This window comes from Mustela putorius, unplaced genomic scaffold, assembly GCF_011764305.1.
Source record: "Mustela putorius furo isolate JIRA1106 unplaced genomic scaffold, ASM1176430v1.1 tig00000461_pilon_pilon_pilon, whole genome shotgun sequence".
Classification (NCBI taxonomy): domain Eukaryota; kingdom Metazoa; phylum Chordata; class Mammalia; order Carnivora; family Mustelidae; genus Mustela; species Mustela putorius.
This window is the reverse complement of record NW_025421390.1, coordinates 1,801,896-1,873,984: the sequence shown is the minus strand read 5'-3', so window position 1 is coordinate 1,873,984 and position 72,089 is coordinate 1,801,896. Positions and strand designations below refer to the sequence as shown.

The 72,089-nt window shown below is 39.3% G+C and overlaps 1 protein-coding gene across 1 annotated transcript; it reads right to left on the bottom strand.

Annotated features, from left to right (window-relative positions):
* Nucleotides 1–33,767: 33,767 nt before the first annotated feature.
* On the bottom strand, nucleotides 33,768–51,754 carry DLEU7 (deleted in lymphocytic leukemia 7). Its single transcript, XM_045080618.1, has 2 exons — nucleotides 50,980–51,754; nucleotides 33,768–35,138 (listed from the first exon to the last, which is right to left on the bottom strand). The coding sequence occupies exons 1-2, from the start codon at nucleotides 51,436–51,438 to the stop codon at nucleotides 34,932–34,934; spliced, it is 666 nt and encodes a 221-aa protein (XP_044936553.1). The 5' UTR covers nucleotides 51,439–51,754; the 3' UTR covers nucleotides 33,768–34,931.
* Between the last annotated feature and the right edge of the window lie 20,335 nt (nucleotides 51,755–72,089).

Below are 72,089 nucleotides of genomic sequence, written 5' to 3'. Positions count from 1 at the left end.
CTGGGCCAGGCTTCTCCCTGAGCCATCTGCCGAGACAGGTGAGGCTGTGCACACACCCGGAACACCTACACTCTTTCCCACTCACACACCCAGCACCTGCCCTGTGCTCCCTTGCCCACCGCAGCCTCCCACAGGAGGTGACCTTGTAGGCTTCAGGGAACACAGACAGTGTGATTTAGCCGCCCAGAGGGAGGAATCCCAGGGCCACCTGGGGAGTGGTTGGGAACAGCTAGAGTGGGGGGCACATGTGTGTACCAGTGAGTGTCTAGACCCACTTGGCTACTCCAGGCACACCAGAATCCCCCCTGAACTCCCCAGGGGCCAGCTGCAGAGTCAAGCTTTGTGGAACATAAAAACTAGACAATTGCCGGCAATCGCTGAGAAAAAATTACAAACTTCCGAATAACAATTTGTTTGGAAATAAATATTTATTTAAAATGAGAAAACTAGAGGGGCGCCTGGGTGGCTCAGTGGGTTAAAACCTCTGCCTTCGGCTCAGGTCATGATCCCAGGGTCCTGCAATGGATTGAGCTCAGCATTGGGCTTTCTGCTCAGCAGGGAGCCTGCTTCCTCCTCTCTCTCTCTCTCTCTCTCTCTCTCTCTCTCTGCCTGCCTCTCTGCCTACTTGTGATTTCTCTCTGTCAAATAAATAAATAAATAAATAAATAAAATCTTTAAAAAATAAATAAATAAAATGAGAAAACTATAATAAATGACAACTGTAAACCTCTGACAATACCAGAAACATCAAAAACCAAGAACACATTTTTATTAGTTAACAGCCTAACACCTTGATATGTTTCTCACATTTTCTTGGCGGCTCTTTGAGCCCCTTTTCCTATGACAATGATATTGTAATCACATTCTCTACACAGAGGATGGAAAGATGACTCAGTTGTCGCCTTCAACTTCACAACTTAATGGCGATGTATTACATTTTTTTTTAGAATTGCCTAAAATGGGAAATCCTCCATTAAGTTTCTTTCCTGCGTGAGCCGCAGGATTTAAGGTCATTTCAAGTTTTCTTGTGCAGTGGCTAATCCTAAATATTCTTTAAATATAACATTCATTAACCAGTGTATCATACATCCTGTCTTGGTGGTGAATGTGTTTCCTGTTTTTTTCATCAGTGTCCATATTTTATGTCACAGAGGCAAGAAATGAAAACCTTTTCAATGTGTTTGAAAAATCATATGAATGATTTATTCCTCTTCATTAACTGCATTATCGAATAATCCAAGTATCTGCCCATTACTTCTGTTTGAAATTCCATCCTGGAGGATATTTCTACACAGGAAATGTATTTGCTCAATAACCCACATGGGAAAGTCACTGTGTGTCACGTAAATATACCTCACTAAACCCAAACTAAATGAATCCCCAGTGCAACTTCCCTTTAGCTGCTTCCAAAAATGTCCTCAGCCGCTCCAGTACCACTCAACACAGGAGAAGTGCGGAGGAAGAGACAGGTTGAAAATAGACAGTGGTCTTAACTGATTGCATTTTAAGTATCTGCCCTTTGCAAATCTTACTAAAACATATGACCATGGGAACACATTTCCGCCTCCCAGGGCCTTGGAAGTGCCCTTTATATGTGAGGGGCCTGGCCTGCAAGCTCCCCCATTCATGTGAATGTGCCCCTGGCTAGCACAGAAGGAGTGTATAGATGCGGCAGGCCCTACAGGGCCAAGCGCCCCCTCAACAATACAGACAACCCAGAGGAAGGAAGGGGTGGAGGAAGCCTTCCTGAACCAGAGCTCCCACGGCTCCCCGGTCACTGGCTGTCCATGCGCCTGTTTGGGCAGAAGTTGTATTCAGATGCTAGCTATGGAAGATCGTTTTTTCAACAGGCAGAATTTAACGTCAACACCAGTCTTCTTATAAAATCCCAAACATGGCCATGGCTCTCTGGAGGGAAGATCATCTCACCTCTCCTGGTAGCTTCTGTGTTACAGGAAGTGGCAGGGGTTTTAGTTACAGACCTTGCCCACAGCTTCCCCACTGGGGGTACTCCGTCTCACATGGGGGCGAAGAGGCCACACGGAGCGCTTGCCCTGCCTTGTCCTGTGTTGGCACTCCGAGGAAGATGGTGCCTCCCTTAGAGACGACGTCGCCGAGCATGAGGGCTCTGTGGGATTGCAGAGCTGCTTGAGCAGTAGTTTCTCCTTGCCCTGAGGGGCGGCTGATTCATCTGAGTCTGCGTAATAATCATCCCCCTCAAACCTTGGTTACATGATTGCATCTAATCATGTAGCACAGTCAGAGGCAGGTCAAAGACTAGAAGGGGGGGTAAGAAAAATGAAAACATCTGTGTTGGAAAGATAGCATTATGCATGGTTTTTAAAAACTCTTTTAATGTCATTATAATCTTGCTATCATAAATAAAAATTGAGAACGGATAAGTAAAAGGAGCAGGAGATTTGGATACAGGGAGATAGAAAGAAGGACCACAGCTCGGTCACAAACAGGCAGGTAGTAAACTGTCAGATTGTGAGATGAGGAAAGTCTCTCCCTGGCGCCCTTTTGCCTCCTGTTCCTTGCTCCGTTTCTTCCTTTCGTTTTCCCACCCTGCTTCTCTGCCCACTTCCAAGAAGAGAATTTAATTAAAATTTGTGAATGGTGTTTGTACAATCACTTTTCGTCATTCTTTGTTTCTAAGAGTCCAATAACCAACTACGTCCTTTGTACTTCAGCTCAAATGTCACCTACTTAGAAAGGTTTTCCTTCACCGACCAGTTTAAGCCAGGCTTTTTCTCCCTTATCTCTCTTCACATCACTTAGTTTTTGATCTTAGAAGTATTTGAAATCGTGTTAACTTATTTATTTGCTTACTTGCTTATTCTTTATACACTTCTACACACCTTGCATGTTCACTGCTGTGTCCTGGCTCCTCAATGGTGCCTGGCACAGAAGGGACCAGTAATATTATTTTTTAAGATTTCATTTATTTATTTTTGAGAGAAAGAGAGAGAAAGCACGAGCAGGGGAGGAAAAGGCAGAGGGAGAAGCAGACTCTCCGCTAAGCAGGGAGCCCAATGTGGGACTAGATCGCAGGACCCTGGGATCATGACCAGAGCCAAAGGCAGATGCTCAACTGACTGAGTCACCCAGGCGCCCCAGTAAATATTTGTTGAATGAATATGTCACACCCCCTGGGCCCTTGTCATGAGAGTTGGGGTGTTTTTTAAAGCTGCATCAAAGGACCCGGTTTAACATGAAGTGATTGATGATGATGACGGAATTGCAAGCACTGAGTCTTATATGAGGCTTGGGAGGTGACTGGGAGGTGACTGGAGCAGGAATTATGGTCTTCATTTTACAAATGAGGAGCTAAAAGGTTGACTTGTCCATAGGAGTACAACTGAGTGGAACCCAAGTTGGGTGTAGAACCCTAGGCTTCTGACCCCTATTCTTGTGTTTTATCTACCATGAGACTGTCCAACTGCCATTGGCATGTGGGAAAGGTGTTTAATAATTCTTTTTATCTGAGGACCATGGTGTTGATGTGCTACCACCTGGAATTGTACTTGGAGTTGCAGGAGGAATTGATAATGGTGGTGGATTTGTGCTCAAAAAGAAAGAGCAGGTATCCTTTACATGTTCTCATCCAAACTCACAATCACCTTTGGTGTGGCATTATATAGTAGTTTCATCTCATTGAGACTCAAACTGGTGAATTTGCTACAAGGTGCAATAAAAATTAAAGATAGAATTCAAACTCAGATTTCCCCCGCCCGCACCCACCCACCAATGACTCTCATACTCAAACCCCTTTGAGATTAAAAGCCTACATTTACAAGCTGACTAGCTGGGTTGGAATTAAGTATATGGTTATCAGATACAATAAAAGTATTTGATGAAAGCTAGGCTGATACATGATCACCATCAAATTAAGAATTAAGTATTTTATCACCCATAGATCTGGCTTCAGAAAAATACAGAGTGGTCCTAACCTATGGGGTGCTTGGCTTTCTTTGTGAATTATCATTATTAACCAAAAGTCAGAGATATAGCTCATATCATCTATAGGAAATCTATATGTGCTTTCCTCGAGAAGGGGGCTTATATCAGAAAACCAGCTTCTGGTCAATGAGTTATACATTTTTTGAGCAAGATCCTCTTGGGCTTCAGTGGCCTTCTCCCAAGAATCCTTGACTATGGAAGTAAGGACTACAGTGAGCTGAAAGAAGCAAATTCACCTCAAACTCATGCCTATGCTGCATGGGCCCCCCCACTGGTGTCCAGTAATGTGTCTAATCTCCTGGTCAACAAATGCAGTTGGACAGTAAAGGAAGAGTAGAAATGTGGGATGAGGCTAGATTAGAATGGACCATAACATTTATCCTGGTTTTTTTTTTTTTCAGTATTTCTTAACACAAATTACAGTTAAAACACAGTTAAAATACAGTTAAAATCCTCCATTTTGAACCTTTCAATACTATAAGAATGTTACACATATTTGGGTTTCTAGTAAATTCATTAATAATTAGTAAATGTTACCTAATATGATTTTATCAGCAATCTAAAATGTGAACTCATATTGAAATTATTTTAAAGCAAGTTATAGAATTGGGATCAAATAAATAAACTGGAAATTGTAGGTAGGATTATTGTCATTGATCTGTGCTCACTCATTTCTTTATTCTTGCAGTTAAAAAAAATGGGGCTGCAAATAAGAGTTAGGTTAGATCACTGGACCATATCTAGTTAGGGTATAGTTTGGTTATGCATCAACTGATGTTTTTGGCCTAAAAGGGTTTGGAACTAGGTATCTTTAGTAGTGGAAGCTATACAATTGTGACTGAGTTTACTAGGACTCACCAACATTAGCTCTCCTCTCCTTTCTCAGTATGCAATCAGATTAATATTTATTCCATTTGGGAGTGGGTATGTAACCAAGTTCTGGTCAATGGGAAATGAGTAGAAGTGAGGAGTACCATTATTAGTCCTGCTCATACAAATCTCCTGTGTCTGGCCCTTGTTCTTCCATCCTCTGGTTGAACTGTGAAGTCTGAGAAGACCTAGAGCACGAGAGCCACTGGACAGAAGGGAAATGGGTCCTTAGGAGACCATATGGAGCAGAACCCTAACTCCCCTTCTGACCTGCATTAACTGTGTTGTAAGCAAGAAGTAAAATTCTTTGTGTTCAGCCACTACAAATTTGGGATATGCTGTTAACTCAGTTAGCCACCCTGGCTAATACATTGAACAAAATGTGCTACAGACATGCAGAAGGAAACTTCTGCAACCGAAAATGGGATCCATGATAGACTTTGAAACAGACATGGTGCATGATCAGGTTTGAGAGGAAGTAAGGCCTGAACGTAGAGCACATTAGATGGAGTCGGTTGCTCTGGGACAAGCATGCAAGACCCAAGCTGGACCCAGACTGTAGGCCTAGAACCTGGATTCAAACCAAGGAAGCAGTTGGCATTAAAAAGCATGCTAGGATTCATCCTCCCGGAAACTGGGGCTTTGTAGTCAGAATCCGAGCCTGGCGTCTGGGGCAGGAACCTGGGTCACCGGGGGAGTAGGACATGAGGGAGGAAACTCAGCCAAAGTCAATCTTGAGAGAAATCTAATACTTTTCTGAAACATGCTAATATAATAAGGGTTCCAGACACAGGGGCCTCGTATCATGCTTTCGGGCCTTGAATTGCAGAGCAGTTCTTAAATAGGCATTTTTTTTCTTTGCAAGTTTTTATACTTTAATAAAAGAATCACAAAGATTTTGCAGTAGGAACTGGAGATGGAAAAAGATCAGGTGTTAGTTTCTTGTTTTGTTAGGTTTTGGGTTCAATAGCAATTGTTTACTCTCGGGGCAGGAAAAGATCTTTAGACAGATACCCAAGGAAAATGGACGGAGAGACAGATTTGGTCTCTTTTGAAAAGTGCTGAGGACACTGAACAGCTCTTTCGTGACACATATTTTGTCTCTGTCTTTTTTTTTTTTTTTTTACTTAGTTGTTCATTCACATGACAAATATTGAGCCCTGATTCTGCGTCCCCAAATCTGCCAAAATTTGAGGGATTGCAAAAGAATTTTAAGGATGAATCCCTGTCCCCGGTCATTAGGAAGATTCTTCAGTTCACTCAGCAAATGTAGAAAGCCCTTCATTGGGGACACACTGTCTGGATGACTAAGAAGTTCGCAGTCTATCAGGTGGGTAGATGAAGAATTAGGCAATTGTACAAAACAAACAAACAAAAAAATTCACAAACATCACCGCAAACTCAACTGTGCAAAAAAGAAAACTTTTTATATTTGTAATTACTCACTTTGATTCATACTTTAAGTCCCCTTTCAGCTAGTGGGACATAACTGAAACCTCAGCAAATCATGATTCCATATAAATTCAGGGCAGCATGGGGTGGGGGAATGGGGGTCCAGGGCAATGCTAGGGCTCCCACAGAGCGTTTGGTTCATCGCCGCACATGGGGCTGGCTTCCACTGAAATGGTCACCATTCATCAATCGCATGTACAAGGTATCATAAAGCCTTAGGTCTCCTTATGCGATGTCTGGGCCTTTCTTGAGCTCCAGAGAACTATTTGACTACTCCCAAATTATACCAAGGCATGAAAATCTCTTGGTGGCTCTCTGGGTCCCATCTCTGCTTATAGGCCATGGCAGAACTTATAAGTAGGACAATTCTACTGCTCACCGTCTCATTGGAGTGCTGAAAACTCCATGGGACTGTCCAAGTGCTGGTGCCATGTGGCCTTGGCTTCTCTGGAGTCTTTCTGCATACTGGGTCCCTGGGTCCCCACTTGCTTTTGGGCCTCACTCCACTCACTGAAAAGATGTGCCTCGCTAAGCACTCCTCGCTTCTCCTCCAACTCTTCTTCTTCACCCAAGCTGGGAAAGCTTTATCTTTCTTCTGGAAGTTGGAACCTTTGCTCTTTGCTTTTAATCTTCCCACTTTTTTTTCTGGACTTTGCTTTTGGAAACTCAAAAGCCAGAAGAGGCCCTCCTTTCTCTGCTTTCGGTTAACACTTCCTTTCCCTAAGTCAGTAAACCACAAACAGCAAGGAGCTTTGCCTGATTGGGGGTAGGGCAGCTAAGAGGTCAAGATGTAACAATATAATTCCGCTATACCCACATACACGTACTGCAGCCTCCAAATTGCACAAAGATAACTACCATGTGGATTCACTGAACTCCCTTCATCACTAATGCACTGATAAAATCTGCACCACAAATGACACCTTTGCCTTGTCCCAGCCTGCATTCTTGTATTTGGTTTTACTGTTTTGCATTATTTGCCGTTGCTGTTCTCTGTTCTGCTTTGGTCTGTGTCCCAGCTTAACCTGGCAGAGTGATTTTGTTAACTACAGAGAATTCTGCCTCCCCGCAGTAGTACAAAGTTCTAACATTACAGTGTAGGCTCAAAACCTTAGATTCTTTAACAATCACGTTTCTATAGCACTTAGCTCATTCTATAACTAGTTTATCCTGCACAGCTACGGGCACATGCAGAAACTAGAGGAGGCTAGAGTCTCCTCTAAAACGGATTCTATGAAATGATTGCTATAGAATGCCTTCTCTCTGTACTGTTCTGGGGGAGGGGGGTGGCATCCTCAGCCTCTCTGACTTGGGGACAGCAGCTGAAGATTTTTCTGTTTAAAAATTACTTAGAAAGGCTGTCTCCTCTTTCCTCTACTCATTTGGAGTCATTTACTCTGATTACTGCCAGCATTGCACTGTCTTCCTTCCCAAGGGCAGCAACAGTGGGGCCTGGGGCGGGGAGGGGAGTTGGGGAAGGGGGGTGATGGCTGAGGATCTTTCTCCTGCATTGCTAAAGTGTTGTTATTTAACTATTTGAAGGCTATACCTATGTGCATAAACACCATCAAAATGTGTGTAGCACTCTGGTGGCAGTAGGTGGGGAGAGGTTTGGAGAAAGGAATGGTTCACTCTGCCTGGGGAAGAGCGGATTGGCTGGGAGCACTGGCGGCTTTATGCCAGAGGTGACATTGAACCTAGGTTTGAAGGCTGGACAGAGTGGCACCATTCAGAGAAGGTACTTGCAAATCGTGGAGAACACCGGAAAGGAGGTGACACGTGGAAAGGAGTGTGCACGAAGGCATAGGAGCTGGAGAGGCTGTGGTATGCAGAATGGAGGCAGGTTCTGGTAACAAGCATGGAGCACTTGGGTCAGAAGACAAGTATCTTGGGCTCAGCCCTGGTCAACTATATGTAGAAAAGAAACTGAAAAATCTTCAAAAAATAAATATCAAAGTGTAGAAAAAGAACACCAAACTCAAAAACAAAGAAAGCACTCCTTTCCCTTCTTTTTCAAGAAATGCCTTTTGCTTATAAGAGTTTTAAATGGGAATCACAGGCTCTAAGGAATAAAGAGCACTTTGTTAAGTATTCTAAGTGACTAATTGCTACCTACACCCCCCGGGGGGCATGAACACACACAGAGAGCTGCCATGATCCTCCTTGGCTGCTCTTTAATGAAGAACGTCAGCATCTGAAAATACAACCATGATCAACCAGGATGTTGAAACCATATAACAAGAGGCTTTCCGGACCCTGCCCAGCGCCCGCCCCCTTTAAGCCAAATCACTTCAATAACGAAGACCAAAAGAACATTGCTGAGTGAAACTCTGAGACAGCTCGAGTATTTGATTTGGGCAAATGCTCCATGAGTGCTTTATACATCAGACCCCCAAATTATGGAGAAAAAACTGTGGTCCTGAGAGAGGTGAGAACTGTCAGTGACCCCTTGGAGTTTTCTGTCTCCTCAGGTCCTCCCCATGTCAGCGGGTTCCTTTGGTAGCAGATGGTCCCAAGCTCCTCCCTCATCCTTTAAATTTTCCCACAGGTGTGGTATCCAGAGATAAAGAAGATGGGCTCACCCGGAGAGTCAACACTAGCAAGCCAGCAATGGGGCTGGGCTCTCTTTGGAATGATCCTTCGAGGATTTTCAACTTCATGGAAAGAAGGATTGTGAGAAATACATAGCCTGCAAGAAGTTACCTTTAATCTTGGGAGGTCACTTTCAGCCTCTCCTCAATTTTAAAAACTCATGTATTTAATAAGGAGACCAGCATGCTCCCTTTGGATCCCAGCAGAGAGGCATGTGGGAAATAGTTGAAGAGACAGGTCCCACTCTCAGTAGCCAAAGTCCCTTGTAAACATAGTCGGGCCTCCATCCACCTTCTTGCTATGAAACACCCCCATGTGTTTGCCCCAGATGTCCTCAGCTGCTCCCGGCCATCCCTCTGCAGCAGCGTGGAGCTGTTGTGTGCCCTTTGCCCGTGTCACAGCCCCACATTTTTCATCTTAGGGTGTCCTATCTCTCTGTTTTATGTGCAAGAATCTGTCTACCTTAGTAATTTCTGCATCCCTTGAACACACGCGATCAATGACTCAACACTGACCTCCACTGGCTGGCATAGAAATCCTTAATCCCTTTCTCTCCAAACCTTGCATGCTTACCCTGGAGGAGGAGGGAGCCCTTCAGAGCTGCGTGCCCGTGGGGATACTAGCAGTTCATTGTTGATTGAAAACTAAAGGGATTATAAATCTATCCCCGCCAAGGTATGTATGCGGATTCTGAAAAACTCTGGTCCGATGATATTGAGCTAGGGGACCACAAACCTTGGAGGGCTCCTTGCCCCACTCCCTGCAAAAACCAACACAGGATGTGCCACCATTTTGCACATGGAGGCTCAAGGCTGAATTCTCAGTGATGGGAGAAATCTAGGCCAATCTGTTTCCAGGGTGGGATCAGTGACTACACAATTGCCAACTGATTTTTTTTTTCTTTTAAATACCTTAAACTCCAACTGGCAATTGTAACCCCTTTTTCAATTGGTGTCATAACCTCACCAGCAAATACAAGCTGTGCTAGATACAGTGTTGAAGATGCCTTTGTTGTCTGCCAGGAGGTGGGCAAGGAAAGACCTCTTGGATCAGTGTAACCAAGGATGGGTTGTGATTCTCCTCATGGGAGTTAGCCAGGGTTTGGAATGAACCAGCACTTTCTGGAGAAATGCAAGGTCCAAGTCAACAAGGGGACCTCTGCCCCCTGAAAAAAAGTGCAAGCTCATTGTCTTTCCTGGAAATATCTCAGGAAATATTTACTGTGTGTCCTCCAAATCCAGAACGGCCCTTTAAAAACTTGGGTGCTTGCTGATTACAGTGGAAGCCTCGCCTCATCCTCCCCACTCAGGAACTTATCGAAAGATTAAGGGAGCAATTGCTGGAGGAAATTCTGACTTGTAAATTACCGCCATTGGTTCCCACCAAACAGAAAGGTCTAAGAAAACAATCAAAAAGGTGCTCCCGAATGATGAGAAAACCAGAGCCAATAAACATAACTCTCCAAGTGTAAACCTGTTGTTATTCGGGTTAGGACCTGCATTTGGAACAGGATGTTGCATTGGGGTGCCTGGGTGGCTCAGTGGGTTAAGCCTCTGCCTTCAGCTCAGGTCATGATCTCAGGGTCCTGGGATTGAGCCCTACATCAGGCTCCCCAGTCATGGGGAGCCTGCTTCCCCCTCTCTCTCTGCCTGTCTCCGCCTACTTGTGATTTCTCTCTCTGTCAAATAATTTTTTAAAAAATTTAAAAAAAAAAAAAAAACCTGCCATGTTGCATGAATTTTAACCAGAAATTTTAAAATATCCATTTGTGGTAGATACAAAACATTTAGTGAAATAGCTTCAGTAAATATTCTTATTGCTTCAATGCCTTTTACTATATTCAAATATTTTATGTAAAGGTTGAATAAGAAATGCATACTAGTGGTACTAAATTAAAGGCCAGAAAAAGATATACAATAAAAAGTAACTCTCCTTCTTACATCTCTTCCAGAGTGAAGCTGTTCCTCTCCCCATAGGCAATCTCTATTCCTAATTACTTATGGATCCTTCTGGACATTCAATATGTCTGTATATATGTATATAATACATATACATAATTTTTGCACAGTTGGTACTAGACTTGGTATTTATACTTGTTTATGCCTTGCCTTCCCAATACTCCCATAACAATATAGCTGGAATGGCCTCCCATATAATTACATAACAGCAGTTCCTTATTAGTTTTGATTGCTTATTTCATTTATAGTATTCCATGACTTATGCAACCCGTGCTCTATTGATAAACTTTTAGGCAGTTTCCAATTTTTTCCACTTAGAAGCAATATCTCAATAAATCATTGGTACATAAATAATTTTTCACATTTGCCAATTTATCTGTTGGAAAAAACCCTGGAATTGGAGTTGATAGGTCAAAGGTATGCATACTGGTCATTTTGATACATATTGCCAAATCTCCCTTCACCTAGATTGTATATAAGTTAGCTGACTCTCCTCTTCCTCATGAACCTAGCATATTATAAAATGTATTGATCTTCGCCAATCTGAGATGAAATGTAATATCATTTTCTTCCTTTTTTAATTTTTTGAAGATTTTATTTATTTATTTATTTAAATGATTCAGAGAGAAAGAGCAGAAACCAAGGGGAAAGGTAGAGGGAGAAGTAGACTCCTCACCGAGCAGGGATCCCCATGTAGGACTTAATCCCAGGACCCTGGGATCATGACCCTAACCGAAGGCTGACACTTAACTGACTGAGCCACCCAGGTGCCCCTATCTTCTTTTCTTTTCTTTTTTTTTTTTAAGTAAATTCAAGGCCCAACTTGGGGCTCCAATTTATGACCGCAAGATCAGATCCAGAGTCACATGTTCTACCAACTGGGTCCCCAAGGACCCAGCCCTTGAAATACTATTTTCTCACAGTGTTTTATCTTGAAATTCTCTAATTTTTGGTGAATTAATAATGCTTTACCCTTTTTTTTATTAGGTTATTAGACTTTTTCTTACAGAGTTTTGAGAACTCTATGTTAAGGTATTCTATGTTAAGGAAATTAACTCACTCAAGTGCTGTCAAATATGATAGCCAACAGTTACATGGGCTCTTGAGCACCTGACATGTGGCCCAGCCACACTGTGATGTACAGTAAGTTATAAAATACACACCGGGTATATCAGTACAAAAAGAAAAAGGTCAGAAATATTTCATTTATAATATTTTATTATGGATTACCTATTGAAATGAAAATACTTTGGATAGATAAAGTTAAATATAATAAACTACTTATTAAACTATCCCTTTCTTTTTACTTTTTTAGCATAGCTACTCAAAAATTTAGAATTGCAAAAGTATTTTGCATTATATCTTGACTGGACCATGCTAGCTATGAGTTGCAAAGTTTTGCCGAGTTATATTTTTATGTTGTCAGATTTATCAGTCTTTTTTTATATGTCTTCTGAGTTTTGTGATATAGTTTGAAAGATGTTCTCCACTATAGTCCTTTTGTAACTTCCCATGGAGTGTCCTGGTATTTTTATATTTTTATTATTTATGTAGAAATCTTTGATTCATCAGAAAATTATTTTGATGCAAGGTGTGAGGTTAGAATCCAATATTACATTTGTTCAGAATGCAACACAACGGAAGAACTTGAGTCAGAATAAGTGAAATACCCCACTTATTGTATTATATATATGTTAATATCTGATAGGGCTACTACTACATTTTTTTTTCTGAATTTTCCTGGTTAGTCTTGCTTATTTACTTTTCTATATGAACTTTAGAACCATATATAGATTTCAAATTCCATTGTTATAGTAATTGTATTAAAGGTTTACATTAATTTGGAGAGAAATGAAAGCTGCATGATATTGAGTTTCCCTTGCCAAGAATATCATATATTTTTACATTTATGCTTGTGCTTTTTTGTGTTCATGAGTGGCATTGTAAAAATTTCTTCATATAGATCTTCCACATCTGATACATTTATTTCTAAATATTTTATAGTCATACTATTATTAAAAATGAAAGTTTTTCTTCAAATAATACTTCTTTTAATATATGAAAGATGATTTTATATATTAATTTTGTAATCAAGGGCCTAACTACATTCCACTATTTTTTGTTAATATTTTTTCAGTAAGTTTACTTTCAATTGTAATTCAATATTAAATCTTATAATCTACAAATGAGTATGATTTATCTTTTTCCTTTCTAAATTGTATACATTTAGTTTTCTCTTATGTAATTGAATTGGCCAGAATCTCCAGGTCAGTGTTTACTAGCAGTAGTGATAGTAGAAATCCTTGTCCTGTCCCTGACTTTAATATGAATAGTTCTGAAGTTCCCTCTTAACATGATGCTAGGTTTTGGATTGAGATAAATGTATTTAATTATGTTAAGGAAGTACCAACTGCCGTTTTATTGATAGGGTTTTTGTTTTGTTTCGTTTTGTTTTTAAAGAAGACTAGATGTATTTTATCAAATGCCTCTCAGCATCTAGGAAAATGACTTTTAATCTATTAGCATGGTGGAAATAGATTAATAGCTTTCCTAGTATTAAACCATCCTTGCATCCCTAGAATAAGTCACACTTGGTCATGGTGTGTTAGTTTTCTAATGCGCTACGGGGTGTTGTTTAATAATGTTTTGTGGGGCACCTGGGTCGCTCAGTGGGTTAAGCCTCTGCCTTTGGCTCCGGTCATGACACCAGGGTCCTGGGATCGAGCCCCGCATCGGGCTCTCTGCTCAGCAGGGAGCCTGCTTCCCCCTTTCTCTCTCTGCCTGCCTCTCTGCCTACTTGTGATCTCTCTCTGTCAAATAAATAAAATCTTTAAAAAAAAATAATGTTTTGTATTGATTATTTTTGTATAATATTCCTTTGAATGGTGTCTATTATTTTGGTTTTCTTCTTTAGGGACATCATTTATGTATATGTTTATTTTGTATGTACTCGATAGCTATGACATTATCCCTTTAACTTCTTGTGTGTTGATCCTTCATACTCCTTTTTTTTTTTATCCTCTTCCACATCTCCAGCTGTCTTTCATCAGTGCCCACCCTTTGTGCAGCTTTCAAGCTGCACTTGACTGGCATTCTATGATTTTTTTTCATATCTTCCTTTAATTCTGCCAATACATGTATAGTCTACTTCTGTTGCTTTATCATTGTTTCCTGTGAAACTGCATATAGGTGATTACTCACTTGGTTTTAAAAATTGAGGAATACAGGGGCACCTGGGTGGCTCAGTGGGTTAAGCTTCTGCCTTCGACTCAGGTCATGATCCCAGCATCCTCGGAATAGAGCCCCATATCCGGCTCCCTGATCCGTGGGAAGCCTGCTTCTCCCTCTCCCACTTCCCCTGCTTGTATTCCCTCTCTCACTGTGTCTCTGTCAAATAAATAAATAAAATCTTGAAAAAAAATTCAAGAATATATTTGGCCACCAGTTTCATCTCTCTCATTAGGCATTTTTCTGGCAAATATTTCTTGATCATCATTTAGTTTTCATTTCATTTTTTTCCTGCTTTTTTTCTTCCCTTATTATCTTTTTATAGATCCTGAGATGATTTCCTTTTGATGAATCACATTAGAATAAGACAAGTTTTTCAGAATCAGCTATTTTCAAAAGGCTTCTGTGAGAGAGAGAGGTGTGGACCATGTTCCAGCTAGGAGGAGTTTTTCTTATGAGAATGTGGGTTATTTTAGCCTTTAGCTTGGTCCGGCCAATTGATGGTAGATTTGGCCCATTCATAAAGCAAAGTCACTTCCCTCCTCACTGGACACTATAGACAGCTTTCATCAAGCATGGCTTTTCTGTACAACATTTCATTCAGCTTTGTGTCTTCTCCTTTTTTCTAGAAACCTCACCAGCTTGAGATCCAGACCAGAAGAGCTCTCCCTCAAACTGCTATACTCTTACTCTAAAACAAGGATCAGCCACGACTGCCCATATGCCAGCTGCCTGTTTTTATAAAGTTTTGTTAAAACAGCCACGCCCACATGTGCACAAGCCATCTATGGCTGCTCGATCTCTCCTGCCATAGAGTTGAGTAGTTGAGATAGAGACCGTATGTCTACAAAACCTAAAATAGTTACTATTTGGCTGTTTAAGAAAAAGTGTGCTGGCCCCTGTTGTAAAAAGCTGGGTTTACATTTCAATGTGTTTCACCTAGGGCTCTGAGGGCTCTTTCTGTGCTCCATTTCCTGGGACAGCCTCATTTTGGAGCTTCTATGTTTCAGCTTGACCTTCACTGATTTGCAAGTCTTTTATTTTTTGTTTGGGGAGTCTCTGTTGTTTCCTAGATTTATAAAGGATGGATGGGCTTTGCATTACTGTTTTTCTTGTTTTCCTTTCCACTTTCGGGTGGTTTTTCTGAGACATGAGTGAGAAATTGCTCACTCACTTCACGCTGTCTCTTAAAAATGAGAAGTCCTCCGATGATATTCCAAGAAATTGTTCTTGTTTGCTTCTTTGATTGGTTGGTTTTTGGTCATCGGAGAGTGATCCCAGCATCCTAAATGTCTTTGTCCTAGTTATATGTAGATTGTTTTCTCCTTCATTTAGTACTTTTAATGAAATAGTCATTTTATGTTTAAATATATACATTTACATGAGGTTGTGTGTGTGTTGGAGGCCGGGCACCAAGGTGAGAATATTTCTGGAGGAAATGAAACCTGAATGTAACTGTTATGAGAACAGATTTCCACATCTGTCTTGTACACAGCTGTATCTCCAATACCCAGAGCAGTGTCTGGTCCATAGTAGGCACTCAGTATCCATGTGCAGAGTGAAGGGCTGGAAAGGCCACTCTCCGGCTACAGTGTCTTGGTGTTGGGTATGCAGCAATGCCAAAAGATGAGATAAGAACTTCAGGAAGAGGAGTCAGTTTGGGATGGGTAGGAGTGATGAGGAGGACTGATTTACAAATCCAGTTTAGGAATCAAAAGCTAAGGTCTAGCAACTGGGACTAGCATAAGGTTTTCAAATGAGAAATTGCTGATATTCTTTGCAAACTAAACAGATCATGAAATTAAAATTCTTTCTTCAATTCAGAGCAAAAAAAAAAAAAAAGAAAGAAAATAAAAGAAAGAAAAATATCAAAAGGACTAACAAGGGAAATAAAAAAACCACAAAGAGAAACTACTGTGGTATCTGGATGTGCTTTTTAAATTAGAAGGCACTTAGGCAAAATGTCCTTTCTGTGAGGACATTTTATTTATTTATTTGACAGAGACACAGTGAGAGATAAGCAGGAGCAAAGGGAGAGGGAGAAGCAGGCTTCCCACTGAGCAGGGACCCAGATGTGGGGCTCAATCCCAGGACCCCAGGGTCATGACCTGAGCTGAAGGTAGACGCTTAATAATTGAGCCACCCAGGCAACCCCGTGAGGACATTAAAAAATAAGAATAATAATATCAGTTTCCAGTTCTCCAGGCAATTCCACATGTCAAGAAGGTTACCTACCTACTTGATTGACCCAAGCCTGAAAGTGATAGTAACAACTTGACAGACCGATAAAGGTTGACTTTTCCTTGCCAGCCGCTGGCCCCATAGGAGATATTAATCACTGCCATTTTTATCTTGTATCTGATATTTCAAAAGCAAGACCTAAGAAATTCACTTGCATTTGTTTAGGTTGAAAAAAAAAAGAGAGAGAGGTTTCACTCAATCTGTTTCAGAAAATATAGGCACCTTGAGACTGAACATTTCTTTCAGTCTTGGCTCAAAGGCAATCACATTAGGGACATTGTATGCATTTGGGGTGATAAAAATTGAGCTGTGGTCTATCCTGTTGCATAATTTTCATTCTAAAATTACTTGCACTGGATATAATGACCCCATCAGTCAACCTATCATCTGGTTAGTTAAATGAAGTAAAATAATCTCAGCTGGTCTCAGAGGAGTGGGGCTGAGATTTCCTGTGGGTTTGTTCTAGATCTCTGTCGGCCAGCCAGCATTGGCTCTTACCTTCAGTCTCCATGACAAAGACTACGCAGGCCGGGAGAAGCCACTTTAGATGAGGTCTGTAACCCAAGATGGAAACACTTAAAGAGGCCAAGTTGCTTTTTTTTTTTCTTTCTAGTGGATCTAATGCACAGTGATTGTTCCTAATTAGGCGGTCTTACTTGAAAAGTTCTCCCCAAATGCCAGGAGAGAGCTCTCTTTAAGTGTCTTTGAAACAAAGATACATTGGGGTAGAAAGTCCGTTTTCACTTAAGAAGTCACAGCTGCATAAACAATGTTTGTGCACTACAAGAGGAAAATTTATAGTATTTGTCAGGAAAAAATAAACACATTGGGGACTGTTGGTGACAGTGTCACACTTGGTGATCCTTTGAGCCAGCCAACACAAGAAACAGATCAACAGTGGAGACAGCTTTCTCATGTTTTGGAGCAGCATTTTTTTTTTTTTTTTTAACCTTACCCGTTCTCTGTTTCACATTTCAAGAAGACTTATACTTCTATGAATGTTGGGAAAAGAGAATAGGGTAGGGTTATGGATCCTTCACTATCCTCATTCTCTATGCTTTCTGGAATAGATGTTCTCCTTTAAAAAAAAAAAAAAAAGAAAAAAATAAATTCTCTTAAGAATTTCAGTGGTTCACTCCCGGTCTTGGGATTTGACTCAGACTTAGAGCAGTGTTTTCCAGACTAAATTTCATGGAGAGTTAAAATTGGTTTTAAAACCCATACAGAGTTTCCATCTTTTAATTTTCTAAAGAAAGGTCATTTAAACAAAACAGAGTATTTTTATTATCTACTATAACCCTCACTTTTTAGAAGAAATGAACATTTTAATTCCAAAAGAGAAGGGTAAGAAAAGCAAGCATAAAAATCTCAAAATAAATGACTGAGCCTTTTGCTAAATAGGTTCAACTCTAGGAGACAACTCAATCTATTTTCCTGATCTTTCTTATTTCACTGCAGGAAGTTGAAGATCATGTCAACAACTGGCCCCCGGCCACGACTGGCATTTGGAATTCACTACATGAGGGAAAGACCACAGAGAAATTCTAGTGCCAAGTGCTGTAGAACGGGGAGGTGTTTGGTCCTTTCATGGTCATCCATTGTTACCCCATATCTCAGCAAACTCTAAGTGTTTAAAGGGGTCTTAGGGGATTTAACTGTTGTGAGTTTTTAGTTTATTTAAAGGTACAGCAAAATTTATATTAAATACCCCAAAAGTTTTAAATCTTTAAAGCCCGGTGGAATTTCAAAGACCTTAAATAAAGATGTTTTCTTTTTAGTAACTGGACCCTAGACAATGAATTTTAAAAGTAGTATTATTGTAAAAAGTGTTCTGAACATTTTTAGGACAACTTGTGGTCCCAGTGAGAGGCACATAGACTTCCTGGTGCTTTCATCCAAAAAGGGTGTGTGTGTGTGTGTGTGTGTGTGTGTGTGTGCGCGCTCATATACGTGTGCATGCAGGAGTGTGCGTGTGTGTGCGTGCCCATGTAAATGTGGTGTGCCCATGTGCGTGTATATGTGCGCATGTGTGTGGCAGCTAGAAGCACATGCCAGGGAGCACCCTGCTTCTGTTTCTCAGGGCCCCATGACCCTTGTAGACTAACTACATGATTTTGGTCCTTTATCTGGGAGCATCTAAACAGAAAAAAGGCAGGTTGGAGGAGTACAGGCAGAAACTGAATGTTAAGGACCCAGAGAAAGCAGTTAGAAGGGGAAGCAGCCAGAGACGTGCATGGAGGAAGAAGACCAAGGGCAAGGAGCGCCTACATCAAACTTCTTACATGGAGTCCTCAGGCCTCCATGGATGCATGGCCGTCCTGAGTGAAGCCTTATGAGTTCTGTGTCTTACATGGTACTCCTATCTGTTTAACACAAAGGCTTATGATTAGTTGGAATCTTCTGTCACAGAAAGGATTGTAATGATTGGCATTTCTGAGAAGGAAATCTAAGCAGCTACAAAAATTTCCCGGCAAAGACTTTTGTGGTTAGGCCCAGGGAGAAAATAGACCCTTCCAAGAGGTCTAGCATTTAACACTCCCTTCTACCTCTCACCAGCTTTCCCACCATCAACCATTAAGGCCTGGATGCTGAGCTGAGTAAAGAAAGGCTAGCTACTTGGACAGCCTGATGGGTTTGAGTTTTACAGTCTATGAGAGGGAAGACTGGATCAGGACTCAGAAGAATGGGATGGGTCTGCATAATCCTGAAAAACTCCCCTACATTCTCCAGCCTTCTATTTAAAAATCTGTAAGACAAAGAAGGCTGTTGTTTGTCAGTGGTTTGGGTTTTGTTTTTATTAATTTAATTTATAGTATTTGTTTGGTACTTTTTTAATAGCAGAATACTGTTTTCACTAGAAATGCTTTTTGAAAATGGATATAAGTAAATAACCATGAAGCCAACCTGATAATGTAGAGAAAGGCAGGGGTATGGGCTCTGGAAGCCACACGAGAGGCACCCCATGCACTTAGCCCATCTTCTCCATTCTGAGAAGCTCTTGTTGAAATTGTGGGGTAGGTGGGATCTGACATCCTTCCAGTCCCCACAGTAGCTGATGCTATGCTCTAGTTCTAGAAAATCTATTTGGGGTGTGTGTGTGGATGTGTGGTTAACATTTCAAAGATGAGTTTTAGTCGGTACATGGAGATACGGGGTAGATGGCAAGAAAGGTCATGGCAAGATAAACAGCTTACTCCTAATGAAGCGCACACACACACACACACAGACACACACACGCACTCAAAACAGTTATGAAGGTCCTGAGGTCTAGCACAGACCCAATACCATAAGTCATGCCAACAGAAAGGCATAAACTGTAGTCTACTGAATAAAAACAAATGTCTTTCAATCAACCGCAGTTAGGATTCAGAGTGTAACTTGCTGATATATGTGAATAGTCATATATAGTTTCATGAGCATAAATCTACTTCATCGATAAATATAGACATTTAAAGTAATGAGGAAAATCTTGATATGAATGTAGTAAAAGCTATAGAATGAATGGAAAAATAATGTCTTAAAACTTATGTTCAAGGTTTAATATGAGTTGTTGCCTATGAAAAGCAAATTCTCTGAAAAGATGAAAATGAAGTAAATTATTCTCCTTTTCACTGAGTAATCTACAGATATCAGAACTCTTCAGTGTGGTGATAGGGCAGCTGTGTCAGGTGAAATGCACACTTAAATTTATGCATTTGAGTTTTACAAAAAATGTTGTTAACCTTGGGAACTAACCTTTGGGTTAACTAAGAGTTTAAATATCCTTTCTTGAATAACTAAAACATCTCCATAATTTCTTTGTAATTTTTTATATCCAATATATAAATATTTAAGGTAAGCAATAATGATCTTTGGTTTAAATATTAAAGTGACGATTCTGGAATTATATGGTAAAATAAACAAGTGCTGTGTTTTATGGCTCAGCCATCTTAGGAGACAATGTACATTATTTTATATAAGTTCTTTTTATTTTCCATGATATGCTTACTTTATATAAATTATACCAAGTTTCCCTCTGATTAGGTTGAAATACATTTTCTAGGAGATATTTCTGTCTATAAAGGCACACTTACCTGTTTTACAATAAAATAGCAAATGCCATATTTTGATCTTTGAAATGCCAATTTATAATAAAGAGCTGAGCTTTTATATTTCATGGCTAGCATAACAAAACTACAAAAATGGCATCTTAAGCACATGTATTTTTAAATTGAATGGAGCTTCAACATGGCAAGTTTTTAAATTAGCAAAGTATTAACAGCCATACCTGGTAAGATCAAACAGGCCATATTTTACAATTGAATTTAAACTCCAGAAAAATGCATTAGAAATGTAAAAGGTTGGCTAGGCATCTATTTGAGCGAGGTCATTGTCACCACTACAATATTTTAAGAGGTCTCTTGTGAAGTGAAAATGTGGGAAATCACTTAAAAGGACAGAGCCACACTTGGAAATATTTAGTTCACGATATGTGTCGTATTGGTTTTGGGAGAGTAGTCCACATGTGGAAATTCATTTTATCAGCCCCAAAAAAGAAAATGCTTTCACTCTAACGATTTTGATGAGAATTATGATGCAGTCATTTTTGTCACCTAGAATTACCTGCTTAGCAGAATTTCCAGATATGAACATCGTATGGATTTTGCAAAGCTCTTTCATTTAAGAAAAGAATTTTGAAAACAACTGAAACAAATGGTAGTTGACTCCATGAGTCCTTAGCTGTCCTCTACAATGCAGTTTAGTCTCACTCTAGAAAAAGCCATACCTGACATTGAAGGAGCCCAGAGCAACCCAGACTGTCCATCCATCTGTCCATCCATCCATCCATCTAACCTTTCATCTATCCATCTATCTGACTATCCAATTATCCATCCCTCCAACCATCCAATCATCCACTAATATTTTTGAAAGAACAGCTATGGTGACTGAATTGAGTTTTAATTTATTCATATAAATTATGTGGTTTATTCATTAATATTCATTAAATGAATATTTATTGATATGTTACTTATTACCATAAATTATGTTGTCTCTACAACAAACTAACAATAATGAACAATTATACTTAACATTTATAAATAAATCACAACTTCTCAAAGTCCTTTAGTCCTACTCATGTGGGCTAATCCATGCTTGGTATCAGTGGGATCTAAAATGGAGTGGTTATCATTCCCTTGTGCAGACAAGATTGAAAAGCCAAAAGCAAAGGGACATATCTCCATTCACTCTATAAGTTAGCCCTAGAGTCAGAGCTAAAACTTATGTTTTCTGACACCTGATGCTGTCTACTTCTTACTTTTTTTTTTAAGATTTTATTTATTTATTTGACTGAGAGAGAGAGAGAGAGAGAGATCACAAGTAGGCAGAAAGGCAGGCAGGGGGGGTTGGGAAGCAGGCTCCCTGCTGAGCAGAGAGCCCGATGTGGGGCTTGATCCCAGGACCCTGAGATCAGGACCTGAGCTGAAGGCAGAGGCTTAACCCACTGACCCACCCAAGTGTCCCTACTTGTTACTTTGATTCCCTGGTTCTATCTTCACTTCAAGGAGTCAGAGAAGCCATCCCATCTCTCCCATGCCCTCTTGCAAGGAGGGAAAAAACTAGCCACGAGTCATGATGAATAAAATAATGGGACATGGTATGAACACCGTAAGTGTTGGAATCAGGCAGAAAAATGTTTATATCTTGATATCAACACTACTTTCAGCAGTAGTTTGGACAGGTTCCTATACCTTTGAGTCTCAATTTCCCCATCTTTAACATGAGGATAGTAATACTATTTTTGCAGGCTTTTAATTAATAATTAAATGAGGTGCTTATAATATACACATAGTTTCAGGGCACCTGGGTGGCCCAGTCAGCTAAGCGTCTGCCTTTGGCTCAGGTCATGATCCCTGATCTTAGAATTGAGCCCCACATCCGGCTCCCTGCTCAGCGGAGTCTGCTTCTCCCTCTCCCTCTGCCCCTCTCCTCCCACCTCACTTGTGCTCTTTTTGTCTCTCTTTCTCCTCCTCTCAAATAAATAAATAAAACAAAACAAAACAAAATAAAAACACGTAATACACATAGTTTCTGTCACATGGTGAATAACAAGTGAAGAAGGGAGAGATATTTTTTATTAAAGGGAAGATTGAGTCTATTTCAAACTAGACAATCAGCATTGTATTGTAAACATTGATGTAAAGTAACCCAGTTTACTGGTCTCTATTGATTGTCCTATGAGAATACCAGCCTTGTGGTCCCTAGACCCCTTGGGTGACCATAATAAGGCTGAGCAATAAATAGCCAGTCTGCCAATCCAATTAAGGCTGACAGCATACGGTGCCCATAACCTGATCCCAGAAACACAGGGTGAACACTCAACACTGTCTAGACCAGAGGCTGCAAGTTCTGGAGCCAGCCTCATAAATTATATGAAAGAAGGAGGCTGAGGATTGGCCGTGGGAAAATGGAAAGCATGCGTCCTCCTGGAAAGAGGGGCAACTCTGAACTCCAGGAGACTGGAAAGGGGGTGGGGTGGGGAGGACAGAATGCATGGACGGTGTTTCCATCTCAGGGTTTCAAGAGAAACTGGAAGTCCTGATTATGTGAACTCACCCAGGGGCTAGATGTGGTTGACAAAACCACTCTGTCTGGGTCCCATAAAACAAATCCATGTCCCAGCTGGGCACAGAGGCCATTAATTGGGACTCTATTCTGCACCTCCAGGTAAGAGAAAGAACTCACTGGATTTCAAAGGAAAGCATAATGGTTTTTCAGTTCACAACTGTCTGCCCTCTGTTCACATCCAATCACATGAACGACTTTTTCTGCACATAGAGTAGAATATCAACATTCTTATTGCCCTAAGGTAGCAGAGGGAGAAGTTGGGTGATCAGAATCTTGAATTGTGTAAGTTAATCCCCTGTGCTATTAACATGCATCCTTTGATGGAGTCTTAACTTATTTCTAAGTTAAGTGTCTGCCAGCCACAGTCTCCTGATGGACCCCTGGGAAGGGATCTTCCCTCCAGTGGGAGTCCTGGAAACAGCTAAGCTGACCCTGGGAAACTTGTTTGCCTACATCTTTAGACTATGAGCTGTATAACCGGCAGTATTTCTCTTGTACTGACAGCCAAGAAGCTGGCAGCCAAATTTTCTAGAAACTCTTCACATGTACTTTGTGTGCTTACCTTAGTAAGCACTCTTAGTCCTGCCTTTGTATTAATTTTTGAAAAATTATAAATTTATTATTGAAGTGTAATTGACATACAGTGTAATATTAGTTTCAGGTGTACAGCATATTGATTTAACAATTCTGTACATTACTCAATGTTCACCATGATGCTAGGATAAGTATAATCACCATCTGTCACCATTCAAAATTATTACAATATTGTTGACTATATTTCCTATGCTGTACTTTTGATCCCCATAACTTATTTTATAACTGGAAATTTATACCTCTTAATGCTCTTTATCTATTTCACCCATCTTCCCACCCGCCTCCATCTGGCAACCGTAATTTTGTTCTTTGTAGTTAAGAGTCTGTTTGCATGTATGTTCATTTGTTTTGTTTTTTATATTTTATAGATAAATAAAATCATATAGTATTTGTCTTTCTCTGACTGACTTGTATCACTTAGCATAACACCCTCTGGGCCCATCCATGTTATCATAAATGGCAAGATTTCTTCTTTTTTATGGCCAAATAATATCCCATTGTGTGTATATATGTATATATGTGTGTGTGTATATATATATATATATATACGTGTGTGTGTGTATACACATATATGTATACACATGCCACATTTTCTTTACCCATTCATCCATGGATAGACATGGGTTACTTCCATATCTTGGCTCTTGTAAATAATTCTGTAATAAACCCAGGGATGCATATATCTTTTTGAAGTGATTGTTTCATTTTCTTTGAGTAAATACTCAATAGTGGAATTACTAGGTCATATTGTATTTCTAGTTTTAATTCTTTGAGGGATCTCCATATTGTATTCCACAGTGGTTGCAATGATTTATATTCCCATTCCCTTTTCTCCATATTCTGGCCAACACTTGTTCTTTCTTAACTTTTTGGTACTAGCCATTCTGATAGGTGTGAGATGATATCTCATGGTTTCAATTTGCATTTCCTTGGTAATTACTGATGTTGAGAATCTGTTCATGTGTCTGTTGGCCATCTGTATGTCTTCTCTGGAAATAGGTCTATTCAGGTTCCCTTCCCATTTTTTAATCAGCTTTTTTTTAGTTGTATATGCTCTTTATATATCTTGGATATTAACCCTTTAACACATACATCATTTGCAAATATCTTCTCCAGTTCAGTAGGTTGCCTTTTTGTTTTGTTTATGGTTTCCTTTTTGGTGCAAAAGCTTTTTATTTTGGTATGATCCAAATAGTTTATTTTTGCTTTTTTCCCCTTGCCTGAGGATATATATTTCTAAATATGTTGCTAAGGCTAATGTCAAAGATTACTGCCTATGTTTTCTTTTAGGAGTCCTGTGGTTTCATGTCTCACATTTAGGTTTGCAATCCAATCCGAGTTTACTTTTGTGTGTGGCACAAAAAGTAGCTGTCCAGTTTTCTCAACAATATTTGTTGAAAAGCCTGTCTTTTCACCATTGTATGTTCTTGTCTCCTTTGTCATAGATTAATTGGCCATTTAGGCATGAATTTATTTCTGGAATGTTTTTTGATCTATGTATCTATTTTTGTGTTTGTACCTTACTGTTTTGATTTTTATAGCTTTATTGTGATACCTTCAGCTTTGTGCTTCTTTTTCAAGATTGTTTTAACTATTTTTTTATGGCTCCATACAGATTTTAGGATTATTTGGTTTAGTTTCAGGGATTACATTGAATTTGTAGATTGTTCTAGGCAATATGAACATTTAAATAATATTAATTTTTCCAATCCATGAGCATATTATTTTTTTATTCCTGATTCTGATTTTCTCTTTACATATTTTTATTTTTCTGTATTACAGCTATTTTAGTGAGCCCCTTAAATCCCATTTTTGGAATGTTCTGTGGCAAGAATCAATTTTAAAAATAAATAGAAATAGACTGTTGCTCAGGAATTTAAAGAAAAAGCTACTGATACGTGTAACAGTTTGGATAGGTCTCAAGGACATTATGTTTAGTATAAAAATCCAATCTCAAAAGGTGACATACTATGTGATTCCATTTATGTAAGAGTCTTGAAAAGCAAAATTTATAGTGATGGAGAACAGATTAGTGATTGTCAGAGGACAGAAATATGGTGGGTAGAGAGAGTAGATTCAACTGTAAAAGGGTAGCATAAGAGAGTTCCCTGAAGTGATGGAACAGCTCTGTATGTTGATTGTGGTGGTGGTGACAGAAATTTATAATAGAATCAAATTGCACAGAACTACACACATACACAAGGACATGCAAAAACTGATGAAAACTGAGTAAGATCTGTAATCTGGTTAGCACTATTGTCCTAGTTTTACTGTTGTACCACAGTCATATAAGATGGCAACATGGGGGAAAGTTGGGTGAAGAGTTCACAAAACCCATGTGCTGTATTTTGCAGCTTCCTATGCATCTATAGTCTCTGGATAATCTATGAATATAATTTATAGATCTAGAATTATTTCAAAGTAAAAGGTTAACAAATAAATAGATGCATGACAAATTACCCAGGTACATATAAAACACCTGAGTTATTTACTTGACAAATTCTTTTCTTTGCTAGTAATACTGATTTTGCTAAGGGCCTCTCATTTCTCCAGGATCCTACTTTATTTGTAATAAACAGTTTTAAAACCTGTAGCTAAAGCCCCTCTGGGAAATTGTGATGTAATAATTAGTCACTGCTCAAAAAACCCCCCTGGGAATGTATTAGATATATAATTGTTGCTTAGAACTAGACATCACTCTGGAATTTCTTATTTTTACTGGTACCCATTGCTAATAGAGAAATCTCTCCACTCGGAGTTCTACTGAAATGAATAAAGGAAAACGAGAAGAGACATCTAAAAATTATATGTATATTGAGATGGAAAATTACACATACATACATACTCTCTCAGAACATGATTGGATTTGTTGTCAATTATTTTTCAGTTATTTCCATACTGACTGGATCAACTATTGAGCAGGTTCAGTTATCAAAACACCTGGAAACAATGGAACAGCTACTGTTTGCATTTGGAATAGATAATGTTTTGCATAGAGTTAGACAAGTTAATGAATAAATTTGAAGTAAACTGTCCCACAGGCCAACTTAGGCTGCATGTGAGTTTGTGAATGTTTTGTGACTTAATGTTGAAGCAAACTCAGAGAACAGGAGCAAAACAGTATTCAATGCAACTTCATAACAGTAATTCCAGCCCCATTAACTTTATAGCTCCTGATAATCCTAAACAACAAAAATACCCACCTTTTTACAAGAAAATTCATAAGTTTCATTCTGAGAACAGAAAGGATTGTTAAAGTGGCTATAAAAATGCAGAATTTCATAATATAGAGTAATGTAGGTAACATAGCAACCATTTACATTCAATTAAGCAAAAGTCTGAGTGAAGTTTCATCAGTTCTGAGTGCAAATTCCCATGTGTTATGTATGTTGAGGGGAAAGGTTTCCCACACCACCAAGATATTCTTTAACACCAGTTGAGTTTCCTATAGTTTAACTGGATTCTGATTCTATCAATCAGAGGAAACATCAAGTTAATCCACAGGTTAAGGCCTCAGTCCCACAAAATGCCTTCCTGACATCAGACGCTGATCCCAAGCCACAGTTAATATCTGTACTTCTGACTGACTGGCTATAAATCAGATGTTCCCATCAGCAACTCCATGGGTCCTATTAATGTGCTCCTAGAACTCAGGAAACTAACACTCACTAGATTATCAGTTTATTATAAAGGATATTAAGGGATATGAATTAATAGCCCATTGAAGAGGGGCGCCTGGGTGGCTCAGTGGGTTAAAGCCTCTGCCATCGGCTCAGGTCATGATCCCAGGGTTCTGGGATGGAGCCCCACATCGGGCTCCCTGCTCAGCGGGGAGCCTGCTTCCTCCTCTTTCTCTGCCTGCTTCTCTGCCTACTTGTGATCTCTGTCTGTCAAATAAATAAATAAAATCTTTGAGAAAAAAAAAAAAAAACAGCCCAATGAAGAGAGACACAGGGCAAGGTCCCAAGGCAAGAGGCTCTGCCCTCATAAAGTTTGGGGCCTGGCACAGTGAGACAAACATTCTTGTTTGCCAACCTGAAAGCTCTCAGAACACTGTCTCAGAGTTGAACTATATGTGTATGTAGGAGGAATTCCTGTATTCCATACGCATATAGTTCAATTGAGACATATCCAAAAGGTGAACTCTTTCACCTTTTGGGTTCTTATAGAGGCTTCATTACATAGGCATGATTGGGTATTTCATTGGCCACTGGCTATCAATTCAACTTCCATCCCAGTCTCCTCCCAAAAGGTTGGGTGGGACTGGAATTTCCAGCTATCTAAAGACAAGGTTGATTCCACTGGCAATTATCCCCCATCCTTTAGTGCTTTCCAAAAGTCATCTCAATAACATAACATAATACACCTTTACAGTTCTCAACACTTAAGAAATTCCAAGAGTTTTATAAGCTTTACAAGGCTTATCTCGTTCTCTTCTTTCTTTCTTTCTTTCTTTCTTTTTTTCTTTCTTTCTTTTTTTCTTTTGTCTTTCAAACAATATTGCCTCAAGGCAAGCAAATGGATAGAAGAGCTTTGCTCATATTCTTTTAGGTATAACTATTCATTATACATATAGTTCAATTCTGAGTTACACAGGAAATAGGTGACTAACAAATGTCATGTAGTCTGAGACTAGGTGAAAGGCAAGAGAAAATATGAAAAACTGAGAAAAAGAACCAAAAACCAACATCCATTTATTTATGCATAAAATAATGTTTAGATACAAAAACTATAATGCAATTAATAACCTTATGAATGCCTTTGCCCTCAAATTCTATGGAATATTGTCCAAGACATGGAGAAGAATGAGACTAAGAGATGACAAGATACTAAAGACAGAGGATTGAATGAGATTGTATATAAAATATCTGTCACATCAGCACTACCCAAATTATAAAGGTGACATGAACAACTTCAGGTGTGAGAATCAATATATTTTTCATTTGAGCAAATCTAAACTCATTTGATGAGCTCTTCAAGGTGAGTCAGTAAATATCCCCAAGGATGTTAACTTTCCAAATTATTCTATAGCTTTCTTCATGTGTGGGATTACAGCACTTCACCTCAGGTGTACTTCCTGTCTTCCCACTGATCCAGATACATACACACACACACACACACACACACACACACACACATTCCCCCCAGATTGTTCCAAGTGTACGCTGTACTCTTAAGCTACATTCAGAGCATGACACATGCAGGAAAGTGAAAGGGATTTTGTTGAACCTCTTTTCTTCTCTTTGTATCAAACTTAAGTCAACATGGTTTTCTGTGGCTTGTATCTAGGATCACTAGATCCTAGTGATAATTTATTTAGAATTTATTTTTGTATCAGATACTCCTTAGGCTCCACAGACATTTCATAATTTTTTTAAGGAAAAAGAAAATGAATCCATGATGATTATCAAAGTCTTCACCAAGACAAGGAAATGATTAGTGTTACTTCTGTGCTAGGAAAATTTCTTCCAATCTTGAAAGTATCTCCTGGCTTATGACTCTAAGGTCAAATATGAGCTTGTTCATAAGAAGAGAAACTTATAAACTATGGCTCAGCTTTAAATATCAATTCTATTGAGCATAGCTGTAAACAAGTCACAAAGGTAAGCTCTCTGATAACACATGCTAGGGCTATAAGAGCCCAGACCTTTGGTTCTTATGTGTATTTAAGTACAACTAGGACTGTGGTAAATTTTTTGGCTGTAGAATGGAATAATGGGATCCCTGATGAGGATACCTAGATTATATGGAACCATTCTTATTTGAACTTCTGCTAAATTAAATATTTATTAAACCTTGTGGGTCCAAAGAATTTGTATTCCTCTCAGATAGATTTGCTACATAAGTATCTGGCACTGGAGCATGGAGAACAACGGAAAATGGTGTGGAATGTTGGAGAGAATTTTTAGATGCAAAAGACTTGAGTCTAGCAGTCCTATGCTCTGTGTGAAAGAAGTATCTTACAACTTTCTATTCTCCAAAGGCCTTCATTTAAACCAAGAACACTAATCTACTTTGGAGAGAAGCTGTGATGATTAGAAGAGTGAGAGAGCACTTAGATGGGGGAAGAGAACGGATTCAGAAGAGGCAAAAGAAAATGAAACACAGCCAAAGGAACCTGAAGAGAGTTTTTATGCCAGCACAAAGTATGCCACCAAAACATGTAGGAGTAGGTTGATCTGGAAGCTCATGGAACTTCTAGAGAAGTAGAGAAAGCAGTGAAGAAACCATCTAAGGAAAAAAGGAGGTGTGTAGGTTATCATCTTGTCATTGTTTGTCCACCCCTGCTTAGGAAGTTCCCAGTGTGGCCCATATTTTTATTCAATAAGCAAATGTGTTTCCACCATCCATAAACCTACTGTTAAGGACACTGAAACATAAGAGTCTAGAGAAATAGAAGCATGAAGTATCCAAGGAAATCCAACAGTGAAAATATTAGATGACTCAATTTTTTCTCAGCATTATGAAGAGAAACCCAGAACCTGTCCCTATGCAAGTATCACCTACTGCTCAAGGCCCTGCATGGTCTTAAACAAACAAAGAAACTACAGCCTAACTCCAAGATGACCAAATCTCTCCAAACATTGCTGGGGCCACAAAAATGTGGGAGTTTTCATTAAGATTGTTGTTATTGCTGTTGGTGGTGGTGATGATGATAATGAGGATATGGCTATGGAAGAAAATAGCCCGCCATACTGAAGTTTAAAATGTGCCTTTTTTCAACAGACACTTATGTAGCATTTGAGGTACAAGGGAAAAGGAAAAGGACCACAAGGAAAAGCTGAAGAGAAAAGGACAACTCTTTGGAGTGACTTAGATTGGCCCCATCATTCTTACAATGAGCACCATGATCATTAACCATTTATTGAATAGTAGCTACAAGACTGCTTTTCACCCAACACTTAATCCAAATGTTCTGAATAATTTAATCCTTAAAATTGTCTTTTTAACTTTTTTCTTTGTATGTAGATAGTTACTGAAAGATGTAAGTCTTGGAGCTGACTGAAGGGATCAAATTCCTCAGTAGCTACTTCTGATGGCATTTAGAATCTACTCAGATAATCTCAGAAAATCTAATCTCATTATCTGTAATGTAATCACCTCTGTTACTATCTAAGGTCATATTCACTTTTTGGGATATATGGTAATAGTCACACATTCTACTGATCAGGACAGAGACATACCCTTTGGGGGCCACCATTCAATCCACTACAATGGTCAATAAAAACATAAATTTAGGCCATTATAAGATGGCCTTATGAAGAGAACAGAGCAGGGAGAAGGGATAGAGAGTAAAAAGGGATGCTATTTTTGATAAGAGTTAGAAAGAGCCTTTTTTAAAAAAATTAACATATAATGTATTATTTACCCCAGGGATACAGGTCTGTGAGTCATCCGGCTTACACATTTCACAGCATTCACCATAGCACATACCCTCCCCAATGTCCATAACCCAGCCAACCCATTCCTCCTCTCCCACCCCCAGCAGCCCTTAGTTTGTATTGTGAGATTAAGAGTCTCTTATGGGGGCACCTGGATGGCTCAGTGGGTTAAAGCCTCTGCCTTCAGCAGGATCCTGGGATCGAGCCCCACATTAGGCTCTCTGCTTTACAGGAAGCCTGTTTCTGCCTCTCTCTCTCCCTCTCCCTGCCCACTTCTCTGCCTACTTGTGATCTCTGTCTGTCAAATAAATAAATAAAATCTTTTAAAAAAGCGTCTCTTATGGTTTGTCTCCCTCCCCATCCAAACTTGTTTCCTTTTTTCCCTCCTCCCCACTTGGTCCCCTACCCTGCCTCTCAAAGTCTTCATATCAGAGAGATCATATGATAACTTTCTTTCACTGATTGACTTATTTCACTTAGCATAATACCCTCTAGTTCCATCCACGTCATTGCAAATGGCAAGATTTCTGTTTTTTGATGGCTATATAGTATTCCATTGCATATATACACCACATCTTCTTTATCCATTCATCTGTTGATGGACATCTAGTTTCTTTCCATGGTTTGGTTGTTGTGGACATTGCTGCTGTAAACATTTGGGTACATGTGCCCCTTCGGATCCCTACATTTGTATCTTTAGGATAAATACCCGGTAGTGTGATTGCTGGGTTGCAGAGTAGCTCTATTTTCAACATTTTGAGGAACCTCCATACTGTTTTCCAGAGTGGCTGCACCAGCTTGCATTCCAACCAATAGTGTAGGAGGGTTCCCCTTTCTCCGAATCCTCTCCAATATCTGTCATTTTCTGACTTGTTAAATTTAGCCATTCTGACTGGTGTGAGGGGCTATCTCAGTGTGGTTTTGATTTGTAGTTCTCTGATGCCGAGTAACGTTGAGCAGTTTTTCATGTGTCTGTTGGCCATCTGGATGTCTTCTTTGCAGAAATGTCTGTTCATGTCTTCTGCCCATTTATTGATTGGATTATTTGTTCTTTGGGTGTTGAGTTCGGTAAGTTCTTTCTAGATTTTCGATACTAGTCCTTTATGTGATATGTCATTTGCTAATATCTTCTCCCATTCTGTCAGTTTTCTTTTGTTTTTTTGACTGTTTCCTTTGCTGTGCAAAAGCTTTTGATCTTGATGAAGTCCCTGTAGTTCATTTTTGCCCTTGCATCCCTTGAGTTTGGTGATGTTTCTAGGAAGAAGTTGCTGTGGCTGAGGTCGAAGAGGTTGCTGCCTGTGTTCTCCTCGGGGATTTTGATGGATTCCTGTCTCACATTGAGGTCTTTCATCCATTTTGAGTCTATTTTTATATGTTGTGTAAGGAAATGGTCCAGTTTCATTTTTCTGCATGTGGCTGTCCAATTTCCCCAACATCAGGTGTTGAAGAGACTGTCTTTTTTTTCCAATGGACATTCTTTTCTGCTTTGTCAAAGATTAGTTGACCATAGAGCTGAGGGTCCATTTCTTCACTCTCTATTCAGCTCCACTGACCTATGTGTCTGTTTTTGTTCCAGTACCATACTGTCTTGATGATGACAGCTTTGTAATAGAGCTTGAAGTCTGGAATTGTGATGCTGCCAACTTTGGTTTTCTTTTTCAACATTCCTCTGGCTATTCAGGGTCTTTCTTTCTAGTTCCATATAAATTTTAGGATTATTTATTCCATTTCTTTGAAAAAAAATTGTTGGCATTGCATTAAATGCATAGATTAAGGTAGCATAGACATTTTCACAATATTTGTTCTTCCAGTTCATGAGCATGGAAATTTTTTCCATTTCTTTGTGTCTTCCAGAGAAGGCCTCTTTAATGAAGGGCCCTGGAGTAGAGACCTACTTGAAGTAGATGGGAGAGAAGTCTTTAAGGCAGAGGAAAGAGTAACACAAAGGCTATAAAACTAATTGTGTTTGAAGAAGTGAGTTCAGCAAAGAGACTAATATTATTGGAGTAGAAACAGAGTAGGAGTTGGGTCAGAGACAGAATTTGAATTTTATTCTCAGTAAGAAGGGAAACCATTGGTAGATTGAGAGTAGAGGAGTAATCAGTTTGATTTATATTACTGTGGCTAATAGATAATAGACTAAATAACAGAGAGAGGGCACTGAAGTAGTGTGGCCATTTAGGAAAGTACTGTGTTGCTCCAGGCAGGAACAGGACTACGGTCATAGCTATGGAAGTGGTGAGAAGTGACATGACTTGGGATATATTTTGACAGTTGAGCCATTAGGATTTGTTGATTGAGTGACTATATGTGAGAGTAATCAAAGAGTCAAGGATGATTTCAATGTTCTTTTTGCATATGTGGCTAGAATGGTGTAAGATACCACCAAGTGAGAATTAGAAGATGAGGGAGAAGCAGATTTGGGCATCAAGAATTCTGTTTTGGGATTGAAAAAGCCTTTTAAGTAGACATACTCTGTAGTGATTTGGCTACAGGAATCTGGAGTTCAGGGTGAAAGAATATGTCTTGGCATCATTGGTGAATACCTGGTATTTAGAATCACTGTGGAATAAGTGTAATACAGAAAAAGTACCAAGACCAAGCCTGAAGAATTCTAAAATTAAGAAGTCAGGGCAACTGGAGGAAATAAGAAACAGCTCTGTGAGTGAGTTAGTGAGGTAAAACCAAGAAAGTCTGCTGATCTGAAAACTAAAATAAGATGATTCAAGGAAGGAGTAGTCAACCATGTCAAAAACAGCTGATAAATCAAGTAAGATGAGGATTGAGAATTTACTATGAACTCATCAGTGAGCAGTCAACGGAAGTCATGACAAGAATATTTTTGGTGGAGTGTGGGCACAAAATTCATTTAAAGGAAGTTCAGAAGGGAATTGGAAAAGAAAAAAAAAAGAATTGTAGGCAAATAATTGGGAGGATTTCCATGAGTTTTGCTCATAGGGGAGGAGAGAAATAAAGTAGTTGCTGGGGGAAGTGTTTTTTAAAGATTGGAGGAAATTCTATAAGATAAGAGCATAGTGATATAAATGCCCCTATTGAGAGGCAAGACTTGATACTACAGGCAAAAGAAGGTGTGTGTATATGTGTGTGTGTATAAGCTGGTTTTCAATACAGTCATCATTAAACAACAGGAAATTTAGTTTTTCCTAAGCATATTCAGATCATTGTTGCAAAAAAAAAGTTAGCCTTTCTTTCCCCAGCTCTAAATATTTAGGGAAACCTGCCAGTGTATCCACTCCCTCCTGTTTTTCACAGGAATTTCCTACTTCAATTGGAATATTTAGAAACAGTAAGAAGAGCTACATGTTTCCACAGGAGACTTTAATAATACTGTACTTTGTGTTTACATATCATATATCCTTGGTACTTCATAGCTCATTATCATTGTAAATTTACAAATCAGTGTATGAAAGCACAAGGCTTAGAAGCAACTATTTTCCTGTCCAACAGTAAGTTATTAATGCCAGGATTGGAACTCATAATTACTGACACATGTGATCCTACAACATCTAAAGATCATTTTCATAACATCAAATGAAGTGCTTAGTACGGAAAACATATAAATTATCAAATATCCTATTTATTCAAGATAATTTTAAGAATCATGAGGCTTTAATCATATAACCATATATAAATAACCATATTATATAACCATATTAAACCTCATAGTCCTACGTTAATATAAGTATAGATAAATGTATCATTTGATCAAAACTAATACTTAATATGAATCAGTAAATATATACATATATAATCCAATCAGTTTCACAAAGTAGAATATATTTCAATCAAAAAGTAAGCAAATATGTCAACATACTTAAAAATGTAAACTACTGCCTTAAAAATTTTTCACCAACATGCTGTTATCTAAAGGGTACAGATGCCATTAGTCAGACTTCTGTATATGTCAACAAGTCTCTCCTTACTGGGGTAAAAGCATCTATTGTCTGCTGATTCTATTATGAACATAAGCTACCCAGTTCGCCTGGCAGTACCAGCTGGGTTTTAATTCTGGTGCCTTGGGCCTTCATATGTCTGGGAGATTCTGTAAGATTTGTCTCAAAGAAGCACAGGCTACCATGTGGGCGTCTGAAGGAAGATTAGCAAGTGACTGAATCAGCTTCTTGACTATTGTCTTCAAACACTGGTGGGCAGCATTCAAATCTCTGTCAAACTGTTGTCCTTGAATTTGTAGAGCCAAATGACTGCAGATGTTTCTAAACTCAACACTATCCTGAAATAAACAGCAAACATAAGCAATTAGATAGGTTATGGGGACATTTCCATTCCCATCTCTTCCCATCACAGGACCTCAATTTTTCTCTGAGGGAACTACTCTCCTCCATCTTCAGCCTATGTGATTTGGCCAAAGCTGACTCCACCCACTCTACAACTCCAGGGATCAGCCAATTAGAGATGACCACCCTTCAATCATTTTGGCTTGGTCAGGAATGGACAGGTGACCTAACACAGAACAATAAGCTACAGTTCTAGAATGTCTTTTGGACTGGGAAAGAGAAGTTCTTTTTAACTGGGGCTTTTGGAAAGCATCCTGCCACCATAAGGGGAGAACCCACATGAGAAGGAAGTCAGTAGAGGAAAAAGAAAAAAAAAAAAGCAGAACCAAGGGATTAAAAGAAATCGATTCTAATTATATTATCTGAGTATATTGATCCAGCTATACTTGAAAAATAAGCCCCAGGATTTTTTGGTTATCTGAATCAATAAATATGCCTTTTTACTTCAGCCATTTGGAGTTGAGTTTCTGTTATTTGTTCATAACAGAGCTTTGAAGAATACACAAATAGCCTCTGTTCCTATTATTCCATACTCACAGTCTTCAAAATTCCAACACAGGATATGGTATATAATGAACATAGTGTCAAGAACTTTCCAATGCAAATTTAGAAAGAATAGTTCCCAGGTAGTTTAAAAGAATGAAATAACTAGATTTTTATTTCCCAAATGCTTCATATTCTAAAATCCATTGTATAGAAATGGTACACTAAAATTATTCCAATAAACAAACAAATAAAATTATTCCATACCAGAGATAATGTTGAATATATAATTTATTTTAAATACATGTAAATGCTCTTCACAGACTTCTGGTTTTGATAACATGGCACACTTATTTTCCCTAAAACCCTTTGAGGAAACTGAAGTCTAAATAAAATAGAGCAAATATCCTTTCTGGCATTGCAAGAAAACCATGAAAATCCCTAATGGACAGAGATAAAGAAAAAGTAGACTATTTTAGCTGCCCACCAATATTCATCAAAAAAAAGAAAGTTAATCTGGAGCTGGGTTTGGGGTGGAGGATAAAGTTGCCCCAAGAATGTGTAACTGTTGACCTTTGCTACCCAACAGCTAAAGCTGGGAGCTGCCCTCTGTACCAGATACATGTTCTGGGAACACTCATGCTAAGAAAGTGGCTTAAAAATTGGAACTGGGCTAAAATATCCATGGACACATGGTAAAAGCAAATAAAAGCCTATTCCATGGGGACAAGTCTACAACCCATGCCCCACAGTAGTATTCCCATAACACTTTGTCAAAGACAAACTCAGAATATGAAATTTAAAATATAACCCACCATGATATAGCAGATACCAATACAGGGCAGTATAAACTCCAAGTATTTGAGCTAGAAACTATAAAATATGTTTAAAGTGATTAAAAATATAAAAGAAGGAATCAGAAACACTTTAAGTAAAAACAGGCTTGGAAAAGAACCAAATACCATTTCTAGAAACTATTGTGACAAATTAAAAACTCAATAGACAATTTAGACACCTGAATAAATACATTCGAAATAAGGCATAGTAAACTAGATGATGAATATGAGAAAATTACTCAGAATGCAAGATAAAAAGCCAGACATGGGAAATATGTATGGAAAGTTAAATAACATGGATGATAGAAGAGAGGGTTGGGGGAGAAGAAGGGAAACAATAGTCAAAGAGAATAATGGATAAGAATTATTCAAAATTGATCCAAAACATGAATCCAGGATCATGAACATAGATTCAGGATATAAAATCAGCCTTGAACAGAATAAGTGAAATGAGATTCAAATCTAAACTTATTAAGGCAAAACTACTCTTAAAAGCAACTGGGCGCAGGGGGTAGGGGTGGAGTGGATGACCTTCAAGGGATGACAGGACAGACTGCCAACAGCCAAGCTACAAGGACCAAAACCTAGAAAAGAATGGGATAACTTTTCAAATAATTGTCAACATAGAATTTTTTTTAATTCAATAAAACTATTATTTAAATGTCAGGGTAAAATAAATATGCCTTCCTTTTAAAGGAAAACAGTAGTTACTACCTTCACTGTCATATTTTCCTAGAGATATAATTCAGATAGGGGACATTCATCTCAAAAGGAAAGAATGAGATGCAAGAAGCCACAGTGAACAAACAAACTTAAAAATATGATGTTCAAGAACTGATGTTCAAAACCAAAATTATAACCATTAACTTGGGACTTACAAAAACGAGATGGTTCCAAAATCCTGAATAGTAGTAACATGTAGGAGGGACTGGCATTCTAAGGCATTATACATATTCAGAAAGGTGATGAAGTTGATAAATTTCAGATATTTTAAGTATGCATGTGAGAAATGTAAGGCTTATCATTAAAGGATAGACGTAATATGTAAAACTTCAAAATCAGCAGATAAAAGGAAAATGAAAACTTAATTGATTCTGTTTTTAGAAGGTAAAAAGGAAGAAATATACAAACATAAATCAAGGTGAATAGAAAGCATTAAATCAGACACATTTTGAAATATGTGGTTACCAGATTAATTTTTTAAAAATCTATTGATAAATTATTTACAAGGAACACATTCAAAACTAAAAACACCTAAAGACTTAAAGTAAATGGATGCTAAAACATATACACAGCAAAGAAGAGTTGAAACAAAGCCAGGAAAATCATTATTAGGGATAAAATAAACTACAGTTAATAAAAGGACCTATTCCTCAAGAAGGATAACAGTTCTATACTTCGTGTGTGCCTAATATGATTATCTTAATTTACATCCAATCCACAAACATAAAAGCTGATTTCTACCCAGCTTACTCAGACACTGAAAAAAATCAAACAACAAAATGATCAACTTGGAGAGAAAAGACTAAAACACTAATCACAAGCTTGGTCCAATAAAGATAAGCAAATACAAATTTTCCCAAAGATATATGACTCTATTGTAATACACTAGAAGCAAATTCTCAACGAATATCTAGAAGTCTATATCATATAAATAATAATACAAATAAATGAGAAATCAATAACATAACTTTCCCAATACATACATGACTTAAAAATCTACTTCCAAATAATTCATGGATCAGTGAAAAAATAATTGAAATTTTAAAATACTTTATACTGAACAATTATGGAAATAGTATATCACAAATTTGGGGGATACACCTGCATTGAGAATGCCATAAAAGTAAAGAATAATCACTGAAAAATATGAGCTAAGAATTCAACTCAAGAACTTAGGACAAGAAAAAAAAAACAGATAATCCAAAAGAAAATGGAAGAACTAAAAGCTGAACTGAAGTTTGGAACTAGGGTTTTCTTCCTACTTCTATGTGGAAAGAGAAGCTATTCTTCTCCCTAACAAAAACTCTGTCACTTGGGTGAGAAGGACCTGGGTTTCTGGCAAAGTGTTTATTAGAGAACATTTTCTGGGAAACAGAACAAACATTCATCTGTTGAGTTTGGCCAACAATGGCAGCCGGACTCCAGTGTGAGTGAGGGGCTGGGACAGAAAGTTCAACACAACAAGCCACAGTTCCTTTACTCAAGCATTCACAGCCTACCATGCTTCTTGTTTTTTTCTTCCTATTTAAAGCATTCTTGCTTCCCCGCCTTTGCGTTTTGCTCATTTCTGCTCAGAAGGTATCAAGGAGTTACGTAGATAATCCGTCCCATAGTTCATGGAGTAACCTATGTTCCTACATATTGCTTGGGAATGGGAAAGTTGAGATGGAGTAATGCCTTCTGGACTACTACGCCAGATCCACATCAAGAGAAATTGTCTGCTTGCTTTACAGAAATAATCCAACTCTAAGTACAAAGTGGAAGGATCAAAGACAACATGCAAAGAGAAATTCAAAATTGAAGGAACCACTGAAATGTGCGCTGACGTGTGCCTATTAGCCAGTCTGCAAAGGCATTCATCACCCAAATAAGATTAAAATGCCTTAAAAATATGTTTGTGGGCCTAAAATCTGAAGTCAATTTCACGTTTACTGTAAAGAATCAAAGAAGGCATCATTTGGGGAAAATATACATATAATAAAATTCCACTGCTGGGCTGCACTGGTCCCTGAGGCCCTGGGTAAACTTCAGATCTCTGGCAAGCTTTGCAAAGTCTCTTTATTTTACCCTTTTAGTACAGTTTTTTAATCCTTTCTCAACAATATTAACAGTCAAAGAAAACAAATTAATAGGCACAGGCTTTCCATGGGACTCTTAAGCCTGGGGATGGAAAAATAAAACAGGTGGTTGCTTCTCTTCCTGGGGTCTGAAGGCTAACTGTGGATCCAGTGATCATGGCCTCCAGCCAAACCTCTACTGATTCTGTTGTATAGATGGGGGCCAAAAATCACAGCATTGAGACAGTGGCATATTGAATGGCTCATGGACTTTCAGTAGAAAATCCCATGATCGATGCTCATGATGATTTCATATTTGCTGCTTTCCATTCAATGACAGGACACATCCACCCAGCAGCTTTTATTTAGCAAGTCCCAGATGCTTTCAGAAATGATGTCATACCCTTCACAGGGTTTTGAGTACGTTGCCAGCATTAGAACGCTCTGACTGAGCAATCTAAAGACAGGTTTTGGAACGTCTAAAGCCTTGTATAATTTCAGACTGTGGATATGAAATGTGTTGGTTGTTACAGTGCTTCAAACTGATAGGCGACATTTACATTTTATAGTGACTCAACTCATCTACTGGGGTAATGGCCTCAGACTCAGTTAATGAAACAAATACATTTATTTCAAACATGTGAAGTCTCCACTACATGATTGAACACACTGGGTAAAAAGCAGTAAGACATGGGTACCTAGTCTATAAAAAGCTGATAACCTAGTAGGAGCATTGAGACACAAGAGCATATATCTAAATGTCCAGTGAAAGGGGATGGGGGCTATGGTAAAAACACAAAGACCCAACCCTACAGAAAACCAGACATTTATAGACTCATAATCCAAGCACTGTAGAATTCTCATACAAAGCCCTTTCTGACGTGTGAATCCTTTCTGGAGCACACCTGGTGTCACACTGTTTGCCACACAGGAGAAACCCATGTGCTTAGGAGGCAACCCTTAGCTCTAATTTCAAGAACATTTTTTTCCCCTTAATTCTTAGCTGAAATCTGCCCTGTAGTAGACAGAATAATGGCCTCCTGAAGATGTCCATGTCCTAATCTCCAAAAGCTGTGAGCATGTTATTCTATACAGCAAAAAGGATTTTCTAGATGTTAGTTAGGATGGCAGCCCTCCAGGCACCTGCAAAGACCCCTGGAATGCTGGGATTTCCCCTTCATGAGCACTGGACTTGCCATCAGAGCCCTGGTTCTGTCCCTTTGACAGGCCACCTGTGGACAAGACATCTTTTTTAATCTCTGAAAAATTCAGTTCTCTAATGTATAAGGTAGAAACAAATAGCTACCACACAAAGAGATTTTGAAGGTCAAATAAGCTCATGGTCATGCAAACCCTGAATTTATAAGGCACTCCATTCATCTAAGGTTGTGCATAAAGTACTCCTCTAGATGGGAGGTCGGTAACAAGGAGAGAGGAGGAAGGAAGGACAGAAAATTACAGAACAAAATGCTCTATAGAAGCTAAGAACCTAATTGGTGAGATGAAACTATCTAAGCTGTTCAGTAGTAGAGAGGTCACACAGAATAAGATTAAGGCACAAAGAAGAGTGCTTGAGCACACGTCATATCCACTAGAATGACTACTGTTGAAAAAATCCTGAAAATCACCAGTGTTAGTGAAGATGTGGAGAAACTGGGCCCTTGTGTGCTGCCAGTGGAAATCTAAAATCATGCAGCCACTACGGAAAACAGCATAAAGACTCCTCAAAAAAATTAAAAATGCAATTACCATGTGATCCAGCAACTCCACTTCCAGAATACATATTCAAAAAGATTCAAATCAGGATTTCAAAGAGATATTTGCACACCCATGTTCACAGCAGCACTATATACAGTAGCCAAGAAGTTAGAGCAGCTCAGGGGTCCCCTGACAAATGAATGAATGAACAAACCATGGTATATACATAGAATGAAATACTATTTAGCCTTAAAGAGGGAGGAAATCCTGAGACGTGCTCCAACATGAAAGAACCTTGAGAACATTACGCTCTCGGAAATAACCCAGACACAGAAAGATAAACGCCGTATGATTCCACTTACATGCAATATTTAGAGTCGTCAAACTCACACAGAAACAGAGAGAAGAATGGTGGCTGCCAGAGGTGAGGAGAAGTGTAATGGGGATTTGTTGCTTAATATGTACAGAGTTTCAGATTTACAAGATGAAAAAATTATGGAGATTGGTTGCACAATAATCTGAATGTTCTTGATACTGCTAAACTATACACTAAAAATAGTCAAATTTGGGTTATGCCCCTTTTTTAACCCCAATTTAAAAAAAAAAAAAAGTGGTCAAGAGCATCAGAATGCTGTCGGCCTTTGCAGAAGGGGATGGGGGTTAGGATGAGGCATCCAGGAAAGCTGTACAGATGTTCCAAGACAGCTGGCGCCAGGGAATGCAGTCTTTGCCTTTCAGGGAAGAGATGGCCCTCACAATTAGAGAACGAATAACACAGCAAAGGCCTGAAGTCAAGTAGGGGCTGGGACTGGAAGAAGTCCAGACTGAAAAGAACAGAGCTTTGTGCTGGGAACCAGCACACAAACTAATGTGGGAGCCTTGAGTGCCACAATGAAGTCCCTGGGCACTTCCAAACATGGAGAGCACATGGCAAGCCAGCATTTTAAAAAACACTGGTCTGGCCCAACCTGCTAGGTGCAGGATCCAAGGCCAGGCTTCTGATCTATCTAGGGTCACTCAAGATTCACAACCATCCATGAATGACTGATGAAGAAATGTGACTGAGAGAGATGAATCAATGTACCGAAGTCACACAGCAAATGAGGGGTACCTTTTTTTATTATTTATTTATTTATTTATTATTTTTCTAAAATAAAGAAAAAATTGCTCTTTTCCCCCTAAACTAAAAGGCAACCTTCAGAATGGGAGAAGACATTTGTAAATGGCTTATTTGATAAAGAGTTAATATCCAAAATCTATAAAGAATTTATCAAACTCAACACCCCAAAACCAAAAAATCCAGGTAAGAAATGGGCAGAAGACATGGAGAGACATACAGATGGCTAACATACACATGAAAAATGCTCAACATCATTTGGCTTCAGGGAAATGCAAATCAAAACTACAATGAGATATCACCTTATGCCTGTCATTACGGCTAAAAGTAACAACAACAGGAAACAAGAGATGTTAACAAGATAGAAAGGGTTGGGAATGCAAGCTGGTACTGCCACTCTGGAAAACAGTATGGATTTTCCTCAAAAAGTTAAAAATAGTGCTACCCTACAATCCAGCAAGGGTGCTAGTGAATCCTAAAGAATCCTCTCTTCCCAAACTCAAATGTTCATCAAGACCCACCCCAAATTAGAAACCGGGCTGGGTACTATGATGACGTGGAGAGCAGAGCCTGCTACCCATAGTGGGAGACAGACTGGGGAACTGAAATTACGGAGCCTCAGATGTCCTCGGGGGATGAGCGGGGATACCATGCCGGCGAGCAGGGAGGCACCAAACTAGCTTTGAGATGGAACAAAAATGTCTACAAATGAATGTTTCTTTTTTGGCCCTATATTCACACTATTTTTCTTAAGGTTAACTGAGTGTTAACAAAGCTCCAGTTGGCATTGGTCACATCCAAATTGAGATTGGTCTGTTGGCCCATCCCACTTCGCTGCAACATAATTGAGAGGGTTTGGCTGTCTGGAAGATATTCAAGGCATGGAAACTTCTACCTCCCATGTCAAGCCAATTCCGAGCTAATCAGCGACCCCCCTAGCTGGAGCTCTCTCTTCCTCCACTCTGTTCTCTCCTGCCCAGCATACGGGAGGTCTCTTAGAAAAACTGCCACACTTGCACTTTTCTGCATTATGCTTTGTGTTTATTAGGAATGCACACATCTGGAATCCTTGAGCGACTGCAAATGCACCTGCAAAGTCCAAAAGGGAAGAAAAGCTAAGGCTTTTTTTAGCTTTGTACTGAAAATAAACACTCCCATCAAAACTGAAGTCTTGAAGGCAAAAAGAATCTGGCTTTGACAGTCAGTTTCAAAGCCTATTTTCTGAAACCAACACCAGCGGATAATAAAGTCAAAAATACAATATGACTTTATGCAGATAACTTTTAAAGAATCCACAAGGAAGATTTTTAGTTTTTTTTTCCTTCCTCATCACCTTCAAAATCACTTCTCCATCTATATAAACTATAAATCAGCTCATATCCCCTTCACCACTGTCTTTAAAATAAGTTGGTTCTTTTCAAGACAGTCACATCTCAAGCTACAGTCTCTTGCAATGGCTTCCACAAACTTGTTTCTTCTCACATTGTCCTTTCTAGTTGGCCCTGAATGCCCAATGTCCCCTATGGAGAGCACTGAAGAAAGGTCTTTCCCCAGCTTTTGTGGTGGGGGCCTCCTGACCTTAATGAACTTCAGCAGACCACTCTCCACTAAAGGTGCCAAGTGCTGGGACATACGAAGGAGAACAGAGTCGTTCCCCAGACCCATCATCCACCCCCATACTGGATATGTCCATAAAATTGGAAAGCCATTTCTCTATGTAGAGGGATGGTGTGAAAACCATGCTAGCAGAAATAGCATACTACACAAATTGTCCCCTTGGTTCATCAGCATCTGGCTTTGAACTACAAATTCATAGGGCCCAGAGGAGCCCCCAGTGGCCTGAACCCACAGTCAATCTCAAATAGATATGTAACTGTGTGTTAATAAAACACTCAATGAAGAACCAAAGTATCTGCCAGTCACCATAAAAAGTCTATCGTCCACAGGAAATTAAACATTTTTACTTGTGGTGTACCCAGTGCAAACGCTCACAAGGAACTAAGATTCCTTATGCATTTGCTTTGGGTATGGTACCATTTTCATTAGAAAAGTCCAGTTACTAAGAGCTTTGTGATGGATACAAGTTCTTGATTCAGGTATGCACACAAGGCAAACCCTAAAATTATAGAACAAAGCACGGCAGCATTTCCATCAAGATGTTAAACATAGCAGGTTTGTTTTAGGGCCTTCCTGAGATATCTTTCCCCAAATTCTCATTTTGGCAATTGTACATGTACTGATTTTCCTATCACTCACGTTATGAGCAAGGACAAAGCTGTAATGAAGCTATTAAAAGAGTAGTCACTGGGCCTTTTTTTGTCCCAGAACACCACGATTTTATCCCAAATGAAGAGCAATTCCCTGTCTATGCTATAATCATGTAGCTCTGAGCATTTATTCCTTCAATAGTTTGTAAGTAATTTTTAAAGACACAATTCCCAAATTTGCAGAAACTGGCTTCACACTCACGTTAATGGGGAAAAAAAAGCACTCATCACCAACGTCTTCCTCTGAGTGACCCAATGTTCACACTTGCAATTTGCAAAGAGCATTAGCAGTGACCATGAAGCCAAAGCCAGTGATTTTATAACCCCCACGCTTGGTATGTAGAATGAGAAAACCAGCAAGGACCACGGAACGTGATAGAATAACTGGCACCAGATCAGCTAATTGAAATGGGTGAACTCACAGGCAAGTTTAATCTATAATAGCAGGAAAGTTCTCCTGCCTCTGAAAGTTGGCATCAGCCATAGTTTCCATGAAACTTGCACCAGAGCAGAACTCTTGGAAACTATAAATGTTTTTGACTCTCAAAGGAAGACAGAAAAAATCAGAGTGACTTCATAATTGGCTTGGTTAATGGTGTCTGTGTGAGTTGGTCATTTTCAGCAGTTCTTAAAATCCTGGACTGGCTTCTGTCTGGTCCTCTGCATGTTTCTATGCTCCCTTTGAGTGGTGAGTGCCTAAGGCATTCTTGATAGTTATTACTAGTCGAATAATGATTTCCTACATTCACCTGGTGCTTTGGGTCACTATGTAAAGTGGCCCTCATATAAAGAGACACACAAATCACCCATATAATGGATTAAATTGTGTCCCCCCACCCCCACAAAAAAAAAAAAAGTGTGTTGAAACATAACCCAGTGTGACTGTATTGGAAAAAGGACCTTTAGGGAGGTAATTAAGGTTGTATGAGGTCATAAGGGTGGGACCTACTCCAGTAGGATTGGTGTCCTTGTAAGAAGAGAGAGATATATCCAATATCTCTCCCTCTCTCTAACCAGGTACAGAGGAAAAAGCCATTCAAGACATAGTGGGAAGGCGTCAGTCTGCGAGCCAGGAAGAAAGACCTTACCAGAAACCAAATTTTTGATCTTCAGCTTTCCAGCCTTCAGAACAATGAGAAAATAAATGTTTGTGGCTTAAGCCACCTGGTCTATGGCATGCTGTCATAGCAGCCCAAGCTGACCAAGATATCCAGTCTACAAGGTGATTCTTGCACCCCAAGCAGTGTGCAGTGCACAGCATATCCAACCCGCTGTACACACTTATGGACTTTATTTCTGCATGATGGTCATCTCACCTCTCTAATCCAGCACTGTGATATGACAGAAAAAAAAAAAGAAAAAAAGGCAAAACCATGTTTGAGCCATGGGCCATCACTTCCCAGCTGTGAGATCTTTAGCAAAATCCTAAATTCCTCTGAGTCTCAGTCTCCTTCTATAATAAATGTTTGTCTAGCAGGTTATTAACTCTAGCCTCTCCAACAAATTTAACAAGACTCAGGATTATGAAGTATTTTTTTATCCACTATAAAAAAGCTCACTTCATGCATGTTTTGAATGTATGATAATCTCTAAATATTCAAAAAGAATATTAAGTGTCGGTTTCTTCAAAAAAGAGTAAAATACTATAAAAATATCCATCAGTATTGTGCTGAGAGTTTCTCTGCCTCCATGCCTGAAAATTTCACTTCCTTAAGCCTCAGTGGCTTGATCAGCAAGTCATTCAGTGGCAGCATCTCTAAGTCAGTCATCAGGTATGGGCTAAAGCTGACCTCTGGATAGTGGAGACTTCTTGGAAATCTCCTTGGGTCATCCTAACTCTGCCTTTGTCAACAGACTCAGAAAAGTAAATAGAGTCCGTGGGCTAGATCCATCAATATCAAGGCTGGAACTCACAATAATAATAGTCAATGAGAACATGAGACATAAACTTGTTAATAATTATAATAATAATAATGATAAATTTCAAAGGTATTGAGAGTTTGTATGGGCAGCCACTAGCTAAGTCTTCATGTGCATTATCCTAATAACCCTATAAGGTTAGATACCTCTATCTCCACTTTAAGGAAAGGAGACTGAGGCACAGGAAGGCTGAATAATTTTCCCAAGGGCCTACAGCAGCAAGTGGCATAGTAGGTTTGAAAGGCTTCACAGGACCAGATCACTGAGCTGTCCTGCACTGTCTTTACTTTGGGTCCCTAATGCCTTTCATTTGGGCCGAGGGCTTTAGTTCAAGTGAGTCCCCCTCCTCTCTGTGGCAACTAACACTGTGGGAGGGAACTGATGTTAGAGGGATGTTTCCACACACTTCCAAGTGATACACAGGTGTTATTTCCATTAGCACAACTCTCCCGAAATCCTTCTGTGTATAAAATCAATCCACATGTTCTTAATTTAAAAATAAAGAAAACAAGAAAAAAATTGGAGAAGACACACACAAATGGCAAAATAAATGACAAATCCTTGTTTTTGGATTGAAAGAATTAATATATATTTTTAATATTGTTGAAATATCCACACTACTCAAAGCAATCTATAGGTTCTGTGCAATACCTATCAAAATTCCAATGGCATACTTCAAAGAAGTTAGAACAGTCATTCTAAAATGTGTGTGGAACTACAAAGGACCCCAAATAGCCAAAGCAACATTGAAAATAACAAAGCTGAAAGTACGATGCTCCCTGCTTTCAAGATATACTACAAAGCTACAGTAACCCAAGCAGGATGATACTGATACAAAAACAAACACACAAACCAGATTGGAACAGAATTAAGAGCCCAGAAGTAAATCTACACAGATATAGACAATTAATCTATGACAAAGGAGCCAAGGATATACAATGGAGAAAGGACAGTCTCTTCAATAAACGATAATGAGAATACTTATCAGCCACAGGCAAAAGAATGAAACTGGACCACTATCTTACACTACACATAAAAATTAACTCAAATTGTATTAAGGACTTGAATCTAAGACCTAAAACCATAAAATTCCTAGGGGGAAAAAGAACATAGGCAGTAAATTCCTCAACATCAGTCTTAGGAACATCTTTGCAGATCTGACTCTAAAGGCAATGGAAAGAAAAGCAAAATAAACAAACATGACTACATCAAACTAATGAGATTCTGCAGGGCACCGGAAACCATCACCAGAATGAATCAGCAACCTATTGAACGGGAAAAGATATTTGTAACTGAATATCTCACAAGGGGTTAATATCCAAATACATAAAAAGAACTCCTACAACTCAAAGACATAAAAAATAAACTACTGGTTAAAAAATGTGCAGAGCATGTGAACAGACATTTCTTCAAAGAAAACATACAGATGGCCAACAGGCACATGAAAAAGATGCTCAACATCACTAATTACTAGAGAAATGCAAGTCAAAACCACAATGAGACCCCTCCTAACGCCTGTTATAATTGCTGCTATCAAAGAGAAAAGAAAGAACAAGTGTTGGTCAGAGTGTGGAAAAAAGGAACCCTTGGGCACTGTGAGTGGGATTGTAAATCAGTGCAGACACTATGGAAAACAGTATGGGATTCCTCAAAAAATTAAGAACAGAACTACTGCATGACTTAGCTATTCCACTTCTGTGTATTTATCCAAAAAATTTGAAAACACTAATTTGAAAAGATATATGCACCCCTGTGTTTATTGCAACATTATGTACAATAGCCAAGATATGGAAGCAACCTAAATGTCCAGCGATAGATAAAGGGAAAAAGAGGTGAGATAGATAGATACACACACACACAATGGAATATTACTTAGCCATAAATAAAGAATAAATTCTTGCCATTTGCAACAGCATGGATGGACCTTAAGGGTACTATGCTAAGTGACGTCAGTCAGACAGAGGAGGGCAAACACTAAATGATTTCACTCATACGTGAAATCTAAAAGATGAAACAAATGAACAAATAAAATAAAACAAAGACAAAGTCATAGATATGGAGAACAGACTAGTGGTTCCCAGAGGAGAAAGGGGTTGAGGCATGGCTGAAATGGGTGAAGGTAATCAACGGTATGCTGATGGATGGTCACTAGACTTATGGTGGTACACTTTGTAGCATATGCAAAAGTCAATTTAACACTAGTAATAATGAAGCCAGGTCAGCATAACCAGCCCCCTGAAAAGACAGACAACTGTGTCCTTAAGTCTAAGTTCTTTGTAATCACTCCTTTACAACCAAAGATACTACTTTTTTCTCCAAACTAAAAACCAAGCAAAATTCTGAGATGTTGGCCAGGAGACAAATCATCCAAAGAAACCTCTCCCTTCTGAAAACACAGGCTGTTCTCAGGAGCCCTCAGAACCCATTACTCCTCTGCAGGTGACCAGCAGACTCCAATAGGATGGCTACTTTGGGTTGGGGGTTGAGGGGACCAAACAGCATTTCTCTATTAGAAACAAGAAAGAAGATGAGTAGAAGTGAGATTTTTTTAGGTAGAGAGGAAGATATTTGTGTCTGATGGCCTCTATTTTCTCAGAAGAGGAATGAACCAGTTGAGGTTTGGATAAAGAACGCTTGAGAAGGGTGGAAAATGTTGAGGACAAAAAGTCAAGTAGGAAGCATCAGAAGAATGACCAAGTAGAAGGGACGGTGGCATGAAACTCGAGTGGCATAGTTTATAGGCCAGAGCAGAGAGCCCCAGTGCACTTGAGCTGGGCTGGGCCCTCGGACAGTGGTCTCCAAGCTGACCCCCAGACTGCATCCTCACCTGCTGTGACTTATCTAGGGTCACGTCCATGCCTCAGTCATTTCAAGGGTTACCTTTGCCTGCAAGAAAATTCAAGGCCCTCTGCATGACACACAGACCTTTCTTGCCATCAGACCCCACTTACCTGTCCATCATCCTGTTAAAGTTTCTGCCATAATGAACTAATTTTAGTTCCCCCAAAGCCCAAGTTTTTTCATTTCTTCTGGGCCTTAGATCACACAGCTCCCCTGACGTGATTTTTCCCTTTTATGCCTGTGGGGCAAATATTAATTTTTTTTTTAAGATTACTTCCTCCAAGAAGCCTACCGAGATCACCTAAGGTAAAGCCGATCACTCAGTCTCTCCTTCTGCCAACCTACTTGTGCCTTGTATATGCCCCAACATCAGACAACCCTTCCTATTTCAGCAATTCTAAGATGCACACTTTTTCACGTTTCCAAAATCTCTGATGTGATCTTACAATAGATGGTGCATCATAGTTCATTTGGTAGGATTTTTTATTTCTTCATGGTACAAAAAAAGGTCATTCTACACACAAGCATTAGTGAAATGCAGCTTCAGTTTTTAACTTCCTAATGTAAGTGGGGAAGTGCTTCGCATTTGGAGGCAATCTTATTTCCCCTCCCCCAACACACATTTGGGAATATTGGGTTGTATCAGTTTGTTGGGGAGGGGGGAGTAAGGTTTCTGGCATCTCCCGGGTTGAGGCCAAGGATGTTGCTAAACATCCTATAACACACAGGACAGCCCCACAATTATCCAGCCCAAAATGTCAGTATCAGGTGATTGAGAAGCCATTGTATTAGAGTAACAATACTTATTTGGCTGTATCATTTGCTTGATCATATTTAATTTCAGATCAACCTTTTACAGTGTCTAGTAACCTAAAAACACAGCAGTTTTTTTCCAAACCTTGACTTAAAGAGCAAGAATAGCAACTCTGGGGAACCCCCCTAAGTTTTCTTCATCACTCCCACCCATTTCCTTCTGCTGGCCTCCCAAGGGGAAGGTAGGAAGCAAAATTGGAAAGCCAGAAGATCCCAAAGACATTGTGACCGTAAACCAATTAGGTTAGTCAATGACAAAGCAGACACTGGATCCCAAGATCTGCAGATTTCCCTAGTCCCACCTGGCCGGGGAGGTAGCTGTTCTGCTCCCTGGCTAGGCTGAGGAACAAAGTTTGGTACCATGAGAGGAAACGTGCCCTACAAACACAAGCTGCTCGACTTAGCAGGAGTTTAGCATTAGTATTCATGCTTCAACACCCAGGCCGCACCGGGCTCTCACCCCACTTTTATGACAATTTAGGTTGACTCCGTAAAGGCCTCTGAACTCTGTGGGGAATTGGGTTTCTGCAAAAAAAAAGTTTGATTCTTAAGTGTGAAGGAACTTGAAATAAATTTAGGTGATTTTTTTCACACAAAAGGCAGAGGGGACTTAATACATGCATTTAAAAGCTCTGGAGTAAGGGTTATTAACTTGGAAGGGGAAAGCAGGGGCAGCTGTCTTCCACCCCTAGAAGCTGCACATGTGGAAAGGGCCTTGGGCTGGAGCAGGAGGCTGATTTATGTGAGAGAGAGAGAAAGGAGTTCCGAAGGAAGGTTTTTGGCAAGGCCTCCCTGCGTTTCAGTTCCACAGCCAGGTGGGCCCCAGGTGGGCCCCTCAGTTCCTGGACTCAAGTCCCAGGGGTGTCACCTCCCCCCTTCCCTCTCACAGAGGCGGAATCCCTGTGGATGGCCCCGCTTTGCAACGGGTGGCCCCTCCCGGCTTCATCCCTTCATTCCGGCCCCGCAGCCCCGCCCTGTGGCGGGATCCTGCGCTGGAGCGGGGTGCTGGAGGCCAGACTCACCTTCAGATGGATGAGGAAGGACCGCTCCTGCTGGAGGGGGCCCAGCAGCGTCTGCTCCACGCTGACCAGCTCAGAGGTCGAGTCCACCACGCGGGCCAGCGCACTGCGCATCGCCATCTGGGCCAGGGTGCAGGGCACCCGACCCCTGGGAAAGGGCAGCAGCTCCGCGCCCCCCTCGGCGCCTCGCACCACTTCCACTTCTGGGGAACTTGCCTGAGCCCCAGACCCGCCATTCCTGACCCCCCGCGCCCCGCCCCCCTCTTGGCGCCCAGGCCCCGGCCGGGCCAGCCGCGGGCCTTTGCGATGCCCTGGGGCGGCGGACACGTGGTCTGGATCCTGCGGGTTCCCCGGGTCGCCCGGACCGTCCCCCCAGCCCCACTCCTGCTGCAGCAGCTGCAGAGTCTGCAGAGCCACCATTTGGTGGCTGATAGAGGCCACTAAGGGCGCCAGGCTAGCCATCGCCTCTGCCGGCGGTTCGGCGCGCCCGGCGGGCAGGTGCAGCAGTGAGTAAGAGAGGCGGGGGCTTTGGGGGTCGCCAAGGTCACATTTCTCGGCATTCTTGCCTTTCGAGGGTGGGGCTGGCCCCGCCCCAGGCCCGCAGGAGATGGCCTGCGCTGGCCCCTGAATTCTTAGTACGAAAGGGCGCGTCGGGACCCAAGACTGCCTGAGGCTGGGCTCCTTGTGCGCTCGAAAATCCCCCAAATGCTGAGCGCGGGTTCTTTCTCTTCTCCAGGACTTCAATGGGAAAACGTGCGGCTTGGTGCAGATGCATCCGTCCGCAGGGATACCCCGCCCCCATCTGCTTTGAAGGATGCCTGTCAGTGACCATTCGTGCCCTGGGTACTGAGGGTGGCAGGTAAGAGAACCACCCTAAGCAAGGGTGCCAAGAGCCAGAGAAAGCTCACAAAAGGTAGACCGTGTCCCCATCCCCTCCTCCACCCCTTTCCCAATCCTGGGAGAATTTTCAGGAACTTCTTGGAGTAACCTTCAAGGCCCCCTGTCCCCCAAACTTGTGTAACTTGTGTATATGGACGTTCTACTCTTCTCTGCTTTGCTCATGCCACAGACACTCAGGGACTCTGATGGCTAAGGAGGCATCAGGGCACAGCTAGGGTAGGACACACTTCGGCTCCCTGCCAAGGTGACTCGGGAAGTGAGGGTTTGGCATTGCCCAGAGGAGGAGCCCAAATGGCTTTGTGTGAAACTCCCCAAGGACATGGGCAGCGGGAGTTTGAAGCTAAATCCTTTTAGGAGCCATGAACCCAGGGACAGCTGTACAAATAGTTGCTGCTTTTAATTAAACCTAACTTCGCTGCTTCCTTGACTCAGGAGAGAAGACTGGGAAATTTACGCTTTGATAGACTGGAAACTATTGGTGTGTGATTACATTTTATATATATTTTTAAAAAGCAGCACACAGTTGAGGAGAATGGTATGGAGGAGTGTTACAGAGTAGCCTGGTGGCGGCTTTCTTCCTTAATGGGAAACCATTCATTGAACATAACTCCATCACACAAATGAGGCAGGTAACAAGGGTGCAGGAACATGACAGACACTGGACCCTCCCCACCTGGAGGGTGGGATTTCCTCCTTCCTTTAGAAGAGAGTGTCCCCCACCCCAGCCCCCCTCAGTGTGGTGGAGTGAGAACTGGAGAGGGCTTTGTGTGGGAAAGCTGCCCCAGTGAGTCTATTAGTCTAAAGGGCGGTCATCAGAGATATGGGGTGGAATTCGGGGTCCTTTAAGGTTTCTTCAACTCTAGGATAACATGACCCCATATAATCCTCCCAACTCTCCAGTGAAGGTTCCTTCTAGTTCCCAGTGTTTTCTTCGCCTATGAAAACAAATCTGAATGCCAAGGTAAAGAAAACCTTTCTTAAATAAAAATGAGTATGTTCACACTAATTATAACTAAGTAAAAATGCATGTCTGTGCATTGACAGGAAATTACTTTGGAGGGAAGTAAATAGTTTGAAGTTGATTAGATTCTCTTGATGAAGTTAAGTTCATGAGAAAAAAAAATAGAAAAATCCTTCTTTGAGTGTGTGTGTGTGTGTGTGTGTGTGTATGTTTTAATCCTCGAATATTGAAATACACTAGGTTTAGCAGAGACTAACCAGCAAAAACTAACCCCTAATTTTCACAGAGCATGTCAGATCTCCTGGGGTGCTCCTCTTTCCAGATAAGCAGGAAATCCAGTTTCATGGGCTAACTCTTCCACTATCAAATGGCTGACTGCAAAACCTTCTTGACAGATGGAATTCCAGCCAACAGCAGAATTGAAATCACTAGACGCAGCCTGACCTGAGGCCCCACTGTTCTACATCCCAGGCTGACTTTGAGACCTATGAGACCAACTGAACTTTAGGGAATATGAGAGAAAGGGCCAGAGAACCATGGGGCTTCTGGGATGGTACATGTTGCTTCAATCATTGTCTGAGTTTCCTCCTATCTTTTAGAGAGCCCCGGACTATGTAGCTTCTCAAGGGTTGTCTGTCCCAGCCATGGACAACATTTTACTTTGCCATGATCTTGGAATGGCTGATGTTCCAAAGCTGGAGATATGAGGCTCTAAGTGAGGAAAAGCACTCATAAGCTATTGAGACAGGTCAAGAGCACAGTAGATCTGCCCTTGATCTGAACATCTCCAAAGTTATACATGCTGGGCTACCAGATCAAGTACTGAATTACACACTCCCTACTCACTATATTGACAGGTCAAGGCCATAGTGTAATAGAGGGCACACTCGAAAGGATGAAGTCTTGGACACCTGATATTTTTGCTTCACAGTATCTATTTCACTATTTTATGGAAACATACCCTCATTTACCAGTAGATACTCCTCTTCCTCCTCCTCCATGTTTGGTCCATATAGTCAGGGGGAAGGAAGTTGTCCCACTGCAGAAGTGGACTGGGGCATCTGAGCCTGGGGCCAATCACACATCACATTCTCATTGTGAATGGTCAGGAAGCGACACATGACCCACGAGGAGCCAATATGACAATAATATTTAGGATGCTTTGAGCTGAATGTACTGTATAAAATAAAATAATGGAACTAGAAGAAAGTGTAGGCCAAATGATGAATTCCTTTCTAACAAGAAAATTTAATACAAAGTCATTTAATTGAGAAGAATGTTATTGTCTCCAATCACAAGACTTAATAGTAGGAAGGCTCCAGGGCTGATTAATCTCTAGGAGTCTCAGATCTCCAAGCATGCTTCTCTTTCCACAGACCCTGGACATCCAGTCTCATGCAGCAAACCCTTCCACTATCAAATGGCTGACTGCAATGACCACTTCTGGTCGTGAAACTAAGACATTTTAAGCTCCAGAGCTTCTGTAGCTCTTCTGTGAGTCTGAGGGTCAAGAGGGCCAACAGTGAAGAGAGAAAAGGAAGAGATTTATAGTGAGAAGCCAGTGGTCTTACAACACCATCCAAGACCTATGTTTAGCAGCACAAGAAGATAGCCCCACCTCTGAGCTTTTCAGTTACACACGCCACCAAAAACTCTTTGCTTGAGCCACTTTGGGTTGAGTGTATGGCTTCTTGCAACAGAAAGCTACAACTAAAGCAAACTGCTTGACCTACTGAGTGCAGAAATGTTGTTAATGGAGTGATCTGTGACCTAGTGCCTCTTGGGCAAACAGACCTAAAAGGTCACTCTCGCCATTTCCAGCAACACTTGTGCAATTCACCTAAACTTTCACCTAAAATTTAGGTGAATTGCAGAATTCAACAATTGTGGAAAAACCTCTCTAAACAACTCTGGTCTTTCCTGACAATTGATGGGAGCATTATTAAGTGGACAACAGAAGTACTCATGACCTTGGGTAATGTGGGATGAAAACTCCAGAAAGTGAGAAGCAGTGTTAGTAAACTGATAGAGTGTGATTAGAGAAACAAGTATTCTGGCCCTTCTGTGAATCTAGAGGTTCTTTTCCTCTGGATTCTTTCCTTTTTCCTCCTTTTATTATCTCTTTTGTTTGAGTGTAGTTGATGCACATTACATTAGTTTCAAGTGTACAATGTAGTGATTCAGCATCTCTTCACTTTGTGCTGCACTCACCCCAAGTGTAGCAAGATACGAACTTGTGCTGGAATCCTGAGGAAGCCTGGCCCAGCGGGAACAGAAGGGGGAAATGGGAGAGGGTGCCGCCCTGTGAAGCCTTCCTCAAAGGACTCGGCAGAGCCTAGATACATTTGAGCCCTCCTTATATACTTTGGCGCTTTTCTCCAAAAGGGATCCAAGAGAATTCCAGCAATGGAGCTGTTAACCTTCAGCACACCCTGGCAAAGTTCATAGGCGGGAGCAAAACAAAACATGTCCAAAGAGACCAGAGAGTTATTATTTTTGAATGAAAATTATGGTTGAGGAGAAACAGATGCTGAAGAGATAGACCAAGATCTGAAAATGTTCTGTAAAAAAGAAAACAACGGCACCGAAAAGATGGAAGCCCAAAGAAGAAAGAGCAAAAAAGATCAAATTGCCTTTTTAAACATACAATTGTGATGTTCGAATATGCCAGGTCATAAAAATGCACATGCAATTCCAGCTTTGGCCTAAACATTTGATTTTCAGAAGAAAAAAAAAATGCAGTCCTGCCACGAAACCTCTGAATTGCCAAAAACAATTGTTTACATAGGGCAATGTGTTTTAGGGACATCATATATGCACTGCTTGCCCAGACCCTATTAAACTGGTGAAGCTAAGTGAGGCTCAGTACAACTAAGTGTAGAAAAATAGACCAGTGAAGTAAAGGGAGGGAAAAGAGAAGTTTGAAATGTTGGAGCTCACCTGCCTGTTCCAACATAATTTAATGTGCAATTCACCTCAACACAAAATGCAGTTCTTTCTGGACGTGTGAATCATTTCACTTGGTTTAGTTTATTTTCAGGAGGAATCCTTGATGTTGGCAGAAAAAAGTCAAGAAAGGGACTTTAAAAGAACTAATAGGATTTTTCCTCATTTCTTGTAGCTTTGGTGGATGATTTCATGTTGAAGAATGAGGGGGTAGCAGGGATTTTCCTGCTGCCTACACATAATCTCAACAAGACAACCTTGCTGGGTTTTCCCCTCAATTTCTGATTACAAAATGTAACCCCTGAAGATTATCCTTCCCCTTGGAGGGAAGAATTTAAAAGCTGCTTAATTTCCTGAACTTTTGTGGGTTCTTTCAACTCAGTAGGGGAAAAAAAAAATTTGATCACCTCATCACTTCCCATGACTGCCCTCATATTTTCAAGTTCTAGAAGGTACTCTCTTAATATGATTGAAAGAAATTCTTGACTTGGGTTAATATATTTAAAATAAAAACAAACAAACAAACAAAAACAAACAAACAAACAATTCCTTTCCTTATATTTATCTTCATTCCCTTTTGCACTTCTTTCCTTTAAGAAATTTTCTGCTCTTCCCTAGTTTCTCTTCTGTCAGGCTTTATGGTGGAACAGACCTTGGGGTTTTATCCATCCTCTCATTTCCTCCTCTCTCCCTTCTATTTTTCCAGAATTTTCTTTCCTAAGAAAAATAAGAAAAGGGGTCAGGGACAAGGGATTTTGGAGGCACATGGTTCTTCTGTGTAGCAAGATTACTATGCTTATGTTTCCGTAAAGTCAAAACTTCTTACTGGGAGTTTTGGTCTAGTTTCCAACTCTTAAACCCTGCGTGCAGCAAGGGGGAGCTTATGCAGTTTTGGGAACTGGCTTAGTGCCTTCCCACATTGGCTCTCTGTGTTAGGAAAACAAGAGAGGCCGACAGATCTACTTGTTTTATTTGTTTGGTCATTTCAGTCCTTTTGTTTCAAAATATTATTGAGAATAGTCAGAAGAGTTGAAATAAGGTAAAAGACATTTTAAAAATAAAGATTTGTTGAGCATGATTGAAGTGATCTATTTTTCCTCCTTGGAGGAAAAAGATACAAACTATTTTAAAACTTAAGTTTATATAAAAATACGACTGCATATTTTAGCACAAAGAATGTCTATATCTTAATTCTCATCATCTGGGTGTTTTTTTTTTGTTTTTGTTTTTGTTTTTACTATTCACTGTTCATTATCAAGTGGGGTCTTATAGATGGGAATCTGACCATAAAACGCAAATGGTCCATAAAAATGATCAAATTTCAAGCATTTGTTCAAAAAACATCATATGTAAATTTTATTTCATCTGTACTTCCCATTTGAAAATTGAAACCACTTTCAATGGGATCTTTAATGCCTCTGTTCAAATATCTAAGCTTACTCAGGCCTAAATTATAGTCTTTGATGGATCATTCATAGATAATGGTAGATAATCTGTTAAAGCAGTGAAGGATTTTTTTTTTTAATATTTTACTTATTTATTTGACAGAGAGAGAAAAACAGTAAGAGAGGGAACACAAGCAGGGGGAGTGGGAGGAGAAGCAGGCTTTCCGCCAAGCAGGGAGCCTGATGTGGGGCTTGATCCCAGGCGCCTGGGGTCATGACCTGAGCCAAAGGCAGATGCTCAGTGACTCGAGCCACCCACGTGTCCCCAGTGAAGCATTTCTTAATGTCCTATTCATTTCAGCTAAGAATAAAATCTTATGCTTTCCAGGTAAATGTTAATTTTAATACATGATTCCATTTTACAAAGACTTAGATTTAAAGTCAGCATCAAATATAAAATGCATGTGAGGGGTTGCCTGGCTGGTTCAGTTGGGAGAGTATGTGACTCTTGATCTCAGGATTGTGAGTTCAAGGCCCATGGGCACAGAGCTTACTTAAAATGCATATGATGGACAAAAAATATACCTTAAAATATCTTATTTTATTTATCACAATTTACACTACACTTCAAAGTAAAACTTATGTTAGTTTTCTTAAATTTCCATGCTGATATTTAAATTACCAAATTTCACAGGGAAGCAATATAGCATGGAAGCTAACAGATTGGGCTCTGGTGGATGATAGAAACACCTGCCTGGGGAATTCAAAAATCAACTTAAAAACTGTAAGAACAGAGGAAAGTTTACTTCAGGTGTTTGTAGTCAACATACAAAAACTGATTAGCTTCCCATATACCACAATAACTGACTAGAAATGTCAGGGGCAAGTTGGTCCAATCTATAATAACTACAAACCTACAAAATAGCTCGGAATACAGTAATCATGAACATGTTCAAGACTTATGCAAAAACTATAGATAAAAAAAATTATTAAAAACTGCAAAAGGAGGGATATCTGGGTAGCTCACCTGCTCAAGCATCTTACTCTTGATTTCAGCTCAGGTCATGATGTCGGGGTCATGGGATCCAGCCCCGCATCCGGCCCTGTGCTCAGCAGGGAGTCTGCTTGAGGTTTCTTCCTCTCCTCCGGCCCCTCCCCCCATTCTCTCTAAAGTAAAATAAATAAATTTTTTTAAATAACTGTAAAAGAAGATCTAAATAAATGGAGACAAATATTCCCTTTCTCTTTGAATAGTTCAATTTTATAAAGCTATTAATTTTCTCTAAATTATTCAATACAATCCCAGTAAAACCTCAATAGGATTTTGATGAAAGTAAACAAGCTCATTCTCAAGCTAGTCTAGAAGAGAAAGCGTCAAAATAGCTAAGAAAATTTTGAAATAAGAACAATTAGGGGACGTCTGGATGGCTCAGTCTGTTAAGCGTCTGCCTTCAGCTCAGGTCATGATCTCAGGAACCTGGGATTGAGTCCTGAATTGGGCGCCCTGCTCAGTGGGGAGTCTGCGTCTCCCTCTTCCTCTACCCCTCCCCCAATCATGCGCAGCCCTGCACCCACTCTCCCACTCTCCTTCTCTCTCAAATAAATAAATAAAATCTTTAAAAAAAAAAACAAATAGGAAGGACTTTATCATGTATCAAAGTGTGCTCTAAGCTATACTAATTTTAAAAGTGTGATAATGTAAGAAACAAAACAGAGGATCATAGGGGAAGAGAGAAAGGAAAAAATAAAACTAAACTAAAAAAGGGAGACAAAGCCTTATGACTCTTGATTGTAGGAAACAAACAGAGGGTTGTTGAAGAGGGGCCGTGGAGGGATGGGGTTAACTGTGGGATAGACATTAAGGAGGGCATGTGATATAAGGAACTCTGAATACATTGTATGTTAATTAATTGAATTTAAATTTAAAAAGGTTTTGAAAAAGTGTGATAATGGTACTAAAATGGACAAATAGTTCAAGAGTCAGAACCAGGGCTACACATATGGAAAGGGCCTTCAGCAGGAGCAGGAAACTGATTTATGTGAGAGAGGAAGGACTTCCAGAGGAAGATTTTGGCACAGCCTTCCTAGAGCTCTGTTCTCAGCTCCAAGATCCTTACTGCTAGTGCTGAGTGCTCATAAATATATACAAGATACAGGATATACACATCACAAAGGAAAAATAGATTTTATTATATAAAATTATGAAACTTTTATTTGATGAAAGACCATAAATAACATTTAAAACTAGTGCAGTCTGAGAAAATATACTCGCAGCATAAAAAAAAAAGCACAAAGGATCAATTATGAACTTATAGAAAACAATTCTACAAGATTTAATGATACGGGTTTTGATCAAATATAGGCAAAAGATACAGAGAAAATCAATGGTCTAATAAACATAGGAAAAGATAGTCAACCTCACTAGCTCTCAGGAAAATGTAGGTGAATTAACATTTGAGATAGGGCTTCCTACTCCTCAATCCCCGGACTGGCAGAAATAAAAGCGAATTCATATACACGTGGCCAACAATGTCAGACAAAGACTTGTTTCATATGCTATTAGCAGGATATATAAATCAGTCCTTTTGGAGGATAATTTCTATCCTGCAGAAATAGTCACATGTGAGCACAGTTGTACATAGAGGAAAAACGCAAATAACTGAAATGCCTGTCTCTAGGGTAATGGATAAATAAAGTCCTGGGACACCAAGATAGTACATACCCCTGTTACAAAGAAAGCTCATACAAAAAATAGGCACAGCTGTAGTCATTAACATGGAAAGGAGCAAGCCACCACGCGTTCACCTGACAAATAGTTAACACTGATTGAGTATCTCAGCTGGTCAGGTACTGTTGTAGATTTGGGGATATAGACATGAGTAAAACAGACCACATTCCTCCCTCGAGCAGCTTATATTCTAATGACAGTTTGACAATAAAATCAACAAGTAAATTGAATTGATGATGCTCGGTAAGTGTTGTGAAGAAAAATAAAGCATGGTGTGTCATTTTTTAACTTCATTCAGCTGTAGAAGAAAACCCAGTTAATTGAGGCTTAAACAAATAAGGATTTACTGATCATGTATAACAGAAATTCATCTGAGGAAGAGGGAAGCTGGGGGTAGCTTACCAAAGAAAGAAGCTCGTTTTAGCTTTCTGCTCTAACATCTTCCATCTGTGGTTTCTGTCCTCTTGGTTACAAAAAGGCTACTGGTCACTCTAGGTCAGCATTCCAGGCTGGGGACTATTTTTCTTTTTTTAGTAAGCTCTACCCCCAACATGGGACTTGAATCTCTTAACCTGAGATCAAGAGTCATTCCTATGAGAATGAATATGAGTGAAATAAGATGGTATTTGTTTTTCTCTGACCAGCTTACTTCACTTAGCATTCTACTCTCTAGTTCCATCCATGTTGTTGCAAACGGCAAGATTTCATTCTCTTTATGACTAAATTATATTCCATTTTATATATATATATATAATACATTATATGTATTTATACTGTATATATTTATATTATATATATCATTATATACATATATAATATTTATAATAACCAAATTATAGAAGGAGCTATTGTAAATAAATGCTGCTATAAAATAAAGATGCATGTATCTCTTTGAATTCATGTTTTTTTGCATTTGGGGGGGTAAATCCCAATAGTATGATTACTGGATCATAGAGTAGTTCTACTTTTAATTTTTTGAGGAACCTCCATACTGTTTTCAACAGTGGCTACACCAGTTTGCATTCCCAACAGTGCAAGAGGGTTCCTATTTTACCACATCCTCACCAACACTCATTCTTTTTTTTTTTTCTTAAAGATTTTATTTATTTGACAGAGAGAGAAAGCACACAAGTAGGAGGAGTGGCAGGCAGAGGGAGAGGGAGAAGGAGAAGCAGGCTTCCCGCTGAGCAAGGAGCCTGATGTGGGGCTCAGTCCCAGGACCTGGGATCATGACCTGAGTGGAAGGCAGATGCTTAACAGTCTGAGTCACCCAGGTGCCCTACCAACTCTCATTCTTTTTTGTGTTTTTGATTTTAGCCATTCTGACGCTTGTGAGGTGATATCCCATTGTAGTTTTGACTTTCGTTTCCCTGATGATGAGTGATGTTGAGCATCTTTCCATGTGTCTGTTGGCCATCTGTGTGTCTTCTTTGGAGAAATGTCTGTTCATTTCTTCTGCCGATTTTTAAATTAGATTATTAGTTTTTTGTGGTGTTGAGTTGTATAACTTCTTTATATATTTTGGATACTAAACCTTTATCGGATATGTCATTTACAAATATCTTCTCCCATTCTATAGGTTGCCTTTTAGTTTTGTTGATTGTTTCCTTTGCCTTGCAAAAATTTTTTTTTTTATTTTGATGTAGTGCCAATAGTTTATTTTTGCTTTTATAATTCCGTTGCCCCAGGAGACCTATCTAGAAAAGTGTTACTATAGCCAATGTCAGAGAAATTATTGTTGGAATTTTTATGATTTCGGGCCTCACATTTAGGTCTTTAATCCATTTTCATTTTAAGGTTTTTTTTTTTTTTTTATGTACGGTATAAGGAAGTAGTCCAGTTTCATTCTTTTGCATGTGGCTGCTCAGTTTTCCCAGGACCATTTGTGGAAGAGATTACCTTGTTCCCATTCCATATTCTTTCTTGCTTTGTCAAAGATAAATTGACGTACAATTGTGGGTTTGTTTCTGGGTTTTCTATTTTGTTCTATTGATCTATGTGTCTGTTTTTGTGCAAGTACCATACTGTTTTGATTACCATAGCTTTGTAATATAACCTGAAATCTGGAATTGTGATGCCTCCAACTTTGCTTTTCTTTTTCAAAATTGCCTTGGCTATTCAGGTCTTTTGTGGTTCTATATACATTTTAGAATTCTTCTAGTTCTGTTGAAAAATGCTATTAATATTTTGATAGGGATTGTGTTAAATGTGTATATTGCTTTGGGTACTGTGGACATTTTAGCAATATTTGTTCTTCCAATCCATGATCATGGAGTGTCTTTCTATTTGTTTCTGTCATCTTCAATTTCTTTCATCAGTATTTATAGTTCTCAGAATACAGATATTTCTCCTCTTTGGTTAGGTTTATTCTTAGGCATCTGATTATTTTTGGTGCAATTGTAAATGGGATTGTTTTCTCAATTTCTCCTTCTGCTGCTTCACTATTACTATATAAAATGCAACAGATTTCTGCATGTTGATTTTGTATCCTGTGACTTTACTGAATTCATTAATCAGTTCTAGTAGTTTTTTGGGAGGGTCATTAGGATTTTCTACATATAGTATCCTGTCATCTACAAATTGTGAAAGTTTTACTTCTTCCTTACTGATTTGGATATGTTGGTGTTCCCATTTTAAATTTTTTGAGGGAAATCCATACCATAAAAACAATTTTTAAAAAATATAAACAAAGTCTGAAGTGAGACAGATATTAATTTAGGCCCAAAACATCCATTACCAGCTGTGTAGATTGAAGAATTTATTTATACTCTGTGATCTAAGTTCCTCAACTGCAAACTGTGAGTAATATTAGTATTGTATGAATAAGAAAAAAATGAAATTGGACCATTTCCTTACACCACACACGAAAATAGACTCAAAATGGATGAAGGACCTCAATGTGCGAAAGGAATCCATCAAAATCCTTGAGGAGAACACAGGCAGCAACCTCTTCGACCTCAGCCGCAGCAACATCTTCCTAGGAACAACGCCAAAGGCAAGGGAAGCAAGGGCAAAAATGAACTATTGAGATTTCATCAAGATCAAAAGCTTTTGCACAGCAAAGGAAACAGTTAACAAAATCAAAAGACAACTGACAGAATGGGAGAAGATATTTGCAAACGACATATCAGATAAAGGACTAGTGTCCAGAATCTATAAAGAACTTAGCAAACTCAACACCCAAAGAACAAATAATCCAATCAAGAAATGGGCAGAGGACATGAACAGACATTTCTGCAAAGAAGACATCCAGATGGCCAACAGACACATGAAAAAGTGCTCCATATCACTCGGCATCAGGGAAATACAAATCAAAACCACAATGAGATATCACCTCACACCAGTCAGAATGGCTAAAATCAACAAGTCAGGAAATGACAGATGCTGGCGAGAATGCGGAGAAAGGGGAACCCTCCTACACTGTTGGTGGGAATGCAAGCTGGTGCAACCTCTCTGGAAAACAGCATGGAGGTTCCTCAAAATGTTGAAAATAGAACTGCCCTATGACCCAGCAATTGCACTATTGGGTATTTACCCTAAAGATACAAACGTAGTGATCCAAAGGGGCACGTGTACTCGAATGTTTATAGCAGCAATGTCCACAATAGCCAAACTATGGAAAGAACCTAGATGTCCATCAACAGATGAATGGATCAAGAAGATGTGGTATATATACACAATGGAATACTATGCAGCCATCAAAAGAAATGAAATCTTGCCATTTGCGACAACATGGATGGAACTAGAGCGTATCATGCTTAGCGAAATAAGTCAAGCGGAGAAAGACAACTATCATATGATCTCCCTGATATGAGGAAGTGGTGATGCAACATGGGGGCTTAAATGGGTATGAGAAGAATAAATGAAAGAAGATGGGATTGGGAGGGAGACAAACCATAAGTGACTCTTAATCTCACAAAACAAACTGAGGATTGCTGGGGGGAGGGGGTTTGGGAGAAGGGGGTGGGATTACGGACATTTGGGAGGGTATGTGCTTTGGTGAGTGCTGTGAAGTGTGTAAACCTGGTGATTCACAGACCCGTACCCCTGGGGATAAAAATATATGTTTATAAAAAATAAAAAATTATTAAAAAAAAATACATAAAACACTTAGTACACAAAGCAATCCCTGAATTCTTTCTCATTTTGTTGTCTCTTTTTTCCTCTCATAACTTTTTTTTAATATTTTATTTATTTACTTGATAGAGAAAAGTCACAAGCAGGCAGAGAGGCAGGCAGAGAGAGGGGGAAGCAGGCTCCCCGCTGATCAGAGAGCCCGATTTGAGGCTCGATCCCAGGACCCTGAGATCATGACCCGAGCTGAAGGCAGAGGCTTAACCCATTGAGCCACCCAGGTGCCCCCCCTCTTCCTGCACTATTTATAGTGACTTCTTTACATCAGATATGCTTATTATTTTTCACTGCTCAAAAATTCTATCTTCCCTCAGTCCAGCTTCCTTCCTTCCTCCACTTCTTGAAATCCCTGCCTATTCTTCCTGTGCTTCCCCCCTCACACCTAACTCCATCCCCATGCTTCAGGGATCTGCCTGCCAGCCTTCCTCCACTCCAGAAATGGGCCCTTCCCAAGGTCCTGTCATCTTCCCTTTGTCAATTCAGTGGCCACTTTTTGGTCTCTTAACCTTTCTGTTCTTGGAAAGCTTTCTTCTCATGGCTTCTGCTGCCTTGTCTATGGATGCTCTCCCAAGTCTCAGGCCAGGCCTTCCCAGTCTTCCTTGTGGGATCCTTTGTCTCTTTGGCCCTTAAATGTCAGTCTTCTTCTGGCTTCAGTCTTTGGCCCCCTTGTCTCTTGGCTCCAATAGTACAACATCTCCTCAAAGAGTTCCTTCCGTGAACACTGGGTCTAAAACACAGAGAATGACTCTGTGTTTTATTGTTGTGTTTACTTGTATATTGTCTACCCCCAGAACATCCCCCTCTGGATTATAGCTCAGTGAGCAAAAAACCTGCATTTTTGGTGCTTTTCCCCCAGTGCTGATAGTGAATGACCAGTTTGATGAATGAGTGAACTCTGCATATTCTTCCTGAGCCATTGCTTTATTTCAAGCATTACCTTCCACTTTCATGATAATGACATCCCCCAATAAGATGGACTTCGTTCTCTCTAAAGCTCTGTGGACACATGACAATTTGCTATGAGACATGGGATATATCCCTTGGGTATATCATAATCACTTCAAACTCATCTTGTTCAGGGCTGGCCTAATTTTCTTCACTCTTTCTCCTATGTTCCCAGTTCCTCTTCCAGTGTCCCAGACAAAATACTAGGTGTTATCCTTGACTCCTCCCTGTCCTTCACCTTCTCCATGATATCAAGGACTGTGATTGGTCCATTTACCTCTGAGATATCCCTATAGCCAACCCACTTCTCTCCACCCACTACCTACAGCCTACTCTAAACCATCATCACCTTCTGACATCTGGATGGCTACTATTTTCTCCTGTTTTCTCAGCTTCTGTTGTTACTACCAGTTAACTCATCTGCAGTAGAGCACCAGTATTCTGGGTCATTCTAAAATACAAATCCAATAAAGACAAATTCCCCTGAAGGTGAAGTATGAACACCGTGAATAGCTTGTAAGATCTTCATGAACTTGTCCCTATTCAATTTCCAGCATTGTATCTCTTTCTGCCTCTCTTACCTATTACACTGTGGCCACTTAGTGTCACATCCACACTCAGTTCCTCAGATGCAATATACTTTTTCTTGTCACTGGAGCTCTTCCCATGCTGTTCTTTCCCCCATTCACATCCTGTGCTGTTCTTTTTGTCAGGTTCAGGGAGCCATTCCCTTCCTAGTTTAACTTCTTTTTCATCAATGCTTACCTTAAGTATTATTACTTCCAGGACACGTTCTCTCACCTTCTAAGGACGGCTTATTGTCTCTTCCATATGGTCTCAAAAACCCCTACCATACCATTATGCTAGTTAAACACTGAAACAAGTAAATTTCAAATATTCAGTCATTTAACAAAATAGCAGTTTATTTCTTGCTTGAATGACAGACCAATGAAGATGCTCCTGGTCCGTGGGGACAAGGAAGAAGAGCACTCATTATGCACTCTGTGTGCTGGTGAAAGTAACAACTGTGGGGACTTTAACACTCCCAGTTACTTTGAAAGCTTCACAGGGATATGGTGCAGATTTCAATCTCAGGGACATTGGCATTGCATTTTAGTCCTCTAGAGATAGGAAGTGCTTTCAATTATGAAATTCTAGCTCCAACCTAAAATTTTAGTCTATGTTGTGGTTTCAAAGACATGGCTAAATATTTTGCCTCAGATAAGATATTGGGTATTATGTGGCTTGAAGAGGTATCAATCAGAGAAAAGTAATAGTCAAAAAGTCAACATCACTTCTGACTTTCCAGTGCCCTGAGTTCTTATAAGGCCTTTAGTCCAGTTATATCTCTGCAACGCATCACGTGTGACATCTTGAACAGCTAATTAGCTCTTTGGTCTCCATTTCCCCATTTGCAGCAGTTACATTTATAATTTCCAATACCTCTGCAAGTTCTGACTCTCGATTTTTTTTTCATTTATTCATTCTTTTATTCATTTACTTAACAACTATCATTGAATGTCTACTATATATAAGGCACTGTTCTGGATATAGCAGTGAACAAAAACAAAATCCATACTTCTCGGAACTTATATTCTATGAATCTCCTTCTTCATCATTAACAAAATATAAATTATGACTCAACATTATGCAATTTTATGATGCCTTAGTTGACTGTGACTTGTATTTCTTGATTTTTCTGTATCTAAAATGAATCCTCAATTGATAATATCCTGGGTTAGTGAGGGTATGGAAAGAGGAATGAGTAGTCTCAGCCTATAGGTAGGATGTAAATTGAGTTAGCCATTTTTTAGTATGGTTTGGAGATTTTCTACCAGAATTTTAAATGCACATGTATTTTGACCCAGAAATTCCCTCTGTGAAGGACTTCTTTTGGAAATAATCACACACTTTCATAAAAGTGTATCACTAGTAATACGTTTGACTTATAATATCAGTGTTTGTTGTCAAAAACACACATTTGGAGATACACTAAATATCTGTATTTAGATAAATAGATAAATATATTATAGCATACTATACTAAGAAATACACTAAAATCATTAAAAATAATGATATAGTGCTAACATGGAAAAATAACCAAGGCATAGTAAAACTATCATTCTTTTTACATTCAACATGATCAACTATGTAGAAAATCCAATGGGAACCTATAAAAAAATCACTAGAACATGAATATAGCATGTTTACAGGAAAGAGGTCAATATTCAATAATCAATTGTATTTCTATACATTAGCCACAAATAATTAGAAATTGAAACTTTAAAAGAAGTGTCATTTCTAATACAACAAAAAGTAAGAAATAATTAGGGATAATTAACAAAATGCACATTAACAAATTAAGTGCATCACTTGTATGCTGAAAATGATAAAACATTGGTCAAGGAAATTAAAGAAGATCCAAATAAATGGAGAGACATACCATGTTCATTGACTGAAAGCATTAAATCTTATTAAGATATCAACTCATCCTAAATGGATATACAGATTCAACACAATCTCATTCAGAATTTCAGCAGCCTTTTTTTGTATAAATTGAAAAACTGACACTGAAATTTATATGGAAATGCAAAGGCCTAAAATAGTCAAAACAACTTAGGAGAAGAGTAAATTTGATTTCAAGACTTTTTGTAAGTCACAGTAGTCAAGAAGGTGTGATGTTAGAATAAGCTAGGCAAATAGATCAATGAAGCAATAGAGTACAGAAGTAGAATGACCCATATAATCAATTGATTTTTGACAAAATTGTTGAAGTAATTAAGTGGGGAAAGAAAATCATTTTAACAAACGGTGCGGAAATACCTGCAAAGGATTTAACGTAGTGAGAATTAATTCTGAAAAAGAAGAATGAAACTAGAGAACTTCTACGTAAATATATTTCAGGTAATTTTTTTGACAAAAATCTACCAATGGGGAAAAGAAAGTCTTTTCTTAAAAAAAAAAAAAAAGATGTATTTATTTATTTTAGGGAGAGAGCACACCCCCATACTCCTTTAAGGAGGGGAAGGGGCAAAGGGGGCAAGAGAGGGAAAGAGAATCCCAACAGACTCCCAGCTGAGCACAGAGTCCAAAGCAGGGCTCAGTCTCATGAGTCTGAGATCATGACCTGAGCCGATACCAAGAGGCAGACACTCAACCACCTATGCCACCCAGGCGCCCCCAAGAAAGTCTTTTTTAGTAAAGGAAAGTGATAGAAAAAAACCTAATATCTATATTTTAAAAATAAACTTCAGGGTGCCTGGGTGGCTCAGTTGGTTAAGCCGCTGCCTTCGGCTCGGGTCGTGATCTCAGGGTCCTGGGATCGAGTCCCGCATCAGGCTCTCTGCTCAGCAGGGAGCCTGATTCCTCCTCTCTCTCTTTGCCTGCCTCTCTGCCTACTTGTGATCACTCTCTGTCAAATAAATAAATAAAATCTTTAAAAAAATAAAAAATAAAAAATAAACTTCAACCCCCATGTCACTCTGTAGAAGAAAATTAATTTTAAGATGGATCATAGCCTTAAATATAAGCAATATGTAATTATACAGCTTCTAGAAAAAAAAGAGATATTCTTAGAGAGGGCTCCAAAAACCCTAACAATAATAGTAAAAATATTGATAAGTTGGACTTCGTGGAAATTAAATTTTCTGCTATTCAAGAGCCATTATTGAGAAAATGAATAACAACTTCTTATAAAATTTCTCCAGTCTGTGACTGGAGAAAATTTTTACAATTAACATTAATATATTAATATGTAAATATATATTAATATAGAAACATATATACATATATTAATAATTGAGAAAATCCTATTTTTAAAATAGACACAAAATTTGAACAGACATTTCAGAAAAAAATTAATAGCCGGCAAGCACAAGAAAAGTAGCTGAACATCGTCAGTCATCTGGAAAAGGCAAATTAAAACCACTATGTGCTACAATTTCACACTCACTAGAATGGCTTAAAAAAAAAAAAGGAAGACTGGCAATAACAAATATAGGGAGCATATGGAGCAGTTGAAACTCTCATACATTGCTCGTGGAAACGTAACAAACGTACAAGCAACCTGGAGAACTATTTGGCAGCTTCTTATAAAATTAAACATACATGTCCCCTATGACTCAGCAGTTACATTCCTAGGTACTTACCAAGAGAAATGCAAACACATTTTAACTAAAGGACTTGTAAAAGATATTCACAGCATTCTTATTCACGATAGCCAAAAACTGAAAAAACACACATGTCAATCAACTGGGAGAGTAGATAAACAAACTGTGATATATTCAGGGAATAGAATACTTCTCAAGGAAAAAAAAAGTTTAAAACTATTGATAATTGCAAAATATGCCTAAATCTTACAGATATTAATCTGATTGCAGCAAAAGAACAAAAAAGGAACACTTACTGTTGGTGAGAAAATTTTGGCTCCATGACCTTGGTCGTGCTGTTATGCTTGTGAATATGTTACATTACTTGGCAAAGGGACTTTGCAGGTGCAATTGAGGTCACTCATCAGTTGACTGTAAAATAGGGAGATTATTCAGGAGGCCCAGTTAATCATATGAGCCCTTAAAAGTGGAGGCTGAAGGGGAAGTCAAAGAGATTCAAGGCTTGAGAGGAACTCAGACTGGTTTGAAGCTGGAGGGGTCCATGTGAAAAGTGTGAGAAGGAAATTGATTCGTTTAGAAGAGGATCCTGAGCCCCATGCAAGAATTCCCCCAGGCCAACACCTTGATTTTGGCCTTGTAAGACTCTGAGCAGAGAATTGAGCCATGCAGTGACAGATTTCTTTAACCTATAAGAACTGTGAGATGATAAATGTCTGCTGTTTTAAGCCGCTAAATTTGTGGCAAAGTTTTACACAGAAATAGGTAGAAACAACGCACTGGATAATTTCATTTACTTTAATTACTAGAACAGCAAAACTAATCTACAATAATAAAAGTCACAAAATAGTTGCTTTAAAAGGAGAGGAATAACTCAAAGGGACACAAGGAAAATCTCTGGGGTAATAGAAATGTTCTATATGTTGTTTTACATGGTGATTGTATGGTTTATGAAATCATCAAAACTCATTAAACTTTATATCTTCATCAACAACAAAGAAATACAATACCCAGTAGAATGGCAAAAAAACAAACAAACAAAAAACAAACAAACAAAAAAACACACAAAAACAAAAAAAAGACAAAAACACAAAACCAAAGATACAAAGAACTGACTATAAGTGTTGGCAAGAATGTGGAGCATTGCTGAAGAGTATAAAATGGTACAACCAATTTGGAGAATGTTTGGCAAATTCTCATAAAGTTAAAGATACATTCTCCCCATAACCTAGCAATTCCACTCACAGGAATTTATCTAAGAAAACTGAAAGCTATGTCCACACAAAGATTTGCCCAACAGTGCTCAAAGCGGTCTAAGCCATGATAGCCCAAAATGAAAAAATAACCTAATGTCGACCAGTGGGAGAATGGCAAAACTATTTGTAAAATTTGTAGTATATCCATTATCCATACCATGAGTACAATGCCTACTCAGCGGCAAAAAAGGAGTGGTATGACAACATGGATGAATCTTTAAAATGGTATATGGGAGCAAAATAATTTCTGCACAGAAGAATGAATACTGTTGGTTCAATTTTTGTGAAGTCTGTGAGCAGTAAAAACTAGCTATGGTGATAAAAATCAGATAATGGTTGCCTCTGGGTTTGGGAGATGGGTAATGAATTGGGAAGGACCAGGAAGAAACTTCTGGGTGATGGAAGTATTCTCTATTTTATTTTGGATAATGATGACACAGGAGGAAGTAATGAACAATTGTTAGACTAATAGCATAATGTATACGCTTGTCAAATCACTAAATTGTACACGTGAAACTAACGTAACATTGTGTGTTATCTATACTCAAATTGACACCACCACCAAAATTATTATACTGAATATTTAAATTCTGTGCACTATGTATATACACACATATATATGTATATTTATATATAAAATTGTATCTCATTAATTGTATCTCATTAAAAATAATATTGTATCTCATTAAAACTTAAAAATCCCAAGGAGGCAAGGAAATTATTTATTTCATTAGAATTTACTCTCAATGTAGTTCATTGAGTGCCTACTATTTGCCAGCCCTATGCTGAGCCTTCACACTGGAAGGCCATTTTGTTGTGAGATTCTTTGTCCTGTTATCTGACAAATGTGCTTCAAACCAGACATATTGCCTTCCTTAAGGACAAATTTTATACTCTCAAACAGGTCTTTCTTATATCACTAGTGGAGAGTTACATATTATAATTATACTACCAACCTGAAGCATTTGTATTCCCCAGCTACTACAGTATGAAACAAAATGTAGATTATTTTCATAGGAATAGAAATTGTGTATCTGAGAAATGATTTAATTTAATGTTCTGAGTCGGACCAAGCTGTATGGGTGTGTAAGCTTTGAGATTAAAGTGAAGAAAGGTCGGGGCGCCTGGGTGGCTCAGTGGGTTAAGCCGCTGCCTTCGGCTCAGGTCATGATCTCAGCGTCCCCGCATCGGGCTCTCTGCTCCACAGGGAGCCTGCTTCCCTTTCTCTCTTCCTCTGCCTGCCTCTCTGCCTACTTGTGATCTCTGTCTGTCAAATAAATAAATAAAATCTTAAAAAAAAAAAAAAGTGAAGAAAGGTAACGAGATTTATATTCCTTTTGCCATTTTTACTCTGGCAAGTTGTCTGCCATGGATTACTTACTAACCGCTCCCACCCTTGCTGATACCATCCAAGAGGTTTTTAATATTATATTGTGGTGATTGTTGTAAAGATTTGAAAGTTTGATGGAGATGAGGGGGATTATTATAGAAACATAAAGTTTACCTAAAAATTCCATTTTGCCCCATGTAGAGGATTTTGCTTCAAAATTTAAAGCAGCTCCCTAAAGGGGGAATACAAATGAGAAATAAACATATGACAGAAGTTAAGGTATTCTAATAATAAAAGGAAAATAAATTGTAAATTCGATGCCATGTTTTTACCTCTCAGATTATCACCTGTTTAAAAGTGATATTATCTGGATTTGGCTGGGATGTACTGGGGTTGCTAGTGGAAATATAACGTGGTGCAGT

What these genes read in the sequence shown, in the direction of transcription:
- DLEU7 (XM_045080618.1), bottom strand. Translation starts at nt 51,438, where the DNA reads ATGGCTAGCCTGGCGCCCTTAGTGGCCTCTATCAGCCACCAAATGGTG. An exon ending in CCTTCCTCATCCATCTGAAG is followed by an intron (nt 35,139 to 50,979) that starts GTGAGTCTGGCC and finishes TGTTTATTTCAG; the next exon opens with GATAGTGTTGAGTTTAGAAA.